This window comes from Poecilia reticulata, chromosome 12, assembly GCF_904066995.2.
Source record: "Poecilia reticulata chromosome 12, P_reticulata-male-v2, whole genome shotgun sequence".
Taxonomy (NCBI): domain Eukaryota; kingdom Metazoa; phylum Chordata; class Actinopteri; order Cyprinodontiformes; family Poeciliidae; genus Poecilia; species Poecilia reticulata.
The window spans coordinates 25,236,430-25,308,518 of NC_088841.1; the positions used below are offsets into that span (position 1 = coordinate 25,236,430).

The 72,089-nt window shown below is 39.8% G+C and overlaps 3 protein-coding genes and 1 long non-coding RNA gene across 4 annotated transcripts; 3 read left to right on the plus strand and 1 right to left on the minus strand.

The window, feature by feature from the left end:
* The first annotated feature begins 1,810 nt into the window (after positions 1-1,810).
* Positions 1,811-35,720, plus strand: onecut2 (one cut homeobox 2). The gene is made up of 2 exons (XM_008424565.3): positions 1,811-3,601; positions 32,792-35,720. The coding sequence occupies exons 1-2, from the start codon at positions 2,557-2,559 to the stop codon at positions 33,079-33,081; spliced, it is 1,335 nt and encodes a 444-aa protein (XP_008422787.1). The 5' UTR covers positions 1,811-2,556; the 3' UTR covers positions 33,082-35,720.
* Positions 35,721-48,130: 12,410 nt separating this feature from the next.
* fech (ferrochelatase) lies at positions 48,131-62,776 on the minus strand. Its single transcript, XM_081613578.1, has 11 exons — positions 62,562-62,776; positions 58,454-58,544; positions 56,476-56,595; positions 56,248-56,396; positions 55,405-55,539; positions 55,215-55,321; positions 55,031-55,129; positions 53,652-53,759; positions 52,797-52,961; positions 51,954-52,013; positions 48,131-50,565 (listed from the first exon to the last, which is right to left on the minus strand). The coding sequence occupies exons 1-11, from the start codon at positions 62,596-62,598 to the stop codon at positions 50,428-50,430; spliced, it is 1,209 nt and encodes a 402-aa protein (XP_081469704.1). The 5' UTR covers positions 62,599-62,776; the 3' UTR covers positions 48,131-50,427.
* Positions 62,777-65,798: 3,022 nt separating this feature from the next.
* LOC145554302 (uncharacterized) lies at positions 65,799-70,292 on the plus strand. Its single transcript, XM_081613855.1, has 4 exons — positions 65,799-65,950; positions 66,050-67,052; positions 70,007-70,126; positions 70,263-70,292. Exons 1-4 carry the CDS (start codon positions 65,934-65,936, stop codon positions 70,290-70,292), a joined length of 1,170 nt encoding a protein of 389 aa, XP_081469981.1. The 5' UTR covers positions 65,799-65,933.
* Positions 70,293-70,373: 81 nt separating this feature from the next.
* Positions 70,374-71,055, plus strand: LOC145554288 (uncharacterized). The gene is made up of 2 exons (XR_014090311.1): positions 70,374-70,786; positions 70,886-71,055. It is a non-coding gene; the product is annotated as an uncharacterized LOC145554288 (long non-coding RNA).
* Positions 71,056-72,089: the final 1,034 nt, after the last annotated feature.

Consider the following 72,089-nt stretch of genomic DNA (forward strand, 5'->3'; position numbering starts at 1 on the left):
AGACTGGTTCTGCTGGTCCAGACCGGTTCTGCAGGTCCAGACCGGTTCTGCTGGTCCAGACTGGTTCTGCAGGTCCAGACCGGTTCTGCAGGTCCAGATCGGTTCTGCTGGTCCAGACCGGTTCTGCAGGTCCAGACTGGTTCTGCAGGTCCAGATCGGTTCTGCTGGTCCAGACCGGTTCTGCAGGTCCAGACTGGTTCTGCAGGTCCAGATCGGTTCTGCTGGTCCAGACCGGTTCTGCAGGTCCAGATCGGTTCTGCTGGTCCAGACTGGTTCTGCAGGTCCAGCCAGAGCTGAGGTCCAGACTGGTTCTGCTGGTCCAGACCGGTTCTGCAGGTCCAGATCGGTTCTGCTGGTCCAGATCGGTTCTGCTGGTCCAGATCGGTTCTGCAGGTCCAGACCGGTTCTGCTGGTTCTGAATGTGCTCAGCATCTTAACACAGCGGGTCGGATTATTATTATTATTATTATTATTATTATTATTATTATTATTATTATTATTATTATTATTATTATTATTTTCCTCTTTTTTCTATTTTCTAGTGAAAAAACAGCAAAATTACTAAAATGCAGTTATTTATATTAATTTGTGTTAATTCTCTGTTTTGCAGTTTTATGACTTAAATCAAGAAAAAAACTGGATTATTTATTTTTCTTCATCATTTTAAACTGAATTAATCTGATTTTAAACCAATTAAAGTCAAACAGAAATTAATTTCAACAACTTTTTAAAAGTATTTATCTAAAAACTTTAACATCTCCAAAGTGACATATTCCAGTAAAACTATAATATTTACCAAATGTGTTGAAGCTGCAATTTTTACAAAATTAAATATGTAAAAATTTACAAATATAACTTTTTAAATTTGTAAAAAAATATTATTTTATTTTTATTGAATTATAATAATGAGGATTATTTATTTTTTCCACATAACAAACCGAATAAACACAGTAACATTATGCAGACCTGCTTTTAAAACTACATTAATTTACACTTTAAAACATCTATTTTCATAAAGTTTCAGTTTAAATATAAATAATTATAACAATGTTTTGCTCTAATTTATATTTGTAGAGAGAAACTTCCAGTCAGTTCAGTAGTTAGATAACAGATTATCTCTTATTTGACATAAATTCAGATATTATAGCTGAAATACACTAAAAAAAATAATTTTGTTTATCCAAATCTAGTTTTTCTGCAATAATTGAGATTTTACATCAGCTCTCAATTTTATTTTTCTGTTTTAATTAAGACAGTAAATTAAATGCTAAACCTGGAATTTGATCTGCGTTTATTTTTTATAGTATTTATTAGACTAAAATATGAAGGAAACTAATAAACATCCAGAGAGAAGGAGACATTTTTAACTTTAGCTGAAATTCTTCAGTTATGTATTTTATAAGATGATATTTACGCATCTTTTGATATAAATATTTATCTGAGGAAAATAAAAGAGGAGAGAAAATCTAAAGGTCTAAACTCCTGAAACACTTTAAAACTGAACAGATTCAACAACTGAACAGATTCCTAATACTGAACAGATTCAAAAACTGAACAGATTCATGAAACTGAACAGATTCAAAAACTGAACAGATTCATGAAACTGAACAGATTCATAAAACTGAACAGATTCATGAAACTGAACAGATTCATAAACTGAACAGATTCATAAAACTGAACAGATTCATGAAACTGAACAGATTCAAAAACTGAACAGATTCATAAACTGAACAGATTCATAAACTGAACAGATTCATAACTCTCAGGAGATTCCCACCTTTGAACAATTTCAAAAAATTAATAGATTCGCAAAGGTGAACTACTTCACTGAACTGAACATTTTCCAGACTAAGATTCCCAACATGCTGAACAGATTCATGAAACTGAACAGATTCAAAAACTGAACAGATTCCTAAAACTGAATATATTCATGAAACTGAACAGATTCATGAAACTGAACAGGTTCGTAAAACTGAACAGATTCCAAATGGTGAACGACTTTATTCCCGATCGAGTTTATTGTTGTAAAATGTTGACTTTCTTCTCCTGGTTTTATTTATTTTACCTTCTTATCTCCGTGGTAACTACCCCACTCTGAAAATGAACCACGATTGTGTGTAAATTCACCCCACAGTGAAAAGTCACGCTGTAAATGCTGCTTCTCTTCCAATTCGCTGATTGGTCGGATCCGCATTTAGCCACGCCCTCCACATCTCCCTCCTGGGCTCTGATTGGTCCGCAGAGCCGCCATTCCAGATCCCGCCTCCTCGGAGCGGCAGCCCGGTTCGTCCCCCGCCTCCTCCCGCAGCAGGGTGGGTTGAGCGGCCGGGTAGGGACCGTGGACAGCTCCGCTCCGAGGGGCAGAGCAGCACCGGAGGAGGAGAGGGCTGGATATGGGGGAGCCGCCGCACAGGCCCGTCTGATCCAGAGAAACACACAAAGAGCTGGAGCCGGAGGAGGAGGAGGAGGACGGGGAGAGAACCGGTTCTGACCCATCCCGGAGGAGCAGCAGGAGACATAATTCCGCTCGACCCAATGGACTGAGAGGACAGATGAATGAAGACTGCCTACACTAACGCCTATCGATGCCTGGCCAAGGACCTGGACGCGTACGCCATGAACCCGGACATGACAATGGACGGCCTCGGCAGCCTCCACGGCGGGGTGGCCCCTGACGCGGAGCTGATGAGCGGCGGCTCTTCGGGCCTCCGGATCCACCAGGACCTGGCGCCGCGGCCGGCCATGGTGTCCGGGATGATCCTGGAGGGCAGCGGGGAGTACCGTCCGGAGCTGTCGCTGCCGCTGCACCACGCCATGAGCGTCCCGTGCGACGCGACGTCCCCCGGGATGAGCGGCACCTACACCACGCTGACCCCGCTCCAGCCGCTGCCGCCCATCTCCACCGTGTCCGACAAGTTCCACCATCACCACCACCACCACCACCACCAGCGGCTGCCCGGGAACGTCAGCGGGAGCTTCACCCTGATGCGGGACGAGCGCGGGCTGCCGGGGATGAACAACATCTACAGCCCGTATAAGGACCACATGTCCGGGATGGGTCAGAGCCTGTCCCCGGTGCTGGGTAACGGCCTCGGCTCCATCCACAGCACCCAGCAGGGGCTCCACAACTACGGCTCCAGCTCGCACGCAACCCACGACAAGATGCTGAACTTCGACCACCAGCACCGAGGGCTCGGTGGCCCGCCGGCCGGGATGATGCCGCACCTGAACGGGATGCACCACCCGGGCCACCACCCCCACCCGCACCTCCAGTCGCCGTCGCACGGGCCGGTGTTGGCGTCCACGCGGGAGCGACCGCCGTCCTCCTCGGGGACGCAGGGGGGCGGCGGGTCGGGGCAGCTGGAGGAGATCAACACCAAGGAGGTGGCGCAGAGGATCACCGCGGAGCTGAAGAGGTACAGCATCCCGCAGGCCATCTTCGCCCAGCGGGTGCTGTGCCGCTCGCAGGGGACGCTGTCCGACCTGCTGCGGAACCCCAAGCCCTGGAGTAAACTAAAGTCCGGCCGGGAGACGTTCCGGAGGATGTGGAAGTGGCTGCAGGAGCCCGAGTTCCAGCGGATGTCGGCGCTCAGACTGGCAGGTAGGAAACCCGGAGCAACCCGGAGGAAAAAGCTGGAGTTTCTGGGGAGTTCTGGATCTTTGAACAGGGGCGACCAAAGCGAATTGGTGGCCCAAGGATTGATTTTGTTATTGTGCCCCCCTGACTTCAGTTAAAGGGAAATATACATTTATTAATTCACTTTTTTCCAATTTTAATCAAAGAGAAAAATTATTATTGACGAATCGTCAACTTCCTGAAGTAATGGCCTAAGTTATTTTTCGTCAAAAGTGATCATTTGGCAAATAAGAGGCGTTAATTAATTATTTAATTTATCTAATTTTGCCAAAATCACTTTTGGCTCCAAAAAAACCCAACAAAAAAACTTTTTTTGACAAAAATGTTATTTATTTTTGTATTTATTTATTGCCTAACTCATCTTCTGGCAAATAAAGAGGTTATTATTTATCTACTTCTGGCTACCAAACAATCAAGCAAACAAACTTTGTTTTTGGCAAAAAAAGTTGTTTTTTTTCTTTTTGTTGCTTGAAACATCTTTTAGCTGCAGCTAAAAAATTGCTTATTTAGCAAAAAAAAAGAAGTTTTTTAATTGTATAAATCAGGTTTTAGCAAATAATTACTTTTTCCAGTATTTTTTTAAGATTTGCCAAATTTGCTGCATCTAAATAATTTTTTTCTTAATATTTTAAGTAAAATTAAATGCTTGGCTAAAAGTAGAGAAGATTTTGAAAGAAAACGACGTAAACCCTGAGAATAAATGTTATATTTAATATGTCAAATTTAAATTTAGTTTCTACAATCAATAAGTTCCCTTTCCTTTATTGACTCGACAATTTTGGCCCAAAAAGTTTGTACACCCTGTTTTAGAATGAAATTAATTACTTCATTAAAAGTTTTATTTTATTATTATTATTATTATTATTATTATTATTATTATTATTATTATTATTGGTTTCCTGGTTGTTTCTGGAGAAATGGGAGGAAATGTTAAAAAATTCCCACACTAAGCGTCTTTGTTTTGGTTTCCTCTGCGCTCCTCGTCTGAGTGGATGATTATTAGGAATCGCTGGTGTTTTGATTACCATTATTGATCAATAACAAACCCGGATCGATAGGAAATGACAAGGTCGTGGGATTCCCCTCCATCAGCCCCTCGCTTCCCGCTCTGACGCTCCAGGTTTTCCTTCTCCTCTCCCTGTGAGCCGAAAACACCTAAAATTCACCTCCAGTCTTCAGTTAAATGAATTAAGTTAAAACAAAATGAAGAATTAAAATGTTGGACGTGTTTATAAAATGGATCCCGTTTCATGTGTGGGAGGAATATTTGGTGTTCTGGTGGGTCTGCTGCCCCCTCTAGTGAGGAAAACCAGACTTGTGTCCCGTCAGCGAGTCTCTATTGTCTGCAGAGCCTCGTCTGGCTGTTTCTGGTGGTTTTGTCTCATTATTATTATTATTATTATTATTATTATTATTATTATTATTATTATTATTATTATTTGTGTAAAAACACTCAGGCAGCTTCTCGTTGATCATATTTTAACATAACTGAATATTATTTTTTTATTTTCTGGAGCTAAATCAATTAATTTACATATCAGTAAATTATTATTTCGACATTATATTGCTATCATGTAAAAAAAAAACATTTTGTTAGTTTAAATCAGCATTTAATTTTCTAACATATTTTAAGTTTCTGTCAAAATTCGTCACAAACTCTTAATATTCCTGTATTTAGTTAAATTTGGATAAAGTGAAACGGCAATAAATTCAGTTGATTTAGTGTAAAAAACTTTAAATAAAATACGTTTTTCTCTATTTACATATTGTAATATTTTGGTGATGCAACCTGTTTTTTCGTTTCACAATCCCGGCGTGAACTTTGGGATGTTTGGCCGCGTCTGCAGCGAATCCCAGTCGTTGCTCTTTATCTCTGTCGGCCTCAGCAGGATTTTTATCTGCTCGGTTCAGGCAAATATTTCCTCGGACTGTTGAGCTCAAAACGTTATTTTTCCTCGTCTGACAAACAATCCGGAATCTGAAAATGTGATTTTCCAGATTAAAAATGAGCCTAAGTTACAAAACAAGTGGGTTTTAACAAACGTTGTATTTATTTATTTTTATATTTAGAATGTGAATAAATCAGATTTAAAATGTTTCATTTAGAAATTCCTTTTTAAAGTACAAAAAACAAAAATGGTTAAATAAATGTCAGATGTGTATAATATATACAAATTAGCCTAATTGTAACAATATGTCCAAAAAAAGCTTAATAGTTGGAAATTTGCATAAAATTTCCATGAAGATTTTATGATTTGCAAATTAAAGCTCTTGATTGTCTTTTAATTTGAAATATTTTCAGCATGTTTGCTACATAAACTCTGTAGAAACAGAAATATTTCTGGTTCTTTTTACACATAAAACAGGAGTAAAGTCAACGTTTTCCCAAAAATAATGAGCTCTAACTACATTTAAAGTTATATTACTGCCCTCAGCGTGTTGGAACAATAATAATCATCATATCTGATAATGTGAAATTCAAACTGTTGGTTCGTTACTGCAGCATCAGAAATTAGTGCTGAAGTTTCCCTGCTCTGATAAGTGGCCCAACGACCCGGATCAGATTATCTCTGCAGAATCTGACTGTGATTTCATTACGGCGGTTCTTTGATTTTCCACACAGCTGCTTCGTCAGGCAGGTTCACAGGAAATGACACGAGCGAGCGAACGGGAGGCGAGCCGGCTGTGAAGCGCCGTGGAACCGATCTGAGCGATTTGCTCTTCTCCTCCACGAGGCACTGAGAACGGATTGTCTTTACAAGCTAAATGTAGAGATGAAACAACCAGATTTGTTGGTGTTTTAACTAACAAATCATTTTTTTCCAGCTGAAATGCTCTTTAACCTCCAAGCTAATCTTGTTTAAATCCAGAAAAATCATAAACTGTGGCTGATGTTAGCCCAAAAACTAAAAATGGGCCACATTTATACCTAAAAACAGGAAAAACTAGTATAAATTATGTAGATTCTTGCTAAGCTAAAGCCAAGATGCCTTTGTAGCACAACATATGATTGAAAGATGATTTTCTGTTTTGATCATTTCAATTACAAATACAAACTGTTTAGCTAACATGCATTAGCTAACAGAAACACCCCAAACGCTTTAGTTAACACAAACAAATAAAAATAATTTATTTTTGGTATCTTGAATAGTTGAATTTTCAAACTTCTTTAGCTATTAGCAAGCATAGCTAGCACAAACAGCTAAACATCAAAAGCTACAAACAGAGATTAAAAACTATTTAGCTAAATCTGACTCATAACTTGCTACTTATTAACCAACTCCAACATTTAAACCTCCAACAACGTAAAGAGAGGCTAACAGCTGAACATCCAAACCTCTTTAGCTAACTGAGCATCTTTGGCTAGCACAAAGAGTTGACATCCAAAGTTTTTTTAGTTAATACGGAACAATCAAATTCCTGAAACTTGTCAGGTAGCAGGAATGTAAAACCTCTAAAAACCTAAATTATTTTGATAACAATACAAACGGAACATCTAAAGCTGCAGAGCTAACAAGATGAAGCAACTTAAGATCTTTAGCCGTTCACAGAGCTAAATATCTAAACCTGTTAATTGAATATCTGAAAGTCTTTTTCTGGTAGAAAACAGTAGATAACACAAAGTATTGAACATCCAGAACAGTTTTTCTAAAATATTCAACTGAAAAACTCTTTAGCTAACAGAAACATCTGAAATGCTTTAGCTAACATGCATTAGCTAACAGAAACATCTGAAATGCTTTAGCTAACATGCATTAGCTAACAGAAACATCTCAAATGCTTTAGCTAACATGCATTAGCTAACAGAAACATCCCAAATGCTTTAGCTAACACAAAGAAGCATTCGAGACTCCTTCATTATCTGCTAACATAAACATAAAACAGCTTCTCTAAGACAGACAACTGAATGTGAAGACAGCTTCACGCTCCAAACACTTAAATAAAATAAGATTAAAAACTGTTAAAATAAACAACCTGAAAGCTTTTATCTGACTATGAACCATCATTAACAACTGAACATTGAAATGCTATGCTAACATGTTATGCTAACATGTTATGCTAACGCGAACGGTTAAGGTTTAACATCTCAGCGATATTTATTATAAGAAATGAATTTATTCTGCCAATAAGTCGGGTATTTATGACGGCCTCCAGTTGTTTTGTAATCAGTTTTCAAAATAATGTAATTTTAATTTAAAAATGTTTAAGCAGTACATCATTTTAAAAATGGGTTTTCTTGTTCAATTCCTGTAAAAATATAAAATTAAGCTCCTTCAAACTCTCTCTTAGGTATTTTTACAGAGACTGTGAGAACAAAGGGAGCAATTCTTAGATCAGCAAAGCTACAAGCACCCAATAGAGCTGAGGTCAAAGGTCAGGGCAGCGGATCTGAGAGAATAGATGAAGCACATTTTCCCCCGACCAGAACACAAACCGAGGGTTGCAGCTTGGCAGGGATCTGGAAAACTGATTCGATTTGATTTTTCCCTCTGTAATTTGTTATTTTTTAAAAATCCAACTTCATTAATATTCTGTTTGTTCATGCAGCACTTTAACGGATTATTGGCTAATATGAGCTTTTTAAGAGGATTTCCTTCTTTGTTTTTTTATTCAAATGTCCTAATTTACCTAAATCTTTAATCGTCGTCGTTGACGCAGCTCCTGGTTCGATTCCAGGACATTTACTGTGTTTCTATATCAGTGTTGCTGCAAAATCATGAAAAAATAAACATTTTGTCATCAGTTTTGCTGATTACATCTTAAAATGTTCATTTTCTAGAAAAGCTGAACTCAGAAAAATTTAAATATGATCAAATATTTGATCCATTTCCAGCTGCAAAGCATTAATAATAATAATAATAATAATAGAAGAGGAAGAAAGTTTAGTTGTTGCCATTATTTCATTAAAAACTGAACGACAGAGAGAAAAACAGAGAAAAAATAAAATGAACAGTTGAAATAATGCAAATTGGAGAGCAGTAGGAGAAGAAAGTGGGGAAAAGTGATCAGGATCATTTAACCTCCTTAAAGTTATATAAATATAAATTAATGTTTATGTGTCAATGACAGTTGTTTTATGTTGTCTTGATGTTTTTTGAAGTTGACACTGATACAAATAGTGATGCTAACTTAATTTATATGAGTTTAAAAAATACTATTTGCACTAAATAACATATTAAATATAAGTATTTATTAGATCTTTACCTCGTTGTTTTTGGTTAAATGAGTCAAAGTGCTATAAAAATAATTAAAAACTGCAGAATTTATTTTTTTATTTGCTTAAATGATCACAGCAGGAATGTTTCGAACCGATTCTTTATCCGAGTTGCATACGCGCTGTTAGCATTGTTAGCTTAACGTCAGCGGCGTCTGCGCTGTTAGCATTGTTAGCTTAACGTCAGCGGCGTCTGCGCTGTTAGCATTGTTAGCTTAACGTCAGCGGCGTCTGCGCTGTTAGCTTTGTTAGCTTAACGTCAGCGGCGTCTGCGCTGTTAGCTTTGTTAGCTTAACGTCAGCGGCGTCGGCGCTGTTAGCTTTGTTAGCTTAACATTTGAAAACAAACAAAAGTGGAAATTAGATGTTTCTTCTAGCAGAACCGTGAATCCTGGATGTTCTGGTGATTTTAGTCCTAAACGGCGTCAACATGTCACAGTATTTGTGGATTTCAAAGCTAATTTCCTGTCGTTTAGCTTAGCATAGCACGTGGCTAGCAGGTGAAAACAACAGATTTAGCATCTCCTCCGGCTTCCGTCTCATTTCCAAGCCGTTTGTTTCTCCATTTTCTCGGACCTGCCTCCCCTCCGCTCCGCTCCGCTCTGCCGAGGGGGGAGGAGGTATTATGTGGTCGTCAGGGGAATTGAACACAAGAGCAGAGGCAGCAGCGGCCCGATGAATTATTGATGGGAATCTCAGCGTGACCCGCCTCGGTCTGCTCACTTCACTTCTTCTTCTTCACCTCGCAGCCGAGTTAACCAGGCAAGATGGAGGGAGGAAGAGGAGAGGAGGAGGAAGAGGAGTCCATTGTTTGGACGGTTTGCCTTTGAAGATGAGCGAAAAATGACAGAAAACCTGAATTTAATTATCATCATCAAAGTGCAACTTGTTTCTGGATGTGAGGCTCTGAGTTCATTAGAACCGGCTGGTTTTGGTTCTGATCCAACTTCTAATGATGATCCATAAACCCTGGATGGGTTTGGAGTCGCTGCTGTTAGAGATATTTCTCCTTTTCTGCTCCAGAACCAAACCGTCCCACAGCATGATGCTGCCGCCACCATGTTTGATGGTTCAGTGTGGTTCCAGACACATTTCATCTCATCATTAGCTGCATCATAACCTGGACTTACGAAAGTAAATTCACCATTTTTGGTTGATCTTATTGTGTAAACATATTTAAATAACACAAAACTAACTTACAAGTAACTTTTCAGCAAGTTAAATGAAGCTCGTTTTAAGGCAATTCCTTAATATTGATGAAAAAGTGGCAAATTATTTCACTTATAATATTAAAATATTAAAATCCCAACAAAAGGAGTGAATTTTAATAAACTTTGACCTCATAAGGCTCATCAATGTGAGTTAGAGCCAAACGTGGATGTTACCAGGGAAACGAGTCGACATCCCCCATCAAAACATGTCACTTCCTGTTCTAAGTGGGTGGAGCTACAGTGACGTCACTAAGTGACCTGCTGTTCTGTGGTGACGCAGCATGTGAGTTAATCTCATCAAATGTGATTGACTCACATTTGATGAGTTTAAATGTGAGTCAGTCGCGTTTGTTTTTATGCTTTTATATAAAATGTCTCTCCTTTCGCCCAATGGGAGTTAATTTCTGCTTCATAACTGATCTGATTGGTTTCTGGAAAAGACTATTGTTGTGCTCATGTTGAGCTACAAGGAGTTAGCCTGCAAGTAAAGCTATTCAAGCCTAAAACAGCATCTGAATGTAGTAGCAGCACAGATGCTAATGCTAATGCTAATGCTATTGTCCACAGTCTAGATATGATGATTCGTCACAGCAAAAAGCCCAGAGTTAATTTAACTCTGTGGGAGTTAAATTAACACTGGGCTTTATGCTGTTAACTCCCACAGAGTTGATATTAACACTCGTCAGAGTTAAATTAACTCTGGGCTTTTTGCTGTGTTGAGCTTATATGTCTATTTATTGGGGTCTTTTAAAATGAAAACGTTACTTATTTTGGCAATTAATTACAGATTCTGCAATTAAAATAATTAAAATTTTTAATTAAGTCCCACAACTAATTTATATATTTATGTCTTTATTTTATGTCTTATTTTTTGCACACAAACTTGGAAAAAAAAAAAATCTAATTGTTTTTCCGATTAAAGGTGCAGAAAAAGATCGAACTTCAAATCCTATCCTGATGATTCTGAACATTTTTAATAACTGATTTTCTTTTTATAACTGAAGGAATAAAAACAGGCAGAATTAAATCGAATCTTGATGCTAAAAATCTGAACCAAATTTCCAGATTTTGAAAGATTTGCATTTCTAACTAATTCCAATAAATAAAGATAATATTGTTGTTTTCAACTAATATGCAAAAACATTTTCTGAAAGATGAATAAACCTTAAATTCTAAGAAACATTGAAACCTTGAACCTTTTAAATATCCAAGCTTTTGCTCTTCGTCCTGCAGGACGGACACATGAGCAGAAGGAGATTTAAAATCCACTTAGGGTGAAATTGTGCAGCAAATCTGAACTGAGATATTTTCCATTTTATGCATCCTGTAGCTGCAGAGCCGGTGCATTATTAATGAGCCGGACCGGCTTTATGAAACCGATTACCAGCAGGTACCAGGAGAGACCGCAGCCTGGTCCACTTTCAGGGTTTGTCTCCTGACCTCCTGCATCTGCGCAAGCCGTCATCGATCCGCGATGGCGGATTTCAGGAGACTCGTGATGTTTGTTTGTGTTTGTGTGAGAAGATTTGACCGACACAGTTATCTCCGCTCAGCCTGTCGACAGCAGCGCCGGGAAGTGAGACGTGACCAAGTTTGGGTCCAACTTTGGGACAAACGTCCTGAAGCGACGGCAGCCCAGTCAGAACCAGGCTGCTGACGTTAGCGCTGCTGATGTTAGCGCTGCTGCTGACGTTAGCGCTGCTGATGTTAGCGCTGCTGACGTTAGCGCTGCTGACGTTAGCGCTGCTGACGTTAGCGCTGCTGATGTTAGCGCTGCTGACGTTAGCGCTGCTGACGTTAGCGCTGCTGCTGGCGTTAGCGCTGCAGCTGACGTTAGCGCTGCTGACGTTAGCGCTGCTGACGTTAGCGCTGCTGACGTTAGCGCTGCTGACGTTAGCGCTGCTGATGTTAGCGCTGCTGACGTTAGCGCTGCTGATGTTAGCGCTGCTGACGTTAGCGCTGCTGATGACGTTAGCGCTGCTGCTGGCGTTAGCGCTGCAGCTGACGTTAGCGCTGCTACTGACGTTAGCGCTGCTGCTGATGTTAGCGCTGCTGATGTTAGCGCTGCTGATGTTAGTGCTGCTGCTGACGTTTGCGCCTCGCGTCATTTAGCATTGGGGGAAAGATTTTAAAAAGGGTTAGGGTTATTTAGCATTTTCACTTTTATCATTTTAAATATTTTATTTTTACTTAAAACAACTTCATTCAGTCAAACATCTTTTTCCTCTTGCTAGCTTTGCTAGGACAATAGATTAGCATGAGAACCAGGAAACCGTTAATATGAGGTTTTTAAGAGGATTTCCTTCCTTCTTTGTTTGTTTTTTATTTAAATGTCCTAATTTACCTAAATCTTTAATCGTCGTCGTTGACGCAGCTCCTGGTTCGATTCCAGGACATTTACTGTGTTTCTATATCAGCGTTGCTACAAAATCATGAAAAAATAAACATTTTGTCATCAGTTTTGCTGATTTTTTTTTTTTTTTTAGAAAAGCTGAACTCAGAAAAATAAAAATATGATCAAATATTTGATCCATTTCCAGCTGCAAAGCAAAAATAATAATAATAATAATAATAATAATAATAATAATAATAATAATAGGAGAAGAGGAAGAAAGTTTAGTTGTTGCCATTATTTCATTAAAAACCGAACGACAGAGAGAAAAACAGAGAAAAAAATAAAAGTCGCTTGAGGCCAGGAAACCGTTGGGTTGCTGGTTGCCATGGCGATTCCCGCCTTTTCTGACCAGGCAGAAAAACAAGAATTCAAGTCTCAACCAAACAGCCGAAATCCGGAAGCACAAGAGGCAGAACTAACAGCTGCACACGTTGATGCGTCTGACGTGTTTCCTGTGTGAGACATGAGGTGCTAAAGAGACGACGCTCCACTTCCTGATACGAGGAAAATCCCAGCTGGGATTCAACGGGAATGACTGGGAGCCTGGACGTGTTTTCTCTGGAACCCGACAGGAAGCAGGAAAACCTGCAGCAGTGGGAGACGCGCTGGGTGAAACGTGGACACCCAGCGCGTCTCATTCAGAAAGTTTCTGAATGAGTGACATCATCACTCATCAAGCAGAACAAGATGAAACTGGAGTAAAAAAATGAAGAAGTGTAAACTGTGATGGGTCAAAATGGCGGCTCGGTTTGAACTAAACGGTTTAGTCTCTCACTTCTCAGAGGGAAAATATTTCATTTTTGCACCACAACAACTGGAGCTCACAGCAAATCGCAGCTAATCTGTTACTAACATTTCTATAATGTTGGCATGTCTACCTCTGGAGCTTCATTTAAATTACAATGTAATTCAATGAGATCGACTGTAGAACTATTGTTTAGCACGTTAGCTTGATTCACGCATCTGGAAGAGTTTTCTGGTGTCACAAATGCAAATTATTTCATTTAACTGCATCTGAAAAATGCACTTAAAGCAGCAAAGAGTCAGGTGGACATCATGTTGTGATCAGGTTTCAGGCTCATATTGTGTTTGAATTTCATGATTAACAGTTTTAAAAAAAGCTCTGCGCTGACTGTCCACATCGATTAGGGCGGCGGAGCTGTTGGCGAGCCGAGACTCAGAGGAGAAAATGGTTCTGTCGCAGCTTTATTGGGCCGGTCAAATCAAACGTGACACCCGGAGTCTAAAGTCACGGAGGGGGAGAGGGAAACACACGGCTTCATGCTGGAAAGATTTCAAATGTTTTCCAGGTCAAATCTGAATCTGCTGTTTCCCTCTGCATTGTTTCTGTCGGCTGCTTCAGATTATCAGACAAACATTCGTATTTGGGCTGAAACGATCAAACCGATTAATCGTGATCAGTTGATTACTGAAATAATTGTTAGCTAATAAATGTATCGCTAGCTTGAGTTTACAGACACAAGACAAAAGCCAAATGCTGAAAGAAAAACACAGCGTACTCAAAGTGGCCTATTCAAAGTTTTCTGTCTGATTCAATTAAAAAAATACTGTAATGATCCCAAAGGAAATTAAATGGAGTTTAATTAAGAGTTGCTGTAGATGCTGATGGCTTTAAACCAAATTGAACTCCAATCTATTTGCTGATTTTCTGTGGAGCGTAACTTAAATTATTCCTGATTTTTTTTAATCTAAGATAGTAAGAAAAAAAAAAAGTATATTTGGAAGCTGATATAAATAGCTTCAGTGTCAGTGGGACACATTTGACACTGATGTTCTCCCTGAATGCAGTTAAAGGGTTAACTATGACAACGCCAAGCCACTGGTTGCTATGGCGATTTAAGAATTTTTCTGGAAACGTCCAAGCAGTTTTATGAGGGAGAGGAGAAAAGAGACACAGTTTATAGTTTTATACAAGAGCTAATAAATATCCTCAAACTGAGATTCAGAAGATTCTGGTTGTTCACTTTCTGTCTGCAGTGTTTTCAGGATAAAGAGGCTCAAGTTTTAGTTTTAGAAGAAACATTTGGAGCTGATCTGTAATGAGTCTGGGGATGATCCACTGCTTTCTGGGAGCTTCTGGCAGAAAACCGTAAACCCTACAGCAGTCAGAGACGCAGCGGCTGAAAGTGGACAGAAACACCTTCAGTTTGATGTGTGACACATCCATGTGGACACGAAGCTGCAGCTTTAAATCAAACATTTCAGAACATTTCCACAGTCAGACGTCAGTGACGTCATCGGTGACGTCATCACGTTCGGGTTAAACGTTTTAAAATCTAAAACCGTCAAATTTCAACTCAGATTGAGTGAAAACTGTTAAAGTGATCAGCTGAGTGAAGTCCAACTTTCTGACAGACGTTTAAACTTTGAACTGAAAAGTACGACTGAGCTATGGAGCTCCAAACATGACGGATTTTTCACTCCTGTCAGCAAAATCCCGATATAATCAGTGAAGATTGTTTCTTTTTTTTTTTGGCTAATTTCATTAACGTTGTAGATTTCATTACAACTAAAAGTGAGGCAACATTCCTCATGTTTCAATGTATTTTTCCAGTTTTCTCCAACCAAAGACCTAAAACAGACACAGATGTGGAACAATAACACAAACTCTATTAAATACATGATGTGTTGATAGAAAAATTCAATATTAAGGCAAAAAAAGACATAAATATATCGGATTATTATAGTATTATTCTTGGACTATTATAGGTGAAAGATAAAATATGTTTAACTTCCAATATTTCTGTTTTTTTTAATGTGATTTGTGTAAATTTTAATTAGTGATTTTACTTTAACTAGACCTCCCAGATGTTCCCAGTTTTGTTTCATGTGAGCCTTTAATGCAAACCCATGTTTCAACTACAGAAAAGCACTTTTATTTATTTAATTATTTGCTGTGTTTTTCCTCCGTACCTTCGTTTATCTGGCCGTCCGGCTCCGTTTTGCTTCCTCCGCCTCGTCGGTGTCACAGTTCAGCTGAAATGATTGTTTTCAGGGATGAACTGATGAACGTGGAGCAGCAGCAGCAGCAACGTTTACGACGACGACATCATGGAGTTTGATAAACTACTGAGGTAGTTTATCAAACTACCTCAAAATAAAGCTTTATTTCCGCTTTATTCCGCTTTATTTTGATGGAAATAAAGCAGGAAACGCCGAGTTTATAATTATTTTGTACTAATTTCATCCCATTGATATTTTAAATACACAAGGATATTTTTTTTCCTTTTTGTTTTTATGTATGTAATATTTAATGTTTAAATATATAAAGTATATATAGATATATTTTATTTTCATCCAGTATGACAGCTGGCAGCAAAGTTTCTCCTCAAGGATGAAATGAAACACTTTGACTCGTCCTAAACTTCATAATTTTTAATTTTAAAGATATATATATATTAAATTATTTTTCACTATTTTTAAAAAATTATTCTTTTAAGTCAATTTAATTTAATAATTTTAAATTACTTGTTTTACATTCTTACTTTTTATTTATTAACTTTAGAGTTAGTTTTTAAATGTCTTTTTTTACATATTGTATATTTTTATTTAATTTAGTTAATTAGAAATCACACTAGAGTAAAGCTGCAGATAATCTGAATTATTTTATTTTCTCTCTCTGGTCTCGATGTGTAAATATGTAAATATGTAAATATTCTGATTCATCTCTGGAATCGATGGAGTCGTTTACGGTCAGATATCGAACACAAACCGACGTGTTTGTCGTCCTGCTTGCTCTCCGTTCACACGGCGTTTTCCCTGAAGTGTGTGTGTGTGTGTGTGTGTGTGTGTGTGTGTGTGTGTGTGTGTGTGTGTGTGTGTGTGTGTGTGTGTGTGTGTGTGTGTGTGTGTGAGGCAGATAGATGACGTGGATCGATGGCTGTAATCCCGAGCAGATTAAAAGAGCATTAATACTGGCAACGATAACGTAAACGGCGCGGACCCAGATCTCCATTGATCCGCAGGAACCTGATCCAGACCGGTTCCTGGAAGAGACGGTGGGGGGAGGGGGGGCAGAGGGGGAAGGGGGGGGTGATGGACAACAACAAAAACAAAAAAAAAAGAACCAGAGAGACGAGCTGCACTTGAACGCATCATGGATCCACTCTGCAGCTTTTATTGCATCTTAAAAGTTCTTTCTCTCACAAATTAATGCAACTTTATTGTTCCAATGTTTCCTCCAGCAGACATTAATCTGGTTAAGTTCATAAAATATACATAATTTATCCTCATATGCATTCAGGACTGAAACGATTAATCGTGAATAATCTGTTGTTGAAATAATCATCAACTAATTTTGTAACTGATTAATCATTAACCGGGGTAAAAAAAATACTAAAAAAGACAATTTACCAGAAGAGCAACACATTCAGAGAATAATTAACACAAAAATGTACAAAAAAATATACATTTTTAAGACATAAAAAACTTTTGTCTGTTTTGGCAGTTTTAGCTTGAACTGGGTCAAAATCTGTAAATAAATCTCCTGTTTCTCACCTTTAGCTGCTTAGTTAATAACTGGTTAATACAAGAAACTAATATTTATAGCTCCTGATGAAAGGCTTTGCTGCAAATCATTAATGTTCACTACAGAAATGCTATTACATTTACACAATGTTAACACATTTCATCCTTTTGTTTGCATTTTTAATGAATTTTTAATAACGTATAAAATAAGCTGCTATGCAAACTTAACACTTTGCACGTTCAGTTCTTCCATTCCGGTTTCTACTGCTTCTAAAAACAATGAAAATACTTTTTTTTTTTTTTTAAACAGACAGTTTTTGGCAACAAGTTAAAGTTTTTGTGGTGTTCGGAAAGTGAGCCATTTAAAAAACCTACCAAATGTAACGTCAGTAATCAGCAGACACTGCCCCTCAACCCGTTACCTAGCAACCCCAGCAGAGTTCCGCCCGCTACCTAGCAACCTAACCTGAGCTCCAGCATGTTTTGTCAGCTGGTTTTACCGCTGTACAATGGCTGCTGGAAAAGACGAGTGTTTTGCTGTTGACGTACAATCCAGAAACCATTTGCTGCTTTCTTGTTGGTTGTGTAGAAGGCTCCACTTTTGCTTTTCAAAGATTGTATAATTGTATACACATTTTTTATTTTTTTTTGGATAGATATTAGACCTAATCAAGGTCACCTTTAAATGATCATCCAGGCTAAAACTCATTTTTAGATATCTGGAATGTAATTACAGTTAAACGAAGCAGATTTTATGATAAAATGGCCTGCCATACGTCTAGATCTCTTCAGGAATCACTCCTCCACCACCGTGCTTCGTAGCTGACGTGAGGGATTTCTCCCTCGTGGTTTCATTTAGCAGACGTCTGTGCTACTGAGCATGCTCAGACATATACATAACTGGAATCAAACTCCTCACCTGCAGCTCTCATTGTCCTCGATCCCGGAGCTCATGCCAGGATGCGAATAAATCGGCAGCGATAGTAAACAATAATATCAGAGGTTCTGCCAGATTTTATCTGGAAAAGTAAAACCCAAATATCCAGAGACAGAAAATCAGTTTCCAGAGGTCAGATGGTTGCTCACCTCCTCCAGATTCGTCAGTAAAAGCATTAGAAAGCAGCCATTTTGATGCGTATCAGGCGGATGGGTTTGAAGGGAATCCTCCTCGATTTGATTGCTCCACATAACCGGATTCATTAGGCCGAATCTGTCTGTTATTGGGTTACGTTTCATATTGGATGGATGAGATCCAATTGTAGATATTACAGCCTTTAATGGAGACAGGTTTAGCAGGAGAGAGACGGGGAGGAACAAACGGCGCAGATGCAAATAAATACAGAGAATTTGGCTTTTAGTCACAATTCATCTGGTCTGGGAAAAAGTTTTTCTTCTTAAATGTTAAATCTGTGTGTTTTTAGTGCAGTTTTTCTGAATGGATTTGTTTGGGTCTGCGTACACAGTTAACGATTAATTGATTACTAAATTAGTTGATTACTGCAATATTACAGACAAAAATGTTTATTTTCATCTTAAATGTGAAATTGATGTATATTTTGTGCAGTTTTAGGCTTAATTACTTCTTGGAATGTGTTGTTCTGTCGGCAAGTTGTCTTTTTTTTATCTATTTACTCCAGTTAACGATTCATCGATTACCAAATTAATTGACATATTACCTCAATATTTCAGACGTACATTTTTTCACCTTAAAATGCAAAATATATATATTTTTTGTGCAGTTTTGACTTTAATTACTGCTCTGACTGTTTTGTTGTTTTCAGAAAATTACTTTTTTTTGGTCCATTTACTCCAGTTAACGATTAATCGATTACCAAATTGACTGACGTTAGCTTGATATTTCAGACAAAGAAGTTTTTTCATCTTAAATGCAAAATATATGTATATTTGTGCAGTTTTAGCTAAATTACTGCTCTGACTGTTTTGGTGTTTTCAGCAAATTACTTTTTTTTGGGGTTCATTTACAACGGTTAATGATTAATTGATGACTGAATTAGCTGACGATTACTTAAATAACCGATTAATCATGATTCATTTGATTAATCACAATTAATTCAATGAGTCCTTTCAGCCCTAAATCTGTGTAAATTAAATTCAGAGTGTAGAAAATATGACCGGTATGATCCTTTATTTTGTGTTTTCTGCCCGGCTTCGTGTCGCGGGGGGAAGCAGGAAACCCGATCGACTCGGATCAGCTTCCACGGATCGTTGGGAGACAAACACGGCGGTGAGCGGTTTGCCAGGATGTCCGTTTATAGCCCAGCGAGCTCCTTCGGATCAATCACGTTACGATACGACTTATTGATCCGGGTCCGTGTTTTCTGACGGAGCGGAACGCCCAGAGAGTCTACGGCTTCTGGTTTCCAAAAACCGCCGCTGATAAGAAGCAAACCCGTTAACTCATCAGCTATTAGTCAGGCTTCGTGTGTGTGTGTGTGTGTGTGTGTGTGTGTGTGTGTGTGTGTGTGTGTGTGTGTGGCGTGTCCAAACAGAGCGTTATCCTCACTGTCAACAGTCAGCAGGTTAAAAGTTACTGAATGTTTTCCCTGAAGCTCCACAGAGATGTTTGCTTTTCCAGCCCAGATGAAAGTTTCTGCAGGATTTTCCCTCGGCGGCCATCTTCCTTTTTCAGATGAAGGAAAACAATAAAGCGGTTAATTTAAAAAAATACCTTTTAGGAAGGCATTGAACATACTTTTCATTAAAAAAAGTTTTTTTTCATGCAATATTCTAATTTTTAATTGTATATTTTCATTAGTAGAAAATTATAATTTTCTACTTCGACAATAAAATAGTTTTTTCATTTAGTCTGACGTAATATTAACATTTTTAATGTCATGTTTTCATGAACTATAAGCAGAAAAATAATTTTCTGCCTGTCAGATCAATAAAAATACACATATTTTTATTGATCTGACGTAATATTCTAATTTTTAATGCCATGTTTTCATTATCTATAAGCAGAAAATCATCACTTTCTGTTCTGTCACATAAAATTGTAACAAAAATCTGTGGTTAAAATGTTGCAAACTGAATATTTTTGCGATATTTTTTAAAATTTTGAATGTAGTTTGGCTCCAAACAGGAAGAAGTGAACCAGGTGTTTATTCTGACATCATCAAAAATCAAATCTGTTTATTTTAAAGCTCTTAAGCTGTTTACACACTCCTCATGTAGTCAACTCACAAAGTAGCAACAGAAACCTTGTTTGTAACGCATCTTGTGGATAACTTGTTTATTTTTAAAAAAGGAACAGTGCCGCCCCTTTTGTTGGATGCCGCTCTGGTGGTTTGCCATAATTACCCACATAAACATACAATAATTGTAACTTTTGCTGTTATTATTAAATTAAATCACATTAAAAATTTAACAAAACAAAAACGATTGAGATCTAAATAGAATGTCTCCATTAACTGAATTTATTAGTTGTTTTTAAACTCAAATTTAGTTAAATTTTAGTAATGAAACAATAATCAGGATTTTATTTCAGTGTAAATGTTTGCTAAGCCGAGGAACTGAGCTGAGGAGAGAAAACAGAAAAACATGGAGGACAGAAACGAGGGAGGCGGATGACATCAAACCTCCTCAGAGGCCATTTCCTCATCGGCTCGATGACATCACTGAGCCTCGGGTGGCTGTGATTGGTCAACGCGTTTGTCCTGGTAAACAAGCTGAGATACATTACTGAGCGTGTGTGTGTGTGTGTGTGTGTGTGTGTGTGTGTGTGGACAGAGACGGTTTATCAGTGTATGATCTTTATGTCCACAAAGACTGTAGTGACATCACCGGACAAAGGTCCCCAACACACACACACACACACACACACACACACACACACACACACACACACACACACACACACACACACACACACACACACACTCTTTGTTCCTCTGTAATATCAGCTGTAAATACATTAATTCATTCATTTCTTTCTTAAATTATCTCAGTATTCTGTGTTCAAAAAGCCTCAGAAACTGATTATAAAAACCCTGAAATATTGAGTTTGATTTTGCTACAGTGACAAGAAGTTTGAAGGAGTAAAAGTTAAACTTTCTAAGTTAAGAACGCATTTGAGCATGGTAGGGGAAGCATCATGCTGTGGAACTGCTGAGTTGCCTGTCGCATTGTTGCATTTCAACAATGGTTTAAAAGGTTAGCTGTGCTAATCCTAAAATAACAATAATCAAATTAGTTCTGCTAATTGCTAGCAACATGGTGTTTATTTAAAGCTAAAGTTGAAGTGCTATACCAACTTGTTATTTAGTGGAGGCTAATGCTAATGTGCTATACCAACATGGTATTTAGTGGAGGCTAATGCTAATGTGCTATACCAACATGGTATTTAGTGGAGGCTAATGCTAATGTGCTATACCAACATGGTATTTAGAAAAGGCTAATGCTAATGTGCTATACCAACATAGCATTTAGAAAAGGCTAATGCTAATGTGCTATACCAACATGGTATTTAGTAAAGGCTAATGCTAATGTGCTATACCAACATGGTATTTAGTGGAGGCTAATGGTAATGTGCTATGCCAACATGTTGTTTAGTGGAGGCTAATGTGCTATACCAACATGGTATTTAGTAGAGGCTAATGCTAATGTGCTATACCAACATAGCATTTAGAAAAGGCTAATGCTAATGTGCTATACCAACATAGCATTTAGAAAAGGCTAATGCTAATGTGCTATACCAACATGGTATTTAGTAAAGGCTAATGCTAATGTGCTATACCAACATGGTATTTAGTAAAGGCTAATGCTAATGCGCTATACCAACATGGTATTTAGTGGAGGCTAATGCTAATGTGCTATACCAACATGGTATTTAGTAAAGGCTAATGCTAATGCGCTATACCAACATGGTATTTAGTAAAGGCTAATGCTAATGCGCTATACCAACATGGTATTTAGTGGAGGCTAATGCTAATGCGCTATACCAACATGGTATTTAGTAAAGGCTAATGCTAATGCGCTATACCAACATGGTATTTAGTGGAGGCTAATGCTAATGTGCTATACCAACATGGTATTTAGTAAAGGCTAATGCTAATGCGCTATACCAACATGGTATTTAGTGGAGGCTAATGCTAATGTGCTATACCAACATGGTATTTTAGCAGAAACTAGTGTTAAAACGCCAAATGCAATTCAAATTATATCTGCATTGAAAGACTACAACCCTTGAACAACAATTTCATTTTGACATTACAATTTACATCCAGAAATATAAATTTCTAAGTGCACAAAATGTTCACAATGTTAGCAAAAGCGCTAATCAAAAAAAAAAAAGATCGTCCCTGTTAGCAGATTAGCATTCTACAATCAGGAGGAAGCAGAATGAAAGTTTTATGTTCATGAAGCAGCAGGACGCGTTTCTGCAGTGACATGAGGAAGAACCGGCATATTTGGAACATTTAAACCTAATTACTGTTTTTATTGGACTCTGATTCTGCTGATTCTCAAACACGACTCCAGTTAGCTGAAGGAGAATCAACCGGACGCCGAACCAGAGAGAAACAGAAACAAAGTGGCTTCAGTTTGTTGCTCCATTTCCGGTTATCTTCTCAAATCAGGAGGAGGAAAGCATGGTGGTGCATTAAGTATGACCACACACACACACACACACACACACACACACACACACACACACACACACACACACACACACACACACACACACACCCACACACACACACACACACACACACACACACCTACACACACACACACACACACACACACACACACACACACGGGGCAATACGGTGCTGATTGCTAAGTGCTAATATTGGTGTGTGTCTGAGTGCAGAGATATGAGCATCCATGCCGACGCGCTGCTTCCCTTCGCTGCGTCTCTCAGGATGGAGGGTTTTGGTCACGACTCAAAGGTTTGGGCCAGAAAGAAATGTTTAATGTTCATCTAGGGAAAGCTGTAAATTCATTTAATCTAAAACCATATTTATGAAGACTTTATCAATTTAAACAAACAAAAAACAAGTGTGAGGTTGATGATGTTTACTTTTATCTAAAATCAGATTTTTTGGTGCCAAAAAATCTGATTCACATGTAAAAATCAGCTAATCGCTGATTCTCCAAAGTTAAGGATGTCAGGATTTTAGCAAAAAAAATAAAAAATTGTACACCGTAAAAATGACAGTGTTGAATTAACACCCAAAGGTGTCTAAATGTGTCCAAGTCAGCTGGTGTTAAATTCAACAATAGAGTGTCACATTAACATTTACAGCGGTGTTAGTGTTAAAATATATTAAAGGTAACACCAGTGTAGTGTTGATCACAAAACATAATGTGGTGTTAAAAAGTAAATAATTGACCCACAAGGTGTCAATATCAATCAAATCCAGTGGAAAATATTCAAAACAAGACAGAGAAATGGAAAGTTTAACTTTTCTTAAACCCATTTCAGTTTTATAGACCAATGAAAATCGGCGTCCATCTTTTAACACTTTCAAAAGTGTTAGTTTAACACCTGATGACTTGGACTCATATAGACACTTTTGGGTGTTAATTCAACACCGGCATTTTTACTGTGTAATTCAGCATCAAGACGAGCAGTGTGAGCCGACCCAAAGCCGATTTTAGTCTGAAAAGTCTAAATTTGTGGAGGAATATATGTTCGGTTTCATACACAAATATCGACCAATCGGTGCCTCCGTACATTAAAGCAAAAAATAAATAAATAAAATCCGGACATGATGAATGCAGCCTTGATTGATTTAAGTGAAAATTATCTCTCAATGTTCCTGAAAGTCAGATCTATTGGATGGTTCTTCCAGAACCTGAAATCCTGCTTTACCTGATCCAGAACCGGTTCTGATCATTGTTCTGTTGGAACCCTGAGTTTCTGGACTCCTCCAAACGTTCTGGTCGTTTTGGTCAAACGACTTCATGTTTGTCCCGTTTCTCCATCAAACGTTTGATGCTACAGATATCCAGACATCGATATCGAATCGGTTCATCTCTAGTAAATATTGATTATTGGCAGAGTTGGGTCGTAACCACTTACATTTACTTAAGTAACTTTCTAAAATAAATATTTTTTACTACGCTGTACTTTTATTATAAAATATATCTGCTCTTACTTGGGTAAAATTTCTGGATTTTCTCCCACTGAATGAAAAACAATCAAGTTTTAGCCAAAAAAATCACCAAACTCAGACACAAACCTGATGTTTCTGTTATTGAAAGAAACTGATTTGGAAATTTTTTCTTTTGCCTGATTTTGTTATTTTGTTGCTTGTACACAGTAAAAATGCCAGTGTTAAATTAACACCCAAAAGTGTCAATATGTGTCCAAGTCAGCTGGTGTTAAATTCAACAATACAGAGTCACATTAACATTTATAACAGTGCTGGTGTTAAAACATATTAAAAGTAACACCAGTGTAGTGTTGATCACAAAACATAATGTGGTGTTAAAAAGGTAAATAATTGACCCACAAAGTGTCAATATCAATCAAATCCAGTGGAAAATATTCAAAACAATACACAGAAATGGAAAGTTTAACTTTTATTAACTTTTCTGTATTATAGAGAAAATGGGTGTCAATCTTTTAACACTTTCAAAGTGTTACTTTAACACCTGCTGACTTGGACACATATAGACACTTTTGGGTGTTAATTCAACACCGGCATTTTTACTGTGTATGAATTATTGTCATTTTCATCCTTAAAACTTTATAATGATGATGTAATTTTTAAAAATCAAATGATTGATAATTTGATCAGTTACTTTTTACCAAATACTTTTTTACTCTCACTTCAGTAAAATTTTTTGGTATTGGTATTTGACCAAAATTTGGAGGAATACCATATTTGAATATCAATGTTTGGGCTGATATTGATATTGGCCCAAATGTCCTTCAGTGCGATATCCTCTCAGTCCCACAGACCACGGTGGTGGCAGTATCATGCTGTGGGCAACGTCTTCTCATTTCAGTTGGGGTGTATGTATATTTTTGACTCTGTTACCTGGGAGAAAATCTCCAATCAGACTCAAAACTTGTGCATTAAATCTCGGTCTTTCGGGTAAATAGTGGAGAGAGCAGACGTCAGAATGAAGCGACGGCCAGCGGTCGTGAAAAGTCGCCGGCATTAACGAGCTGATTAACGACCGGACCCAAACGGAGAGCCGCGGCGTCCAAAGCGGCGGCGCCAAGCAGTGGAGTGTACGTTTGAAGGGCGACTTTATTACTTACCCTGCACTTATGTGCCCTCTGTGTAATGGATACCAGGGCTTAAGTGGTAATGGTGCAATAAAGACACAGAGGGAAGAAGAGGAGAGACGCTGGGAATGTTGAAGGTAGGAGGAGACGATGATGAAGATGATGGAGGAGGAAGGAGAGATGCTGGGATAATGGAGACGGATTTAAATCAAAAGGAACAACTAACAAGGCAGACTGGAAGTCCAGGAGAAAGTATTTCTCCCCTTATTTCTAATGCTAAGAGGTGGTTAGCTTTATGCCAGGCGTAACAAGATGGCTGACAATAGCTGGGCGAGATTTAAGGAGGAGCGGCTAAAGCAAAGGAGGTGGATTAGCAGAGCTGATGGTGTCATTATCCAGGACATGTTATTCTGCTGCCTGAACGTTGAGCTGCTAGCATGTCAGGATAGTCTTCAGTCAGAGGCTCCTTTAGATTCGATGCAAGACTGACTGCTACAGCAGAGCCAACTAGAATGAGCGTTAGGGAAAAGCTAAAGAAAGAGAAAAATGTATTCCAAAAGTAAAGTGGGACAAGATTAAAGCAATAATATTATCACTTTATTCTCATTATGTCAAATTAATTCTCATTATTTAAACTTTATTCTCGTGTTATTTGACTTTATTCTCATCCGATTACTTTTTCCTCATCTCATTTCTTTCTTTACAACTGAAACTAAATGTTTGGTTTTCATCTCTGGATCATTTTATGATTCTACTCTTCATCAGTCTGGTTTTATAGTTGAGTTGTTGACAAAAACTGACATAAATGGAACAAAAACCCCCATTAGATGCTTGATTCTTGGACAGACTGATCAGGTTTTGGGGTAAAACGAGTTTCAGGTTCAGGTGTTTTAGTTTTCTGAGCATCTCCGGCTGCCGCAGTGTGTCGTCGTCCATCGGACTCGTCGGTGCAGCCGTGGAGACGGAGGCCGTCGTGTAGAAGCTGTAATCCGTCTTTGTGGTGAGGATAAAAACAGTCTGTAATGACTCCACCGAGTTCCTCTCCCTGCAGCTGTAAGATGAAACCAAGGCTCACTGACTCACTCACTTCCTGTTTCAACTTTTAATAATGAACTTAACTCCTGTAACACGACCTATAACACTGAAATGTAGCATAGAGGCTTTACACAGAGAGAACCGGGTTATATTTTGGCTTAATGATAAAACTGACATCCATAACGGCTGATTGATGCAGAATCTGTGCTTGTCAAACACGAAGCTGTCAAAACAAATCAAAACAACCTCCTTTTTGCCTTGGCGATTGGTTGTTTTTCACAGGAAAATACTGGAACTTAGCAGAAACAGTGTAATTATAAAAATTTAAAAAATGCTTAACAATATATACTATCAATGTCTTTGCAGATTTAGAAACGATTGTCTTATTTTGACTGATCAAAGAGAGAAAGTTTAAGAAACAAACAAAAAATTAAAGTGGGCCAAACAGACAACCCTGAGGGACGCCATGTTTAACCGTACAGCTTACTGTTTCTTCTAAACTGTTGAGAAATTTAGATGAAAATAAACGTAGCAGGTTTGAATGCTGACTTCCTCTACCAAAGTCTACAGGTGGTTGTAATGATGCTAGGGGGCGCTGTGGAGGAATTACGCCACATTTTCTGCACTAAATAATTAAGGATGTTGACTCTTTCCTCACCAACAGATGGAAACATGGTTAATTTACATTTTCAAAGCTGAAACCTGTCAGCCAATCAGACTCAATCACCACTTCCTGTTGGGAGCCACCAGGAACCAGGATGTTCATTTGTATGTTGAGCTACTTTTAAGGAGCGTATTAAAATATGAGACTATTAAAACACAAGATGATGTTGATTAGGAATTTTGTAAAATCAATTATGTGGAAATATTGGCACATTGCTTTGCTCTGAGTTTTTATAAATAATCATTTTTGATATTAAGCTGGGTTTTTTCATGTGGATGAAAAGCCAAAGCACCTTAAAATGTTTCAGTTTTCATAGAGTCATGTTTGGACTAGGCCTTTTTCTATCCATCATGGCACAAATCAGTATTTCCAGTTCAGAAAGCCCTAAAGTTCAATCAGGAAAAGATAAAAAGTGTTGAAACGAACCGTTTTCTCACATGTTCTTCCATTTCTCCGTCGATAAAACGTCGTTCTTGGTGTTTGTGTTGTCGGTCCAATCGGCTGGTTCATCCAGTGAAGAGCGACTGAGAGCGGCGGCGGTGGCTCTTCAGACCAAACACTCAGCTTCATTCATGTGAAGAGCAAAAAAGGCTTTTAAAGTAGAACAGAGGAGCAGATTGCAGGACTTGACCTTTGGTGACCTTTGGATTGCAGGGCGGCTTTTCCTCTGATGCAGAGACGTGAGAAACTGAACTGATGAAAGAAACTTTGATGATTTAACTGAGACTCAGCAGTTTTACAGCAAGAGAGGAGAAAGTGATGATGATGATGAAGATGGTGATGATGAAGATGGTGATGAAGATGATGATGAAGATGGTGATGAAGATGATGATGGTGATGATGAAGATGGTGATGATGAAGATGGTGATGAAGATGATGATGGTGATGATGAAGATGATGAAGATGGTGATGATGATGATGAAGATGGTGATGATGATGAAGATGGTGATGATGATGATGATGGTGATAATGATGATGATGTTGTTGGTGATGAAGATGGTGATGATGATGGTGATGAAGATGATGATGGTGACGATGATGATAATGATGATGATGGTGATGATGAAGATGGTGAAGATGATGATGGTGACGATGATGATGATGATGGTGACGATGATGATGGTGATGATGATGATGAAGATGGTGATGATGATTATGATAATGATGATGATGATGATGATGGTGATGATGAAGATGATGATGATGATGATGATGATGGTGATGATGACGATGAAGATGGTGATGATGATGATGATGATGGTGATGATGATGATGATGGTGATGATGATGATGGTGATGATGATGATGGTGATGATGATGATGGTGATGATGAAGATGGTGATGATGATGATGATGATGATGATGATGGTGATGATGAAGATGGTGATGAAGATGATGATGGTGATGATGAAGATGGTGATGAAGATGGTGATGATGATGAAGATGGTGATGAAGATGAAGATGGTGATGAAGATGGTGATGATGATGGTGATGATGATGATGATGATGTTGGTGATGAAGATGGTGATGAAGATGGTGATGATGATGGTGATGATGATGATGATGATGGTGATGATGATGATGGTGATGAAGATGATGATGGTGATGATGATGATGATGGTGATGATGGTTATGATGGTGTTGGTGATGATGATGGTGATGATGAAGATGCAGTGAGTTTCAATGCGATGAATGGTGCTGACCCTCCATGACACCTCGTGGTTTTTGGCAGTAAAATCGTTAAAATAATGTTTAGTCTTTTGTTTGGTGAAGCAGGAAGTGGATGCATGATGGGAAACGGAGTCCGTTCAGCTGCTGTGGTTCAAACAGAGAAAGTTTCTCGATTGTTTCACGAAACATGATTCATATCTGCTGCAACAAGACGCAAAATTTGTTAAAACAAGAAAGTTTCTTGTAGAGAAATTTAATGTTTTCACAAAATGTTTTTTTTACATCTCGTAACTTGAGTTTCTGGACTTGGTTAGATGGTTTTAGAAAGTTTCTCATTGTTACAGTAAGATGAAACTTCAGATTCGTGGAACGTGAATCCTCATTTTTGGCACATTTTTTTCCACAGGAGATATTTAAAATATTGAGAGGAAAATGCATCTTGGGATGCATTTCGCCACAATGCTACTTGAAAACAACATGTTAGCTTCAATGCTAGTGACTTAATGCACACGGTTTAGCCTCACGTATCCTGGATTCGTCTTTTCATAGAACTTTCTGCGGAACGTAAATCTAAATTTTTATCATAAATCATTTGGAAATGTTTTTGTGGAGAATATCTAAAATATTCAAAGGAAATGCATCTTGGGAAGCTGAAGCATTTCGCCACAATGCTACTTGACAAGCTCTTGGCTGGGATTCGCAAACAAAATGTTAGCTTCAGTGCTAATGCTAATTAATGTACATTTGCTGCTTCACCTGTTAAATTAGCCATTTATAAGCATATTTAGAGGTTGACACATTTGGACGAGTCGTACCTGAGGACACGTTTCTCATCTTTTCATCCTTTTTAAGGTTTATCGCCTCTAATAGGAGACAGAAAACCTCCATGTGACGAAGCAGCGGAGAGAAAACAGCAGAAAGTGTTGAGTTGGTGTTTCCTGCTGCGCCGTTAGCGTCTCCTACACGGAGCTGATGAAAGGCAGAGGAACCCTGCCGTATCGATCCCATTGATCCGCCCCTCACCCCTCAAGAACAACCACCCCACCTCAGAACCGTGAACCTTCCTGAATAATATAATTGTGTGTTTGATCCTCACTGTAACCCAGACTGGGAGAGAAAAGCTTCACCTCTGGTGAGATTTCCATCGCTCCTGATTGAGAAAAAGAAATTAGCAGTTGCTCTTAAATAAGAAATAAAACCACATGTAGATAAGTTTAATGGAATCTGTAGGCCTGTTGCAGTTAATCAATTAATCACATGTGCAATTAAAATAGGCTCCATTTGCATGATTTATTGTTTTTTACTTTTCTCTCTCAACTTGGACAGTTTTGTTTACAGAGATGCCGTAATTCATTTTCCTTGTCGTTTTCGTTATTTGGTTTATTTATTTTGGATATTTAAAATGGCGTCCAGTTCCAGTCTTAGAATTATTGTGTTCTTGCATTATATTACTTGAAAATGGTCTCAAAACAACAATATTATTGTTTATCGCAATAATTTCTGGGACTATTTATTATCTAGCAAGATTTGTTGCTATGCATCGTTATAAAAACACGCCGTGCCGTCATCCTCCTACCACTTCCTGTCGTTGTCTTTGTCATTTCCTCCAGTAGTAAGATTCAGTTTTTGATCATGACTCATGATGTTTGTGAAATATACACATTTCAATGCAGCTGAAGAATCACCCTATCCTAATTTATAGGGAAAAATGTGTTGTTGTTTTTTCGCAAATTTGACGTGTTTCCGTTATTTTCGTAATTCCAATTTGCGAAATACTAGCAGAAAAAATGTCCTGTGTTTTTTTTTTTTACCAAAGAAAAGGAAAATCCTCAATTTTTCTTCACATTTCATGAAGCAGGAAGTTGCGCTCAGAGTCGTCTTCACAGGTTTTTGTGTTGTTTCCTTCGGTGGTTCTTTCTGCAGCGCCCCCACAGGCCAGGAGGGGAACAGGCTGCTCAAAGGGTTTGGTTGGTTTGACAGAAAACTGCAGCAGCTGAAAATTTAACAAATGTTTCAATTTTGGTCAAGTCTACCAGTGAAAACATCCTTGAAGTCCTAAAAATATTGATATTTACAAATTATTATAGTTAACTGAAGTGGATTTTATCAACATTACTTTAAATACAGATTACGGTGTTAAAACTGCAGATTTTTTTAAATCTGTTATTGGGGTTCAAACCATGCAGTACATGTTTGTCCAGTGACCGATGTTTAAATTTTGGTTCGTGTTTCTGTCTGGATCGTTTTCCTCGGATCCGTCCAGCTGTCCTGCTACGTTTAAAGTCCAGGATTTAAACGCCGAATCAACAAAAACCAAACAAACAGCTTTCTGGGCTGAAGTACACGATGTTCCTGACGCTCATTTCAACGGCGAACGAGCTGAATCAAACGAAACGGGCTGAGGAAGGAATCCTGGGATATTTATAGGAGAGCAAATACATTGATCAGAGAGTAAAGAGGCAAATAAAACGTTACATATTATAAGGAAACAGGTTTATAGGAGGGAAAGCTGGGTGAACATTAACAGACGGGGATTATGGTTCAAGAATTGCTTTTAGAGTTAAATTCACATTATTTGTCTTCCAAACACAGATTAATTTATATCCAGAGATCAACAGCGCCACCTGTCTGCTTCTATCAGGAACTGACAGCTTTAAAAGCCCTTCGTTCACCTCGGCTAAGAAAAACAGGATCCTCTTCCAAACGGCAAACAAAACCGACAGAGGTGATGCAGGTTTGATGAACTGACAGCTGTGTGTGTGTGTGTGTGTGTGTGTGTGTGTGTATGTGTGTGTGTGTTTACAGCGAGGGTAGCTTCCCCTTACATAACAGTTCTGTTACAGAGTCCTTAACCAGATTCGTATTGATCAGCCGGGCTCCGACTCGTGCATACTTAATTCAGGGAGGTAATCAAATCAAACGCACCCAGACCTCCTGGTCTCCTCCCACGAGGCGTTAATGTCGCTTTTATCAGCTCTTCGCTGCTCGAAACAAGATTTTTCTACTGTTTACTGCAAAACTCTATATGTTCGTGTTTGGCTTTAGTTATTTTAAAACAGGAGTTACAGCCTGCAGCTCTTCAACTAACTCAAATAAATGGCAAATTTTGAAGAAAAAAAAGGAAAAATTTCTGTCAGAAGACTCAGAAATTTTTAGATTAATCTCAGAAACGTTCTAGAAAGCATAAGAACATTTATACATTTCAAAATTCGAACACTTCTGACTTTTAAAAATAAGATATTTTCCAGTTTTTAGGAAATTTCTGAGATTTTTCTTGCAAATTTCTGAATTGAAATGTTCAAACTAATGTATTGAAATGACAAAAGAATATATATTAATACATTTATATGTATAAATACATATATTATTTTTTTGAGCAGGGTATATATTCACATTAGTGAGATATTTGAAGTAAAAATGGGAGAATTTTTTAATTTTGCGGGAATTTCTGTCAAACATTTTTATTCTTAAAACCCACTTGTTTAGAGTTGCTTATGGCTAAATTGCAGGTTTTGATGTCTTTGTTGTTTTTAATGTTTTCATCTAGTTATTAACTTTTTTTCACACTGTCTATGTAAAGCCCCCCCGGAAAACGTCCCAGTTAAACGAATCTATATCTGGGGGTGTGAGAATCCTTGTTGAATAGCGTTTTAACTAAAACTCTGAGGTGTGAGAATCCTTGTTAAATGGCGTTTTAACTAAAACTCTGAGGTGTGAGAATCCTTGTTAAATAACGTTTTAACTAAAACTCTGAGGTGTGAGAATCCTTGTTAAATAGCGTTTTAACTAAAACTCTGAGGTGTGAGAATCCTTGTTAAATGGCGTTTTAACTAAAACTGAGGTGTGAGAATCCTTGTTGAATAGCGTTTTAACTAAAACTCTGAGGTCTGAGACGTTTAACTGAAGTCCTACAAGGGGTGCAGGTTTTAATGTTTTTATCTTTTTTAACCTTTTTCTTTATAAAAAAAATTTTTCTTTGTCTTTCCAGCTGTTTATTCAATGTCACATCCTGTTTTTATTTTAATTATGTGAAGCACTTTGAAATGCCTTGCTGCTGAAATGTGCTATACAAATAAAATTTGATTGATTGATTGATTCTTCAAAGAATTTAGGGTGAAAAAATGCGGGAATCTGTTTTTACTTACGTGACTGAATAACAAATATTTATGCCAGAAAATATCAAATTCTTAATTTCTTCTTAAAACAAACAGTAACTTTAATTTTCCTCTTCTCCAAACCCTGACTTCCTCCCTGGTGTTTTGTTTCCCAGCATGCAAGCGGAAGGAGCAGGACACGGGGAAGGATCGCAACAACACACCAAAGAAGTCGCGGCTGGTCTTCACCGACCTGCAGCGGCGCACCCTGCTGGCCATCTTCAAGGAGAACAAGCGGCCGTCCAAAGAGATGCAGCTCACCATCTCGCAGCAGCTGGGCCTCGAACTCACCACAGTCAGCAACTTCTTCATGAACGCCCGCCGCCGCAGCCTGGACAAATGGACAGACGACGGCGCCAGCCCCGGCGGCCAGTCCTCGGCGTCCAGCACTTGTACCAAAGCATGATAGAAGACGGGGAGCCGGAAAAACGGAGATACGGGGACAAACCGGGGTCAGGGGGGGTCAAGGTTTCGTCCGGTTGAAGCGAAACTTAAACTTTTTACACGATTTTCTTTTTTTCCTTTCCTTGAGGGTACAAACAGAGAGAGGGGCTGCTCACTGCCACGACTTGTAGCCAAATCGCCTTCTGCAAATTTATCGTAAACATAAAGAAAGCTGGAGGGTAAACTCATTAAAAACATACAAAACCTCACTTTGGAGGGGAAAACCTTCTAAATCTTCAACTGTCCACCGCTGATGTCTCCTTTAGGCTGACACACTAGCCCAAAAACCAAAGACTAGAAGACAATGTGTGTTTTCTATTATGCAATATAAGCTAGGAAACAACCAAACACGAAACCAAGGACAGCTTTATGACTGCAGAATGTGAGAGACGCTCTGGGACGTTTTCTCTTCTGTTCTCCTCAACGGTCCAATCAGGAGTTGGGTTTCAGTTCAACAGTTCAAGCAATAGACAGTTTGGGTCTGAGGGGACTTGAACTTTCACCAAACCAAAGATAGACGATAGTTTTCACCTTAACGACAATTCTTCACCTCAAAATCAGCGTTCAGATTTGACTCTTTAAAGAAGGTGGTGCCGAAATATGCAAGCACAAACATTCATGGGACGACCCAACAACGTTCAGCTCGAGCTTCATCAGAACCCTTAGCGTTAGGTTAGGTGGTATAAACTACATGTGAGTGAGCACAATCTTGAAGCACATTTTCTTTGCAATAGAACCGGAGCCGACGGCCGACCCGAGTGGGCTTCGCATCTTAGAAAACTCAGGATGCCATTTATTTTCTAAACAGTGGCTGAAGTCCATTCGGTGCGCGTCACAAACACGCCGTGAAGTCCTCAAACGCATCCAGAGATGGTTTCTGAAGTAAAACACAACTTTAAAGAGTCATTTCCTAAATGTTCCCCGTTAACTACAGGCTAACGCTAGCTTACCATCGCAGCATCATTCAGGGAAGTGATGGCAGCTCCTCCCACCAATCACCACAGCAGAATTAAACATTCCCGAACCATTTTGCTAAAGCAAAACTGAAATTTGTGAAACAAGATTGTCTGAGTCATCTAACTTACTCTTATGAACTGGTTTCCAACTGCAGATTAGAGATATTTATGTAAGATTCTGACTGCCATCACAAAGAAAACCAGTAAAAACACAACCAGTACGAACGGTAAACCACCTGGACCCAACGGAGGACTGACCAGCCAGGCAGATCAGGGCCTTTGTAATAGTTAAAGAGGACAATCTAAAGACGATGCCTGGCCGGTCCGTCCCTCCTGAGGGTCAGTGGAAACCAGAAAACGGCTCCCAAAGCTGCAACTAACTCATTTAAATGGTCGTCAGCCATAAATTCAGCAGATTGGTCCAAATACCAACAACCTCAAGAAAACCCGTTTCAGACGTCTGTCCATCCGTCCATCACCTCATCAATCATCTTTCACTCAAGCTATTAAACCAAAAAATGAAACCAAACCAAAGCAAAGGCGTCAGTCAGCAGCCCCTGCTCCTTTCCAAACCCAGGCTGGAGATTTCGGCCTGGTTAGAGGCAGCCAAAGGCTTTAAGAACATTTTAAGATAAAAAAAATGGACACTTGAGACTTTTTCTATTTATTAACAAATCGAAACCAAAGAAAACCTTTTTCTGCACCTAACTGTTCCAACAAATGGGAAAAAAAAACTTGGATGAGAATTATTACCAAAAAAACAAAAGGAGAAAAAAAAACAGAGTGGCGACGATGTCAAGGAACGAGGATATGAAGGAAAGTTCGACAGGAGGACGACATCTGTGGAGTAGCAAAGTAGCTTTTGTTGTGTCTGATGGTGCATCAGGCGACTTTGGGACTGAAAGGGTAAAACCACACGGGAAGGAGGGAGGAAACAGAACCGGCCGTTCTTCTCTCCGGCCCAACGAAAAGGCAGAACATTAATGTGTCTCTCACGGTTGAAGAGTGTCTTTAACGTGTGCCTATGCAGTTTTTCAAAGTAAAAAACGGTTTAAAGAACAACAGAAACCTCATCAGCTAACAAACCAAAGATTCACCGTTGACTCCGGCAGCAGTGCTCCTCCCCTGCAACAGGTAAACACGATCTCTAAGATCTCTAAGACATTTAACCCTTTTCATTATTCTTCCAGTCCTCTAAAACGTTTCTTTTTGTAGTTTGTAAGCTAAATATCCGATGATAAATTTCATGTTTTAATTTTCTGTAAAGCACTTTTAACGCTAAAACATGTCGAATGTTTCTGTAAGAGCATCACATCAAAAGGAAAACTTCAGTTTTTCACCACATAATACTTTAACTGGACAGATCAGTGTTTGATACATCAGGATGAACCATTTTTATAGTTTAATCATCCGGAGGAGCTTTCTGAAACGTTCAGCGCATACCAAAGATTTTTTGCTGCACTACCAGAAGCTCGCTGGACTTCTTTCATTAGTCTGATTAGTTTCTATTGTTCCTGCTTTTTGTTTTACTTTTCACCTCAAACCGTAAAATAAAGCAAAAAAACTCAACTTGAAATGTATTGAATCTTAAAAACTTTGATCAGAACCAAAAATAAAACATATTAGCCAAAAACAAAAACTTGGAAATAATTTCAAGACATTATTTTAAAATTCTTTATATAGAACATATAATATACTACAATTGCTAAAGCCTGAATTTCTTCAGGTCAAAATTCAATATATTTTGTTTTTCTAACTGATTAATGCTATGTTCCTACGGAAAGCAAATGTGACCCACATACATTTTTTTTTCTGAACTTTTCACCCCCAAACAAAACCTCTTCATGCCACGTCCACTGATCGCATCTGAAGGTCTTCAACGTGATCAAAATGTCGCATTTGTCTCACTTTCACGTCGTTGGTCTGGTAAATCCAAACAATGGTGTCTTCATCTTGTTATGATCTTTAGACAAAACTGTCATTTCCCATTCAATTATTTTTTTGTAGACCGTGATGAACCATTCACACAAAAATCTGATTTAATTACTACGAACAATCACGCAAAAAAAAAACCCATTAAAATAAAAAATTGGATTTCAGCAAAGAAAGAATCAGAACTGAGCATCAGGACCTGAAGTCCAACCAGGACTGGCTGGACGGTTGAACCAACCAGTGGCTGTTGGACTAAAGATGGACATTTTGTCCACCTATCCAATAATATCTTAATTGGATGAATTGATAAGAAAATTATTTAACTGAACAGCCGTTTTAGTCTGGAAGTACAGATATGTTTCCCGACTTTTTTGCAGTTTTATCCTCATTTATGAGTGGAAAATCCTGATCCAGAAAACATAGGAACGCCTTCACTATATAGTCCTAAATAAAGGTGATGCTGCTTTGTTTGGTTGAAAAGTTAAGACAAAATAAAAACTGAGTATTTTAATAAATGCATTTAGCACATAACGATAAGGGAGAAATAATTAAACTCGTTCATAACCATGAAAACTGGCGTTACCTGGGTGTGAGAGGGGAGGAGTCACGCTGCCGACCCATTTATACGACAACAACAAACAAACCAAAACATAACACCAAATCTCCAACTGCTGAGAGAAACTGCTGAAATCTCGGTCAAATAGCTTTATCCTTAGTTTTCTGTCTGTGTTTTTCTGTATGTGAAGCTTCTAGTCCAAAGAAATCCTCCGGCTGCCCGACCCCAACCTGTTGCTGTCCGCTGCCCGTCGGAGGGGCTCGGATCAGGGCTCAGGCGCCGGCGGCCATTTTTCATGTCATTCCCACTTGCAGTTCTGTCCAGATGTAACAATAACGGCTAAATCTGCCAAGCGTTAAAAAATAAAAAGATAAAGGAAAAAAAGAGGAGGAGAGCGAGAGATAACAGGAAGGTAAACCAAAAACTGACCCAGAGGTTTTCACTGCTCCTTTATTTGCCAATTTACATTTACGACCACTGCTGTACTTCCTAAGTTTTTGCAATATGTGATTTTTTATGTAATTTGTTTTAATTGTGAGGTAATTTAAGCGAACAAATTTTGTTGCCAAATCTCCTGGGTGACGGTTAGCTTTGCCAAAGTTTACACTGTTTGTTCCTTTTCTTTCTGTTTGATGCCATATTTATTTATGACGTGTTTTAGAACACACTAGTTTTGTACTTGATTATTTAATGTTATTTAATTAGATGTAATTCTTTTTTTTCTGATGATATTTATGGGTATTTAAGAATGTTAGTTGCATCGAAGATGCAGTGCTTAATTTATTCTTAGCTAGTTTTTCCTTCCCAAAGCCGATGAAGCGTGGTGTTATGAATGTTTAGCTCTAAAGACAGAACAACGTAGGAATGTCAGCTTAGACTTACACACTGCTGAATGTCTCTGCCTGTTCAGCTTTGATTTCTCCTTGTTCTGGTTTGTTTTATTCTTACTTTTCAGAAATGAAAACGAAATCAGAAGTAATAGCTACTGAACGATGAGCACTGTTGAACCAGGAAGGATTTTTCAGACGGACCCACCAAAGATAAACCGTGTTTACTTCCACACGTAACGACCAAAATATACACGATGGCTGAACTCTCAGTGTGAAGCCATTTTTCCTTCTAAAAGAGACCAAACAGGAAATTTAAGTAAAATAAAATCAATTTTGAACAGAAGTTAGCAAAGGTGACCATGATAAATGATTTCCTAACATTTTTTTGCCTTTTCAGTGACTTTTATTGTTTAACGAATTCGTCTATGAGGATTCCCTGTCTGGACTTCGTTACATTTGACCAGCCGAGCTTTCGCAGGTTTTTTACTTTATCAGATCATAACAGGTTCTCCTTCTGGGTTTCTTGGACGACGGTTGGATCTGGATTTTATTTCTGTTTTATTTATTCACATCAGGTGTGAACTCAGGAAAACTGGCTGCACCTTTTATAATGTTTTAACTCCAAATAGTTTTGTTTGGTTAAATTGGAAAGGTGGAAAAGTTTGGAAACGTTTAATCGGTCTTTAACATGGTTTTGCTGATAAAATCCAGCAGTTAGTCCAGGTTGATTCGACGTCGTTGTGTGGATGTAAACACGCCGGTTGGTTGTTTCCCTGTCAGGAAGGAAACGGCGCCTTAAAGCCTGATGCTATCCGTGTGTAAAAAGACATTTAAAGTTTCCGCAGTGAGATCCAGAGGTTTCCTCACTCACGTCCCATCCGTCCTCTGAATTGTGTTGATGAAACCAAAGAAAGCGAAGCTTCGTTTCGGTCTGCGCTCAGCGACGCGTCGCTCTCTTCTTCTGAATTATAACAAATATGACACGTTTTTCTTCCTCTTTTCTCTCTTTACCTCAATCATCAAATTCAAATTAAAACATATTATTGGTAGAGAGTAAACATTTTGTTTTTATGGTGTTTTAATTTTTTTATTCATTTTGAGGATTAATGGTTATTAAAAATACTCAAATATTTAATTAAGTTCCATATTATTGTCTGAAAACGTATTTTGGATCCCATTTGCTCTAGGTTACTTCCTTGCTTTATTTAAATAATCTATTTTTCCTTCTACAAGTGCAGGGCTGTCCAAAGTGTGGCTCGGGGGCCATTTGTGGCCCCTCAAATAATTTTGTTTGGCCACCAGATCTGAGTCAATAATGGTAAAAACAACTGATAAACCCAATAGATTTGGAAATTGTTTATTTTTCTTTTAATAAGGCAACAATCCAAAACCATTTTTAAGTTTTGGATCTTTGATGATGTACAGATTTTATAAAATAGCAAGAAAAAAAAATCCTATTAAACTAATTTTTGCGTCGTTAATTTAATGAATTGACCAGTTTTGGCCTCAGACTCAATGAATGGCTGATTCAAACTGACCGACCAAAGAAAATATGAAAATAAAAGTGATAAAAGCTTCAGATTGATTAAACCATGTTGGTTAAACCACCTTGTTTGTTTCGGTTTGTGACCAGATGGCTGCAGGTGATGAAAGGTGTTCATGTTTCTAACGGTTTTCATGCTGCGCAGCAACCAGAGTGTTGAAAAGATCCAGAGCCTCAGAAAACCTTTGCAGCACTAATGACTTCGCTCCTGCTTTTCAAAATGTCGCCCGACTTCTTAATGAGTCAATAAGGTCACGTTCTCAAACCTGCCACCATGATCTGTAAAAAAGAGAGATTTTACTGCAGTTTAGTTTGGTTAGTTTTAAAAAATGTCAGAGAAGTTGAGGTGAAAGACGCCATTATGTTCTTGTTTTACTGCTTTTATAGTTTTTATTTCACTTTTTTCTTTACAGAACCTCATTTTCCTGTTTCGTATAAAAATTTCAAGCAAAAAACAGTATTTTGCAATAATTTAACACGTTTCATATCATCTGTGATTGATTTTCCAAAGTGAATATAAAAGTGTGACAATCTTGGTCTGAAACAATATCTAAAAAAGTACATGTAACAGTATTTTAACTGCTTCACTAATCATCATTACTTCCTGTTTGAGTGTAAACACAGTTAAATCTGTTTGTTTTTCGGTTGGAAAGCTTTAAATGGAGCCGCTGAGCGCAGACCGTCCCGTCTTTACCAAACTATTACCTCATAGACACTAGTGTTTAGAAACAATGTTATATTAGCTTGTGTCATAAATTATTCACTTCTTCTTCCTCCTTTTTTTTAAATGACTGTAATCTAAACAATTAAATGTGGGGTAAAAAGCTTTTTACATTTTTAATTTGTATTTTTTTTTTAATTTGTGACGCGCTAAAACCAAAAATGAGAAATGCTTGTTCTCTCTGCTCTTTTTTCTTGTTGATGTGTTGATGTTTTTCTCCGTCCCACACAGAGGCAGGAATTCATCGTTTGAAACTATTATTTTGGTGTTTGTTTATTTCTGGGTGGATGACATGTCGCCATAAACCGACAGAATAATACGCTTTAATCAGTTTATTCCATTATTTTTTAAATAATTTTCCTGTGTTTTAATGGCAGCATCCCATAATATACACCCAATAGCCACGCTTTCATGCATGTGCAGAGAAGCTTTCGTCTTCCCAGTTTGTTTTTTAAACACAATATTCACTAAAATGTGTTTTAGACTAACATGACCTCTGACCTGCTGATGTAACAGCTGGAAATTTTCCACCGATCAAACTGAAATGTTCAAAAGAGTATGGAGAGCCATTTCAGCCAAAATTAAATAAATAAATGAAAAATTGGGTTAATGAAAAAGCTAAATTAAAAAGTGGTTAAATGAAAAATAGATTAATGAAAATGTGTAAATGAAAAATAGATAAATGAAAAAAGGGAAATTGAGAAATTGATAATATGAAAAATAAATTTAAAAGTTTGTTAATGAAAAAGCTAAATTATTTAACTAATTATGTATTTAATTCACTCATTTTTTTCATTGATTTATTTTACTCTTTTATTCATTTCACCCATTTATTTATTTAATTTGGGCTGAAATGGCTCTCCATAATAGAGTGACTAAATGATTTCAGGAGTTTTGAATAAATGTGTCTAATTTATGCTCAGATGAATTCAATAAGCAGCTTCAGGGACAGATTTCAGTAAAAACTTTTAAAATTGGCACTGAAACGTGACGTGAAGTTTTTCTTTTTTCTATCAGGGAAAATTAGAAACTAAAATCATAGAGGAAAAAGAAAAACAGATCAAACAGAGAAGAACTAAAGAACTGAAAATAACCTCAAAAAATGAGAATATTTCTGAGATAAATTATGTTTTTACACAATATCCTCCATTTGAATTATACCAAATTCTAAAAATGTCAAAATTGTTCATATTTAACTTAAATATTTACAAGTATGATGTTTCTTCAGTGTTTTGAGTGTTTTTATTTAATGCTACTGAAAAAAAAACTAAAGCACTTCCAGTAAATTTGTCTTCCATCCAACATCCGGATATCGGACCTTAAACACGAACAAAAGAACTTCCTAATTAACTTCATGACACGTTTTTCTTTTCCCATGACAGAAATAATCTGTGGAAAGATAGATGATCACGTCAGTAGATTTCACCAGATTACAGTAAAACCAATCATTTTCATTGTTAAAATGGAGGATTTAGGTCGGTTTGATCAGGAATCATAATTATGGAGCTAAACTGAGTCCATAAAGTTTGTTCGACAAAAAAATGTTTAAAGCCTCCAAAAATGTTCAAAACTGAAAAATAATGGTGAGATTGAATAAAAAGATTTGAAAGTATAAAAAAAGTTAAAAAGTATGTTTCAGAATCAAGTTTTTCAGTTTTAAACTTTTGGCCCCATTTTTACTCCATACATAATCTGAGAGTCAGTGAAACCAAATTGGGAACCAAAATATTTGGAAAAAGAATCTGATACCAAATTTTAAGATAAAAAATAAAAATATCCAGTTGTCTTAAATTACTTAATGATCATTTTTCACCCTATTTCAATTGAAAACAATGTAGCTAAAATAATAATAAAAAAAGATACTTCCTAATTTAGGCCAATGGGTAAAACGTGGTTTGTTTCAGGTACAAAAAAATCAGGAACGAATAAAATGGCAATAAAATGGTTCCAAAGGGCAAAATGACCAAAAACCCTAATAATATCATATTAAAATGAAAAATATCAATTAATTAAAATACTTTAATAAAAGTGGATTTCTCAGTTTGATTCAAGCATCAGCAGCTTCAACACTGAGGGTCAAAGGTCAGTCAAGTGGCAGGAAACATCATCAGTTCATCCGGTCTGTTTCTTTGTTTTATACATTTCTTTATTTTCTATTTGTTGTACAATGACCAAACGTAAGATTTTTGTTTTGTCATGTTTGTTTTGTTTGTTTTGGTTTTAAATAAGAAAAGAGAAGTGACTGCAGACTTGTGGTGTGGAATAAAACGATGCGATCAAGCGAGAAGGAGACTTTTGGGTAATTAATGTTCCACTCTATGTATAAAAGAAGAAAAAAAATCAATAAAGAAATCACAATGGTCTAATCCATGTAAAAACTGATTCCTGTCCTTATTCTCTGTGAAGATCAAACCGTGTTTTACTGCCGATTCCTTCTGGCGGTTCATAGCTGCAGGTTTAGAGAAGCAACCTGAAGGGGGCGCTGCAGGGATGGTGAAAGATTAAATACAAGTCGAGTCATGAACAGGTTTTTATTTCTATCAAAATTTTTTAACTGGTTTGGGAAAATCAGAGGCTCAATTGAAAGGATTTAATGGATGGACGGACGGATGGATGGACGGTAGGACAAATGGATGGATGGATGTGTTGACGGATGGATGGGTTGATGGATGGATGGATGTGTTGATGGATGGATGTGTTGATGGTTGGATGTGTTGATGGATGGATGGATGGATAACTGCACTCAGCCTTGTGAACTTCTGCATGTCGGCCATGTTGGTTCTCCATACTGATTGTTTCCATTGCATGTCGGCCATGTTGGTTCTCCATACTGATTGTTTCCATTGCATGTCGGCCATGTTGGTTCTCCATACTGATTGTTTCCATTGCATGTCGGCCATGTTGGTTCTCCATACTGATTGTTTCCATTGATCGCCGTTTGTTTTAAGTGAAATCAGTTTGTCCTCTCCTGGTTCTCCGTAAATCCGTCTGTTTTTATTTCTGTCCCTAATGACTCCATCGCCTCCGTCTTCCCCCCTCTAATCATCCCAGCATCCCTCTCTTCCCATCAATCCATCCTGTCACTTCTCCCCTTTAACCCTCCCAGTCCTCTCCTCCCCCTCCTCCACACCTTTAATCACCCCGTCCCGTCCTCCCTCGTGCTCCGTTGCCATGGAAACAGCAGCCCATTCTCTGCCTGCTAATCTGGTGACATTGTCTTTCTATTACCTGCAGGTCAGATGCCTGATAAGGTGGAGTAAAGCGTGGGAAATTGCTGCAAAACGTTGGTCCTCATTAACAGCAGCGGAGAAAAACAGCCCTCAGCATCACTCTGCCACCACGAGACCAACACTGCAAAAACACAAAATCTGATCTACTTTCTAATTAAAATCAGTCTCAAACTTACTTGCGAGTAACTTTTCAGTTTAAACTGATAAAATACTGGGCAGATTATTTACTTGTTTGTAAAGGACCTGTTACAAACAGGTCCTGTTACAAACAGGTCCTGTTTGTAACAGGACCTGTTTTGTTTATCTAAAACAGGTCCTGTATAAATAAAGGTCAAATAAAAAAATGTAAAACTGGCAGATTGTTTCACTCGTAGTGAGACATTTAATCTGCCAGTGGAACTAGAACTTTATGTTAAGGAAGTATTCATTTAAAACAAGCTGCTGTGTCTCGCTCGGAGGCGAGTTTTGCCCTATTTCAAGCGTAGTTAAGATATTTGCACTTGAAACTAGAGTAAAAATTCCTGGTGGGATTTTTGTGTTTTTGCAGTGAACACCTTCCAGACAGGAACCGTTTTGTCTCATCGCATATTTGAGGTTAAAAGACCAGAAATGGAAGAACGGCCGTGAAAAAGCCGGACTTGGATCACGGCTGCAGCGTTTGCTGCATCGAGCCTGATCCGTTTTGATGGGTTTGTTTTCCTTAGAAAGTGGAAAACACTGAAAACCTCAGACATTTAGGACATGAACCCTTCATGACCTTCCTCTCTCACCCTTCCAGTTTGATTTTTTTTATTTTATAATTTCTCCACACTTTGTCTTTTGCTCCTCTGTAATTTTTTCCTCCAGTTTCTCTTTCACCCGACTCTCCGCTCCGGTGCTCTGTCCCTTTCTTTGGAGAAATCAATGCTTATTCTCTCTATAGGAGGTCAGAGGGTTGCAGGTGCTGGTATCCTGGCTTTTCAATTACCAGCAGCCTGCAGTTACCAAACACACACACACACACACACACACACACACACACACACACACACACACACACACACGTGCACCATACCAACAGGGGACTTTTGGTTTACTCCTGCCAAGAGGGGACTTCTGTTTCTAGTTTGTTGAAAAAGTAAAAACCCATAATAAAATTTTCTTTAAAGCTCTATTACCATAATATAACTGAATATTTAACTTTTTATAATTTTTAAAGAAATTGGCAAGAGGGGACCTAGATTTCTGAGCGATGTTTACCTTACAAAGAGGGGACCTTTACATACTGCAATACACACACACACTGTCCACTCCCCTCCTGTACTCCCTCTGACTAAAGATTTCAAAATAAAAGAACGGTTTGGATGTTGGGAGAAGAGAAAAGAGGCGCGGCAGAAGATGGCGGATTGGATCAGAGAGAGACATCAGGACACAAAGGTGAGTCTCGCTTCAGCGCCGCCGGCCCGAACGGAGGCTCAGATGTGGCACCGGTTTGCGTTAGCGTACATCCAGGTCACAGAGGTCACCACCACAATAATTACTGGCGACTGACGAAACACCCAGAGGGATGGTTGTTCACCTAAAGGGGCATTCAGAAGCTGCACAACCTGCTGTATTCATGAGGCCGATGGCTCTGAATACACAAACAAACAAGAGATTATTAAGTTTTACTTTGATTCATTCAAGGTTTGGATGAGAGTGGGGAAAAAAAGAGACCAGCAAGAAATAGGAGCTTGTTTCAAGTCAATAATTCCTTAATATTAGTGAAAATGTATTTGTATATTTTCAGGTAGGTAGCTACCAGGGCTATATTAGCAGCTAGTTATCAGTAGTCTCAACCAACGTGAAATAATGAGTGAAATAATCTGCCAGTGGAACAAAAACATTTTTCACATTATATAAATTTAAATCTCTTCTTGCACTGGCAGATTATTTTACCTACAACTAAAACTTTTTAATCAATTTTAATCAAATTATTCACTCCACAACCTCCCATATCTTGCTGAAAGGTTATTTTAAGTTTTGCCTTATTTCACTACAATGTTTGCACTGGAAACTAGACAAAAATACTTGGTAAGGTTTTGTCTTTTTGCAGTGCGTTGTTCTCTTCCTGATGCCCATAAAGTCAAACACTCAGATTTTCTCCACTTTTATCGTCGGTGGATAAATCGTCCTCAGCAGAGCCCAAAATATTTAAACTTCAGAGTTAATTGATTCCTCTCAGGTTTCCAGGTGTGTTCAGGTTTCTACTCGCTTTCATGGCGCAGGTTATTATGGGATGTAACATCTGTCAGCCACTACCAGGCTGTTTGTGCTTCAGTAAACCTTTCAAAATAAAAACATGCAACTAAATATCTTTTAGTTGCTGGTTTCTGGTAGTAAAATTTAAGACTTTTCTTGCAACCATAAGTGACATTTAAGACTGAAACATGGTTGGGTTTCCTGCTGTCTTTCAGTCTGTTTGTGGCTTTGGGAGCAACTTTGAACTTCACACTGTCTGAGTTTGGGTGCGTTCACACTGCAGCCTGAAGTGACTCAATTCCCATTTTTTTGCCGGGGTCGTTCACACTGCCAGTAAATGCGACCTGTATGTGTTCTGCAGTCTGAATGGGCAAACGACCTGAAAGTGTCCCACATGCGCAGTAGAGGGCGCCATAGCGTCAGCGTTCTCAGTGTTCTGCCAACCGCCATAAAAAGAAGAAGAAGAGCTCAGTGTTTGCGGAAGTAAACATGGAGGCTAACGGTGGAGCTTAGCTTACATATTTGAAGTTGTTGTCCGGCCGGAGCAGCAAATTAACAACTTAATCCTCATATAGTCCGTCATAGTTGTTGTTTTTCTTCCCACTTGTGCGTATCAGGACGCACAATAGTGAGATTTGTTGACCTGGACGATACGTGTCGGATATGGGTTATATTTGAAAAAAATTCCGACCTGTGCTGTTCAGACTGCCATGAAAAGATCGGATACAGGTCGCATTACGTCAAAAAAAATCAGAAATGGGTCACTTCAGGCTGCAGTGTGAACGCAGCCTTTGACTCAAAGTTTTGCCTGATAGAAAAGTTCTGCGAGAAACAAAATACATACATGAGATACACGCTTATATGTGGTTTTCAGCTAGCTAGCAATGATATATTAGCAAATATGAGGCAGAACCATCTCGAGTCACAAAATGAAGATTTCTGGGTGCGTCTCAAAGTTTTTCCTAACAGAAAATTCAGGGAAAATATGAGAAAAGAAAGTACACAAATGAAATGCACATTTACATGTAGTTTTCAGATAGCTTGGGTAGATTAGCAGCTAGTTAGCATTAGCCTCAACCGCAAGAAAAAAAACTATGTATATAGGATTAAATAGTTCTGGTTTGAGAAAAGCTAAGATATGCAGTTAATCTGAGAGTTTTTAAGGATTTAGTGATTCACTTCAACGTGCACAATAATCATGAATCTGTGATTGAATTCAAGTCGGATGTTTGGGTCTGAAGAGGAGAAAAGGTGTGACGAGATCAAGAAGGAAAACGTGGAAATGAATGAGGAGGAGATGGACGGGTGGAGAAAAGACAGAAAATCCTCAACAAAAACGAACAGCAGATGAAGAGATATGAGGGCGAGGAGAGCAAAATGAAATGAAAGATTGTTGCTGGCTCAGATACAGGGGGGAGGAGCGGGAGTAAAGATGGGGGAGGGCGGCCGCCCTCGGGGGTTATTGGGTCGTGGACAGCCAATCTCTCTCAGCTTAATCAACAGCAGCAGAGGTGATTGCAACACCGCAGGGGACTGCTGGGAAAAAAAGGGCTGGATGGGGGGGTGAGGCAGGAATGAATGGGAAGGTCTGGAGGAGGGACAGCAGAGCGGGAGGATGAGCCAAAGATTGGAAAAAAGGAAAAATGGACGTGAGGAAAAGATAACGAAGACAAAAGAAAAGCAGAGGAAGGAAACAAGTGATGGAGTCTGGGAGAGAAAATGAAACGAACAAAGGTGTGAAAGGAAAGCAGGAAGTTTAAATTAACATTAAATTACTCAAACAGTTTTAAAGGAAAATTTCTATATAAAGAGACATAAAGGTTAAAAACTACAGTAAAAATAACAAGAATCAGCAGATTGCCAGTAAAACATCTTTTATGTTGATGTTTTTATACGATTTCTGTCAGTTTTGCCGTTTTAAAAAATGCTTGTAAATAAAGTTGGCTTGGCTAAGCTGAGCAGTTTCATGTGTTTATGTTCCTGTTTGTTCTGATCCAGAAAAGCTTCTCAGAATCCCAGAAAAACTGACATTTGGTCCACAAACCATCGCAAATCAAGTTTAAGATGAACCATTTTCACTAAAAAGAAAGATGGCCGACAGACGCCAACACGCATTAAACTGTGAAAAAAAAATAAAACAACAGAACGATGTTTCAAACGTCAGACATGGAAGGAAAAGCTGCAAACACAAAAGTCCTCCAGACCACTAGGGGGCATCTGGAATAGGTATTACACATATTAACCACTAAATATTCTGCTGTTTTGAAATATTCTAAATGATGTGAAGTAAAAACCTCTTTCTTCATTACATCCTGTCTTTACCGAGCGTCTGCTCACATATGATGACTCCCCCTGGTGGCCTGGAGGACTTTGGTTTCATTGAGTAAAAACATAAGTTTTATACTTTCTGTTCTCTTTTGCTTCCATATCCTGTAGTTTGTAGGATTTTTCTTTCTTCTGCGTTTGTTCTTTTGGTTTGAGTTTTTAAGTTTCTGCCAAAAAAAGTAAATCCCAGAAAACTTCTACAAAAGAAAAACTTGGAAATTCGAGTTTCAAAAGTAAAATACGTACAACTTTGGAAATGTTCTGAGTTTGAAGAGTCGAAAGAAATGCATATACTTTTGAAACTCGGAAATTGTCACGTTTTTTCAAGAAAATTTATAAGATTAATCTGAAAAAACATTTTTATAGCAAATTTACTACTTTTAAAACTCAGACATTTTTGTTTTTTCCCCAGAACATTTCTGACATTAATCTCAACATTTCTGAGTTTTTGGTTAAAAAATAGCCTTGTTTTTTTCTAGAGAATGTATTTGAATTGTAAATGAATTTTACTCCTTTTCCATCTACAGTGGCTCTAATACGTCTCACCTTGAAAAGCAGAAAATATAAATATTTTGCCAATTTCCACCCGTCTGACTGTTGATTTGGAGTAAAGTTAAACATCATTTTTACTTTTTGGACAGTTTGATGGTTGAAACTTGGACACAGTTGGACAACGAACACCAAACACACATCCAGACTGCTTTAGGAACGGATATTTATATTATTTTGAAGGAAGACCTCATCATGTGTATTTATGCAACATCATGTCCTAAAATTCATACAGCACCAGTTGTTTCAACAAATAAATGCTTTCAAACTTTAAGTTTTACTATATTCACATTACTTTCAATACCTGGTTTGAACACAATAACAAATAAATCCAAAGAGTAAAAAAAAAAAACAAAAAAAAAAACGTGTGGCAACGATTCCTTGTTTTAAGCTACATTACAGAGTTAAATTAGGAAACTAGTTTTTATTTTATGGCCTGAAAACTTCACAGAGTAGATCTACAACCTTAAATATTAAAATGAGAAAGTAGCTTTTAAGATTACACTGAATTTTATTAATGTTATAATAATAAGTAGCTTCGGGTCAGAATTTTACCAGATTCTTGGTTAGCATCGATTAGCATAATTTCTGACTGAAAATGACCCAATCATGTATGAAAAACATAAGAAAATCAAACAAACACATTGAAGAACAAGAAGATATTTGCTAACATCTTAAAACACTCATTTCACTCAATATGTATAGAAAACAAGAGACGGACAAACACACATCCTTCACAGCAAAAAGCCCAGTGTTAAATTAACTCTGAAGAGTGTGGACTATATTAACACTGATAAAGTGTTAATATAAACTCTGTGGGAGTTAACAACAAAATTCCCAGTGTTGATTTAACTCCAACAGAGTTGATATCAACACCTTTTCAGTGTTTATATAGTCCACTCTCTTCAGTTAAATTAACACTGGGCTTTTTGAATTCTAATCCAGTGGAAGAACAAAAACAGGCAATTCTGTGCGTAGATTAGCATCAAGAAAAGTAATTTAAAAATATGCCTTCATGGAGATTTATCACAAACAGCAACTCTGAAAAGCTGGGAATGATGTTCCATCTTTACCAAAAATAAAGCCTTTAAGCAATGGCCGCTCTACTAAAGGTAGCACATGCTAGCTTAAATGGTATTGCTAAACAAAAACCATTTAGCATCTTTTAATTATTACAGCAAGCATTAAACATAAAATCTCTGTCTCTGCTAGACAGCTTATACAAGCTAAGCCTTTGCATGCTGCTAACAGTAAGCTAACTATTTTCCATTTCCCTTTCAAATTAGTTTACAGACATGTAAACAGTTTCAGCAAACCAACTAGTAGGTAAATGTTTTTCAGCTTGCTAACTGCTAGCCTTTTCAGTTAGCCTACTGCAAGCTAAAGCTTTGCTTTTCAGCTTGCTAGCACCATCAACTTGGTAGTAAAGCCTTTTCGTCAACACACTAAACCAATCCTCTGGTTACCTTAGCAAAGCAAACTCTTTATTTTCCCGATGTTAGCTGAGTTTACTGCAAAGTGAAGCTTCTTAGCTAGGAGAATGCTTTAAAAAAAGCTCCACTTTTTAAGTTAGCTTAATGTCTGCTAAATCTTTTCAGTTAGCATGTTAGGTAAATGTTTACAGTTAGCTCTTAGGAGGCTAAGTTTTACTGCTCTGTCTAAATTTTTACGCTAGCTTACTGGAAGCTAAATCTTTCCGGTTAGCATGCAGAAGGCTAGGTTTTACTGTTAGCTAAACCTTTTCAGTTTGTCAACCCAGCTAAAGATTTTCAGTTCAATAAGAACAGTGATGTTTCTCTGTCAAGTCACAGCAGGAACAAACAAATACTAATGTTGGGGTGGATTTTATCCAGTGTTTAAAAGGCACAAAGCTGCCAGAAAGAGCAGAAAAACTACAGAGCCCACATTTTTACACACTTGCATTTAAAGGCTGTTTATAGATGGAAAAAAGTAAATTTACCCCCAAAAACGTGGAAATTTCTGAGTTCCAGATGTCAAAAATGTTCGACTTTGGAAACTCAGAAAATGTAACATTTTTCCTGAGTTTTTTCTTGCAAATTTTCGACTTTTGGAGTGAAGAGATTAACAAGTTTTTCTCTAGAAACTGTCTGAGACTCATCTCAAAATTTCCAAGTATTTTTGGTGGAAATGGACTTTCTTTTTCAACGTATGGTGGCCCTAAAAAGCCGTGTAGGCATTGGATTAACACCTGCAGGACGTTCTGGAGCCATTTAACTAAATGTCTCTGCGGTCGGTGAAAAACGTGTCGGCATGGGAGACTTAAAGAAAATAAACTCAGTTCCTTTATCTACACGGACCAACCAACCAAAGGGAATCTCCAAAAATCACCATTTAAAATGAACTTGAGCCAGAATCCAGTCCGTCTTGCTGCTTGTTGACCAACAGGAGGCCTTCAGCGTCTCGGAGTTTGGTATAAAACGCGGCGTTATGACAGTTTCTGGCTGGCGAAGAAGGCCTTGGTCTGGCCGCAGGTGGGGTTGGTGCAGAGCGGGCAGCGCAGCGTCAGCTGGCGGGAACACGGCTCGTTGGACTTCAGGTGGGACTGGACCAGGTCAGCCAGGGCCTGGACACGAAAAGACCACAGCTGGAGACGCTTTTCAGGACATACTCATAAATATTCAAGCTGTTGAACATCAAACCAACGAGTCAGGATGAAGACGACCCGGTTGAGTCCGATACGGTTTTGCTCCTGACAAACAGCTGGACGTCATGAAATCGAGTTTTCACGGAAAAAGTAACTAAATTAGATTCTGTTAGCTTGTGCTCTAAACGTTTCTTCAAATGTGGTGTCGTAGGTTGGAAGATTATAATTTTATTATTATAAGGTCAAAGGTCACATTAAACGTTTGCCATATAAACTTTATATTTTAATAAAACTTTGTGGACTTTTTCTTCCCACTTCATTTGAAATCATGTAGTTTTGTTGTTCCATAAATTGTAAACATTAAATTCTATTTTTATGACTATTTTAATGATTTTTTTTTAGTAATCGGTTATTCTCATGATTAATCAATTAATTGATTAATCACATAAAAATTTGGTGCATTCTGCAGATTTTTTATTAAACAATTTAGGACTTTGTATACATTACAAATACATGAAGAAATGCAAACAAAAATAATTTAAATGCCAAAAATGCTATTTTTAGTGAACTTGGTCATTTTTAACAAATGATGCATCTGCAGCTAAAAATACTTTCTATTAATCTGATGATTATTTATCAGATCAATAATTAGACAGAAAAAGGCTTAATGTTAAAAATCTAAAAGTGTCACCATTTTGTTCTGTTAAAACATTTTTACAGACAAAGAAAATTTCATATATTTAAAGCAAAATTTATAGATTTTTGTTTACAGTTTTGCTGCTTTTTCAAATCTGTACACTCCTGTTAATGATTAATCGATTGTGAAATTACCTGATGACTATTTCAGTAATCGATTAATCACGATTAATCGTCTCAGTATTTGTAAATGCAGTGGATTATAATCCCTGCAGGTTTGTAATCTGAGCGCTGAGCCTCCGTCTGGCCGTGCAGAACCAGATCAACACATTTTCTTCATCTTCCAGCAGCAGCAGTGAGGAAACCAAACCATCCTTCAGTAACTACCAACTAATCATCCTGTGGATATTGATTTCCTCCCAGGCCGACCGACACTCGCAGGTCTGGGAGGGTCTCTGAGCGCAGCAGGTCCGGCCAGCCGGGCCACTCCGTTCTCCTGTAGTCAGCTCCAAAGGTTCCCATTGATCTGAACCTTCCTTAATAACAGCAGCAGCTGCAGCGACTTCAAGCTAAAACAAAATCCTGTTCAAATATCCGGATGATTAAAAACATTTGATTCCAGTTGGGAAACACAAAGTGACGCTGCTCTGTTGGGTTTTTCCTTCTTTAATTCCTTCAATCAGCTGTTAGATAAAAAGCTAAATGTGACGGAGTGACGAGGATTCGTTCACCTTCATGAAGAGAGGGTTTCCGTTCAGCGACTCGGCTCTGCGGATGTTCTCCACTCCACACTGGAGGAAACGGAAAAACATCATTTACTTTGATTAAAGCTACATTTTCATACAGGATGGTTTTATCGCTTTAAGGAAAAAGTACAGATAAATGTTCGCCTGCTCAATTTGCACCGGTTTTCTCTAAAATAAACTTTTTTATTTGTCATTTTTTTGTTTTCCAAAAACTCCAGCAGCCGTTGTACAGCGGCAAAACCAACTGACCAAGCATGCTGGAACTCTTGGTGGGGTTGCTAGGCAACGGGGCTGGGCTTGGCCGGGGTTGCTAGGCAACGAGCTGAGACCTTCCAATCCAGATGTTTCTGAAACGGCTCAACGACACTAAAAAACATTAAACTCATTACCAAAAACCGGTTTTGTAAACCGTTTCTAGAAGCAGCTGAAACCCAAATGAAGGTTTAAAAAAAGTCAGTAATGGGTCCTTTAAGAGGAAAATAGTTAATTTTGGAAGCATTTCAACAAATGAGTTATAACATGTTGGATCAATAAAGTATTTCTGACTCTGCCTGCACTTGTTTTCTATATTTATTGTTTTCTTTTAACCTTTAAAATTCTTCAGGTTTTGATCTCTTCAATTTGAGAAAAAAAAAGGTTATTGGGCTTCATTTGCACTTTTTTAAAATCCATTTATTCCGTTTTAATCTGAAGTAAAAGATTCAAATGTATTTTCCTGGAAGTTCTTCTAACATGTGAAGCAGTTTGTTATGAACAGCTGAAATTAAACGGTGAACATTTGAAGGTCACGGTTTACATGCAGGAACTGTTGGTGGTCAGTCTCCTCACCTCTTCGGCCAACACCTGAGCGTACTCGATGTCCAGCTCATGCAGCGTCTCTATGTGGTCGGACGTGAAGGCGATGGGAACCAGCAGGATGTTCTTCTTCCCGCGCTCACTCAGACCTTTGATCACCTCGTCGGTTTGGGGCCCGAGCCACTGCATGGGGCCCACCTGCAATGCAAACCGAGGGTTAAACCTGCAACGGCAAACCGAGGGTTAAACCTGCAACGGCAAACCGAGGGTTAAACCTGCAACGGCAAACCGAGGGTTAAACCTGCAACGGCAAACCGAGGGTTAAACCTGCAACGGCAAACCAACAGTTGTTGGTTATCGTCTGGCGCCATCTTGTGGGGAATAATTAACAGTGCAGCAGATAATTTAACAGTTGAGCAAAATCTTTCCCCTTAATTGTTTCCCTTTGCCAATATTTATTATAGTTTTGTTGTCAAATCTTACATATTTGCACCAGTTTAACCGACAGTTGCTTTATTTTTCAAAATAGTTTCTATGGAGAATTTATTTTTGCACTAGAATCAAAAATGAGTTTGGTGTCAAATCATAGCCAAAATATTTTAAACACCTTTACAAGCAAAAAGACTTAGTTTCTGATTTTTCTACATATTACTATAAAGTTGCATGAATAAAATGACCAACGTTGAAAACATGATGTGACATAAAGTTCATCCACGTTATTAAAACTATAACACTATAAGACATTAACTCGTTTAAAAGGTTCAAACGTGGCGGCCATCTTGGAAAGTTACATCCTGAAAACCAAGTGGCTAAAGGGAAATGTGAATAAAGAAGAGGAAGTTAATGTTTACAGTAACATGTAGCATTAGCATAAACTCCCTGACCCACCCTGGACTGCCACACCAGTCTGTAGGGGTTGCAGTGTCCCAGTCGCTCCATCACCCGCTGCACCGTGGCGCCCACTTCCTGCGGGTACGGATCGCCCCGGTTTACCACCTGCAGACACAAACAGGACGTCTGCAGGAGACTTTCCAGGAACTTACTGGAGACTTTTACTGACCGTAACAAAAACGTTTTTGCTGCTTTATCAGAAATTACTGGTAACTTTTCAGAAACTTTCTAGAAATTTCTAATCTCCTGGATTATTTTCTATGAAATTACAAAATACTTTAGTGCAGCTTAAAGGATAATGTCCCAGAATTCACAGCATACGTTTCCAGATTATTCAGGGTTCTTTCCAGAACTTAGATGCTGCTTTGTCTTCAGCTTATTTTCTTCAAACATTTTTGCAGCACATACTGTACGTTTTTATACTTACAGGGTAACTTTATGCAGCTTCAAGTTTCCAAAAACGAACATGTTACTTTCTCAGATCTTACAGGATACATTTCTAAAACTTGTGAGACATTTTCTAGAACGTTCCAAGTTACTTTCGAGAACAGTTGGATGGTTTGTTGGCTGGATGAACAGTTGGATGGTTTGTTGGTTGGATGAACAGTTGGATGGTTTGTTGGTTGGATGGTTTGTTGGTTGGATGGTTTGTTGGTTGGATGAACAGTTGGATGGTTTGTTGGTTGGATGGTTTGTTGGTTGGATGAACAGTTGGATGGTTTGTTGGTTGGATGGTTTGTTGGTTGGATGGTTTGTTGGTTGGATGAACAGTTGGATGGTTTGTTGGTTGGATGGTTGGATGGTTTGTTGGTTGGATGAACAGTTGGATGGTTTGTTGGTTGGATGGTTTGTTGGTTGGATGGTTTGTTGGTTGGATGGTTTGTTGGTTGGATGGACAGTTGGATGGTTTGTTGGTTGGATGGTTTGTTGGTTGGATGAACAGTTGGATGGTTTGTTGGTTGGATGGTTTGTTGGTTGGATGGTTTGTTGGTTGGATGAACAGTTGGATGGTTTGTTGGTTGGATGGTTTGTTGGTTGGATGGCTTGTTGGTTGGATGAATGCTTTAAAAAATGCTTTACTTTAGCAGAGATTACCGGTCATTTTCCAGAATACCTTTCCAGGTTAAGTAAGTTACGTTCCAGAAACTCACTGGAGAAACTTTCTGAAACACTTTTAGTTTCCAAGATGTAAAGGTTGCCTTTCCAGAACTTTGTTCTTTATATTTAGTTTTCAAGCTATGATAGTCTCGTTTAAGTTTTGGCTTTAGTGTAAATCGCAGCAAAACGTCTTAAAAACCCTTCAAGTTAAAACGAATCAGGATGTAATTGATTGATTAATCAGCCTCATCAATAAATCCCAGATCTTTTTGACTTACAGACATTGGAAGCGAATGAGCCGAGAACAAAATGACGACATCTTCTCTCTTATCGTCTGGAAACTTCAGCAGCTCATTTCTGATGTGTTCTGCAAAACACTAAAAAAAAAAAAACATTAAATTTAGAAACATTTTCTAATTTTTTTATTTTTATTTGAATTTTCCAGCAGCTGTAATTTCTAACCTCCACCAGCAGGGGGTGTGTTGGCCAGCGGTCGATGACGCTCCAGCGCATCTTCGGCCTGTCTCCTCTGTTGCTATAGTAACGGTAGATGGCGTTCAGGCTGCTGCCTGTTGACGGAGACGACGCGTTATCGCTTTAAGCAGCAAACCGAATTCGGATCGTCTCCAGAGAGAACCGACGGGCCGCCAACCTGTGGTGGAGCAGCTGTACTGGGGATACTGGGTGAAGGCCACGGCTCGCTCCACGCCGTCCCGCTCCATCTCCTCGATGGCGTCCTCCGTCAGCGGGTTCACGTACCGGAAGCCGATGTAGAACTTGTGAGGAGCTGAGAAAAGGTTTGAAATAACGAGTCGGTCCAATCAAACGAACAAACTAAAGCCAAAAAGAACTGTTATTTCAAAGCGATTCTTCTTTTTGAACACATTCTTTAAGGTGAACCGTCTCATTATTCTGAACAGATTACTATTATTTTGAACAAAGTTTGTAAAGCTGCTTGGTTCTGGCTTTAAACTGCCAACTTTAACTAAAACTGAGAGGAAAACGCCACAAAAGTCTGAAAACAGACAGAAACTGTGCTGAGCAGCTGCGGATTGCGGCGCTTCAGATAGCAGAGAGCTGCAGGGCGTGAGCAGACACTCCTCCACTATCTTCCCTCACAGTTTGGTTATCAGATGACAGCGCTAACGGCGATGCTAGCAGCTTCCACAGATGCTTCTTTCACTCTGTTCCGTCTTAATCCAACTGCACAGAATGAACGGTTCCAGGATTATTGTTTATGATCATCTCTATTGTAGAAGTACCATAACCCACTGTCTGTCTGTGTCACGCACAAATCTGTCCCCCTGGAAACACAACCTGATCTAACAATCCACAACGCTAACCAATTACAGAGATGCTAACGTCTTCAGAACATGCTAATTGTTTTGAGAAGTGCTAACTGATTTTACAGATGCTAACATCTTCCGGGGATTCTATTCAGTTCCAGAGATGCTAACTGTTTTCAGCGATGCTAACCGCTTCTAGAGATGCTAACCTGTGTCGGGGCTCATGTCGTCCAGCAGCCTCACCATGCCCTCGCCCTGCATGGACGTCCAGTGTTTGATGGGTGACCCGCCGCCGATCTTGCTGTACTGCTCCTGGATCTTCGGTGTGTGTCGCTTGGCGATGAACGGGCCGAGCTTGCTGCGGGGCAGAGAGCGGGTCAGAGGGTTAGCGAAGCGACAGAGATGCTAACGGAGACGTGCTAAGTGCTGAAGCTCACTTCTGAACAGGAAGCTTCATCAGGTCGGTGTCCATGAAGAGCCGCAGCAGGAAGTCGTGGACGTCTTCCAGTTTCTCCGGACCGCCCATGTTCAGCATCAGGATTCCTGTTTTAGGCTTCCTGATGGAGGAGAGATGGAGGCATCCAACTGTGCATCCAACCAACAATCCATCCAACTGTGCATCCAACCAACAATCCATCCAACTGTGCATCCAACCAACAATCCATCCAACTGTGCATCCAACCAACAATCCATCCAACTGTGCATCCAACCAACAATCCATCCAACTGTTCATCCAACCAACAATCCATCCAACCAACAATCCATCCAACTGTGCATCCAACCAACAATCCATCCAACTGTGCATCCAACCAACAATCCATCCAACTGTGCATCCAACCAACAATCCATCCAACCAACAATCCATCCAACTGTGCATCCAACCAACAATCCATCCAACTGTGCATCCAACCAACAATCCATCCAACTGTGCATCCAACCAACAATCCATCCAACCAACAATCCATCCAACTGTGCATCCAACCAACAATCCATCCAACTGTGCATCCAACCAACAATCCATCCAACTGTGCATCCAACCAACAATCCATCCAACTGTTCATCCAACCAACAATCCATCCAACTGTTCATCCAACCAACAATCCATCCAACTGTTCATCCAACCAACAATCCATCCAACTGTTCATCCAACCAACAATCCATCCAACTGTTCATCCAACAACAATCCATCCAACTGTTCATCCAACCAACAATCCATCCAACCAGCAATCCATCCAACTGTTCATCCAACAACAATCCATCCAACCAACAATCCATCCAACTGTTCATCCAACCAACAAACCATCCAACTGTTCATCCAACCAACAATTCATCCAACCAGCAATCCATCCAACTGTTCATCCAACAACAATCCATCCAACAACAATCCATCCAACTGTTCATCCAACCAACAAACCATACATGGATGGATCCAACTGTTTATCCATTCAGGACGACGATGAGAGAGATCTGGGACGGACTTCCATCCCATCCCAAAGCACAAGTTTGTGTTGAACAGGCGGCAGATTCTGATTCTACAGAGAATTCACAAAACAGAACTGCAGACAATCGAACTGATCAAACTGACCCGGCTGGGGAGGTTTCTTCTGAGGTGAAAGTCACAGCACCGTGTTTGAGTTCACTGATTTCATGTCTGGCTTTTTCTGAGTAGACATCCATAAATGGCGGATCGTCCGGTGTCTCTGACAATGAATGTTCCCTGGACCAGGCAGCAGGTTTAACCCACAGAAGCAGCTGCACAGCCCCAGCCAAAAGTACTGTTCAAAAAAAGAAAATGACCCAGGACAATGCAGATCACCCTGAGGTTCAGGAAAGACTAAACCACCCCGGTTGAACAACCAGTCTTTCCTCAGAAGACAGACTTTGGGATCAGTTCTTGGGTCTCTCACAAAGGAAGGGGCCTTTGTGAGAAGGCTGTCTTTGGGACAAAGTCAGACTGTCCCAACGACAGTCCCTGGGACAAGGCAGTCCTATAGCCTGCCTGGTTCTCTTCCTTCTCACAAAGGAAGATGCCTTTGTGAGACGGCTGTAATTGGGACAAAGTCAGACATTCTTTAGGACAGTCTGACTGTCCTAAATGTATGGAACCTGGGACCAGGTTCAAAACCTGGTACCTTCCTCCACACCAAAAACCATTCAACAGTTCATCCAACCAACAAACCATCCAATCGTACATCCAACCAAGAAACCATCTAACCGTACATCCATTCAAGAAACTATCCAGCTGCGCATCCAACCAACAAACCATCCAACTGTTCATCCAATAAACAAACCATCCAACTGTTCATCCAACCAACAAATCATCCAACTGTTCATCCAACCAACAAATCATCCAGCTGTTCATCCAACCAACAAACCATCCAGCAGTGCATCCAGGTATGCAGGTGTGTGAGGTACCTGTTCTCCTGTGTTTCTGGAGCTGTTTTCTGAGCTAAGGCTGCAGCCGTGGATCGTCTCCTTAAAGTCAACCCAACGTTGCTCCTGGACACTGAAACAGAAAAGAAAAACACTTATTGTTTCCATAGCAACGATCAGAAGCAAGACCTTGCCCCAGAACTACAGCGAGCTCACTGATGAGGTCATATGTGACATCATGTGCATCACAGCAGATCAAAGAAGTTCTGAGGCTTTGAATGCTGGAATCTCAACACATCAGCCAGAATCCAAACGCTTCATTGAGATTATTTTGTGACTAGTGACCATTTTCATTTTCCAACATGCCATATCCTTTTGCTTTACCACTTGGTTTAGGAGTCGGATATCTGGTGACAAAAGGGATGAAGAAGGTGTATGACCACTTCTTCCCAAAAGACGACTCAGACGAAAGGAGTGGAGACGACTCAGACGACAGGACCATTCAGGACGACGAAGAGCGAGATTTGTTCTGGGACGGAATTCCATCCCGTCCCATAGCACAACCTGACCTGGATGGGGATGAAGAGCGAGATTGGTTCTGGGACGGATTTCCATCCCGTCCCACAGCACAACCTGACCCGGAAGGGGATGAAGAGAGAGATTGGTTCTGGGACGGACTTCCGTCCCGTCCCACTGTACAACCTGACCTGGATGGGGATGAAGAGAGAGATTGGTTCTGGGACGGATTTCCTTCCCGTCCCACAGAACAACCTGACCCGGATGGAGAACGACAAAACCACCCCGGACGGGGTGGTTCAACTTCTTCTTCTGAGGAAAGACTTTGGGACCAGGACTTGACCATTTCACAGAGGATGAACCTCCCCGGACGGGGTGGTTCATCCTCTTCTTTTGAGGACAGACTTTGGGACCAGGACTTGACCATTTCACAGAGGTCGAACCTCCCCGGACGGGGTGGTTCAACCTCTTCTTTTGAGGACAGACTTTGGGACCAGGACTTGACCATTTCACAGAGGATGAACCTCCCCGGACGGGGTGGTTCAGCCTCATCTTCGGAGGAAAGACCTTTCGACCAGACTTTAACTATTTCACAGAGGTCGAACCTCCCCGGACGGGGTGGTTCGACCTCTTCTTTTGAGGACAGACTTTTCGACCAAGCTTTGGACATTTCACAGAGGTCGAACCTCCCCGGACGGGGTGGTTCGACCTCTTCTTTTGAGGACAGACTTTGGGACCAACTTGTGAACATTCCACAGAGGTCGAACCTCCCCGGACGGGGTGGTTCGACCTCTTTTTCCAGGGAAAGACTTTTCGACCAAGCTTTGAACATTTCACAGAGGTCGAACCTCCCCGGACGGGGTGGTTCGACCTCTTCTTTTGAGGACAGAATCTGGGACCAGGTTGTGAACTTGCCACAAAGGACAAACCACCCCGGACGGGGTGGTCAAACCTCTTCATTTGAAGACAGAATTTGGGACAGGTTTGTGAAAGGTTCATAACCTCAACCTCTTCAACCTCTTCTCTGACTACAGACTTTGCGACCAGGCTTTGACTATTTCACAAAGGAAGAACCATCCCGGACGGGGTGGTTCAACCTCTTCTTCCGACTATGGACTTTGGGACCAGATTTTGAACATTTCACAAAGGAAAAACCATCCTGGATGTGGTGGTTTGCCATTGGAAGAGGAGGAGAAACTCTGGGACCAGTTTTTACTACGGAAAAACTGATCCAGATGGTGAAGTTTTCTATGACTTTCTTTGACAAAAAGATTATTTTGCGATTACAGCTGCCGCAAAGCCTCATGACAACGACGGAGGACAACCTCTGTACCAGTTTCACAACAGTCTCAGAAATGGTTGGCTGTTTTTAAAGCGTTCAGAAGACGACGTGTACAAGAGGGAGATTCATCATGAGACTCAAACACATGAAGACAAACACCACACTCTGCAGAAAATCCTAGCTAACGATTTCTCCTGCCACTCCTCTCAAAAACAACCAAGCTGGTTTTGGAGAGGAGCAGGAAACAATGAATATTGTGAATCAACTATAAAAAGTTAATATCCTGTTTGCAGGTTTCTCTCCAGACGCTCCGGCTTCCTGCTACAATCTAAAGTCATCATTGTTGGGTTGATTAGTCTCTAAATTTTCCTCTGGTGAGAATAAAACATTCATTTTGTGAATAAAACATCAGGGCTGCACAGTGGATCAGTTGGTACCACTGCTGCCTTGCAGTAAGAAAGTCCTGGGTTTGAATCCCAGCCTGGTTCTGTCTGCATGGGGTTTTCTGCTTCTCCAGGTCCATATGTGGGTTCTCTCTGGGCGCTCCGGCTTCCTCCCACAGCCCAATAACATTTACTGCACTTTATTATGGATGTGTATTATTGTTGTTACGGCCCTGGGCCTGAAGGGCTGGGCTCCAGGTGTCTTGTTGTCTGTCTTTGTGCTCCTCCCCTTTACAGGTGCTGCTGATCCGGTTCATTTGGAGCAACAGAGCATTTAAACCTGGTGGTCTCCACCTTCAGCATCCACTCTGCTTCTTGATGTTTGTGGTGCTCTGTTGTCGGACATTTCAGTTTGTTTTTGCACTTCAACACTTCCATATGCACTCACACGTCACATCCAAGCGTTTGCATTACACCACTGATACTGACATCCACAATACATTGTTGTTGTTTTTGTTAATAAATATTCATTTTTCTGCACTTTAACCCCTGAATGACCTCCTGTTTTTGTTATGACCTTGAGCCAGTTGTAACAATATTTATATTATTAATATGTATTATTATTATCATATTACTATATATAACCAGTACCAACACTAAATCCAAATACAAAAAATGCAGAAAAAATGACCAACTAATTAACAATAAAACCCTAAAAAAATTTGAAATCAATTTAGAGCTTAGGTTTCTGAATCTATAGATATATATTCAGGAACCTGAGCTCTTAATCGATCTATAATTTATTTGAGGGTTTTATTGTTAATTAGTTGGTCATTTTTTCTGCATTTGTTGTGTTTGGGTTTAGCGTTGGTACTGGATGTGCAGATTAAGCTTCAGATTATTTGAATTTTCTCCTGAAAAAAGATGGTTAATTCATTGGCTGGGTGATGAAGTCATTACTTAGTAAAGCCTTTGGCGTTAACGACTGAATATTTGAAACAGCCAGTTTGTGTCAGTTGGTGGGAGATTGTGGTTCCTTTAGACGGGAAAGGTCTGATGTTTATCTTCAGGATGCTCCACGGGGGAGAGCGTGTACGTCCTGTTCTGTAGTGTGTGGGGGGGCAGACTCATTCTGGAAGAAGACCGGTGTAAAAACAATGTCTGGCATCCAATCTCAGACTTCAGAAACCATTGGCAGGCACTCTGTGGAATCAGAGTCCAGTAGTTTTGCGTTTAACAGCGTAAGAAAAGCAAACATAACGTTTAAACTTTCAAAACAGCTGCAACGTTCATGGCCCCAACGGCTGCAGTATGGCGCTTGGCCGCCAGGGGGAGAGCGTGAAAAGGTTACGCAAGTGTAAAAGTCTGCAGTTGTGTAACGACGTGTAACATGTTGGCTTGTCACTTCGCTTCCCGCGTCTAAGCAGAACCATGATGCGTTCACGGAGCAGCTTACTGACGCTAAATGGGGGATAAGATCATTATGTAACGGAGACGTTAAACTGAAACACACAATTAAGGCTGGAAACTTTGTCAAGATGGAGAAAATCAGCACTGGAAACAGGAAGCACGAACATCTTGAGATAATTCTAAACTATTTAAATACACCGAATGATTGAGAAGAGCAGACATGTTTTTAAATATTTTAAATACTAAATAGCGAGCTGCTGATTATTATAAGTTTTCGCGTCGTAATAAGACGTGTTAAAGGGCTAGATGTCACGGTGAAGAGCTGTTTTTGAAAATCTCCCGACCGGAAGTTGTATCTTCCTTTCGGTAGCTTGATGCTTTTACACGTAGCGTCAATGTCAGGGTCCAAAAGAAGCCCCGACAAGAAAACAATACACTTTAAAACAACAAAAAAGCCATAACATTACTCTTTGTTTAAAGACATTTAAATTAGAGATAATTTTAAAATACCAGAGCGGAGTTTTAGTTTGTATAAATTTCTGAACATTCAGATACTCACAGTGAAACAAGCGCCCGGCGCTGCCCAGCGCTGCCATCCCGCTGCAGTTCCCGGATCCCGGCTGAAACACGCTCCAGATGACCGCTCTGCCTCCGGTGGATCCCACTCGTGTCAACAACCCACAGGACAGGCTGAATCGCGGGTCAGCCCCGGTGCGAAAGCCAGATTCCTTCAGCTACAGCCGGCTGAAGGCGCGGACTTCCGGCAAGTATAATGTGATAACAACTCACTTCCGGTTACAGACTTAGAAAATAAAGTCGCGGCGCAGCAACACTCTTGATGAGGACGAAATTATGTTTTGATTTAATATATATTTTAGAAATACATGTCACTGGAGTATAAAAATGCAACGTTATGATATATATTTTTATTTCATTGGTCCATGTGGCTATTTTAAATGTTACACAATGAAGATGTTTTTGCTTTGGTAGCAATCAGTCATGCAACCAATCTGAAGAGGCTTCTGACTGAAGACTGCTGCTGCATGATAGTCACATTTATTTCATTTCAAAGGAAGCTGTAGTTTTATTTTTATGCTCCAACTTGCCTGTTACTTGCTGTGATATTTGAATTTAACAGGATAACGACAAAGGTGAGGGGGAAATTGTTTCAAAACTATATTGCTTTTAATATGAAATGTGTTTTGCTCCTTCACTTCTGGTTAAAACCGCTGGCTTGATGTCATTGGTCATCAGTATTGCGTCACATGCACGTTTATCTCGTTCCTTTAAACACGCCCACATTACAGAACACATTTGATGCCTGATGGCAGAAAGAAAAGATCAGAGTTAAAACTCACCGGTTTGTTTTTGTAATTAAATGAAATAATAAAATAGCTCTGGGTGAATAATAACAGCCTGAACAGCATCAATATTACACACATGTAATATTGATGTTGTTTATAGGTTTTCACTGATTCAAATAAAGGATCAGAATTATATATATATATATATATATATATATAACTGATTATAATTTATCAATACCAAAGATGAAATTGATTATTTGTTGACAAGCTATTCCAAAGTGTAAAGTAAATATATAATACAAATATAATCATTAGCAATATAAAATTAATTTTATAAAATATATACATAAGTGTGATGATGTAAGTAATTTAAATTTTATTAAATATGAAACTAAATGAAATCAAAAGAACTTTGAAAATGACAGAAAAATATAAAAAATACATATTTATGTGTGTGTATATATATATATATATATATATATGGGTTTAAATAAACCTACATTTTAGCTCAGTTATATTATTTCAATTTTCAAATGTGTCTTTTGCATTTAATTTTGGTTTATTTCTTCAACAAACCTTTAAAAACAAAATAACAAAAGCAGGAGTTCACTGTAAGAAATGATCAGATTGTTTAAAGAGGTTGTCTCAAGTATTTTTAACCTTTAATTATAATTTTGACTTGAATGTTAGACTTTTTTTTCTTTTGCTATTTCCTGATTCATGCAGATAAAAACACCTCTGCTCTGCTTGGTGAGCTTTTAGTTTTTAAATTGTCCCACATTCCTTCTGACTCAGATATATTTAAACTGAAGCTTAAAGAGGAACAGAATTAAACCAGCAGCTCATCAACGAGGAGGTTTTCACATGAGAACCTGTTTCTTTTTCTGTGTTGGAGGATAAACTTTGAGAAGTTCAGTTCGCAGCGGCGCCCAGTGGCCGCCAGAGGAACTGCAGCTGCATGTTTACAGCAGAAACGGACCTAAAAACAATCCAAGTTGATCCAATTTAATACAATTAACCAACTAATTGATTTAGATATATGGTATTTATCAACTGTTTACAGATAAATGTCTTTAGAGCAGCACTTTTTGAGTATCAAACAGAAATGTTTAAAATATTCTACACCAGAGGGCGGTGTGCTGCCTGTTAGACCATTGGGGGGAACAGTACATTTCTGCCAAAAATACTCAAACACGTTGAGATTAATGTAAATCACAACAAAACTTCTTAAAAACCGTTTAAGGTTAAACGAATCAAGATGTAATTGATTGATTAATAAGCCCCATCAATAAATCCCAGATCTTTTATTTTGTTCTCGGCTCATTTTGAGCCGAGAACAAAATGACATCTTCTCTCTTACTGTCTCATTTCTGATGTGTTCTGCAAAACACTAAGAAAACAAAACATATTTAGTAACATTGTTGAATTTATTTATATTTTGTCTTTTTTTTTATTTTAATTTTCCAGAAGATCAAAAACTTTGGGACCAGTTTTTCAACTGTTCCCAAAAGAAGAAAGGCCGCGGACGAGTTAGCTCACCTTTGAGGATGAAGAAACGTGGTGGCTCACCGTCGGAAAATGAGGAGAAACTTTGAAATAAGTTTTTGGGCCTCTCACAAAAGAACCTCAAACACGGTACCCGATTTCCCCATCAGGTACCGTTCTCCCATAGATTAGGAGAAAACATGCATGGTGTGTGTCTGATTAGGGCGCATGCAGTTGGAAAAAGTGGGATAACTTTGCTGAAACACCTTGTTTGAGCTTTTACAGTGTCCGTAGTTCTCTAGATAAGAGCGCTGAACAAGCAGCCATGTATTTTGCCACCTGGACGCTGTGAGAGACGCCGAGGGAATCGTATCTGACGGGGAAACACGAATTGTAGTAACACCAGTGAGTAGTTTCTTCTTCTTCTGTGGACTGTAGGAAGCAGCTATATGTGGCGACACTAGATGGAAACTCAGATTTTGTGGAAGTTTAGTTTTAGTAAATTGCTCAACAACGCCACCCTGGGAATTTCACCCAGAGATTATTACCTCTTGTTTAAGGCACACAGGTTGTTATGCAGGGATTAAAACATCTGACACAGTTTCAAAATTATAAAAAAACATTAAATTATTTTTTTTAAATGTTCTTTTTAAAACCAGTTTCTTTAAAAACAAAAGAAATCAAGAAAAATCAAAGAAAATAGAAGAGCTGCAGCAGCTGAGGTTACCGGCCAGAGGGGGGCGCTATGGGGACGACATCCACCAAACACAGCAAATCAAAAACCCTTTAACACCAGAAGAAGTGAGACCCAAACTCAAGAATCACAGCAGGACGAGGAAGACACCGTCACCAACACCAACACCAACACCAACACCGGACCTCAGCAACTGCAAACAAAAAAACAGTTAACCAATTTAACAATCTTAAAAAGAACAAAGTCAGCCCAACTAAATAAAGAACAAACGGGCTGTAAACAAAATAAGTGTCAGGGTTCCCGTGTGTGTGTGTGTGTGAGTGTGAGTGATGCATCTTTCCAGCGAAGATCTTGGTGAGGAACCTGGGCAGCCTACACAGGTGGACCTCATCAGCCCCATCAGTGGTGGGGATAAAGGAGCAGCAGAACCTTCACTCAGTGCTGGATGATTAACGTGCACCGGTAGTCTCTCAGCCCTCTCCTGTAGTCCATAGTACTTGTTTTGATCTGTCTCTTTGATATTTTTCCAGTGGTTTAAAGTCCTTGTGTTTCCGTTTCTAGATCAGTTTCTGGATTCACCTACGGGATCTGTTCCATTGCTGTCTCCTCTCGTGTGGATCACCTGCAAGTCTGCCTGCCCGCTGCTCCCTCCGCACCACTCAATCGCTCCTGGAAGGATCAAGGAGAACTACTTTTCTGTTATTGCAAGGAAATAAAACTCCTTACCTTTATTTCGGACTTGTTGATTTGCATGTGGGTCAGAAGGTTAAAGCCCATCATGGCAGAATCATCCAGCCAACTTGACCCAGCAGAATCAACTCCCGACCCACAACAAGATCATGCTGTACTGGTCCGTCATGACACTATGCTGCACTCGTTATACGATCAACAAACTATTACCAACCAGCGTTTAGATCAATTTGCTGGAATGTTGAAAGATCTTCACCAAAAGCTAGTTTCTGCTGGCCCATCCCCTGCTTTGGGGCCACCTCCTGCTGCAGATCCACTCCCTTCTCAAGCCAGCGCCTCCGCCAGCCCTGCACAGACACCTCCAGTGTCCGTGCGTCTCAGAGAGGTCTCCCCACCCACGCCTGAGCCCTATTCAGGTGAGATAGGTAAATGTGGGGGATTTTTATTACAATGTTCTTTAGTTTTTTCTTTTTCGCCCCAAAGTTTTCAGACAGATGCTGCAAAGATCTCGTATGTAATTGGCTTGTTAAGGGGAAGAGCGCTAAGATGGGCGGAGGCTAAGTTTGGACAGCAAGTCTTTTTTCAGGGGACTTATGATTCGTTTGTGTCCGCATTTAAACAAACATTTGGGTATACAGAATCACGTTCTGACATTACCCGCAAGCTGTGGAATTTAAAGCAGGGTCGTCAAGCAGTAGCGGATTTTGCTATTGACTTTAGAACCCTGGCAGCCTCGTCTGGTTGGAACACGGAGGCATTGAAGGGAGCCTTTCTACAAGCTCTGAACGAGAACATAAAGGATGAAGTAGCTTACCGAGATGACCCAGCCTCATTAGAGGATCTAATCTCAATGGCTATTAAGATCGACAATAGGGTCAGAGACAGAACCCGATCCAAGAGAGAACTGAATATTTGCCCAAACAGAGTGGAATTTAACGTTACCCCCACTAATCAAGATCAAACCCCTGAGGAACCTATGCAAATAGGAAGAACCAGACTAACTCCCGAAGAACGGCAGCGACGCATGAGGACAGGCGCCTGCCTCTACTGTGGTCAAACAGGGCATTACATTGCTGACTGTAAGAACCTGCCAAAAGACAGAGCCCATCATTAGCCACGGGAGAAGTGGTGGGCAACTCAAGGAAGGCTTCCCGTTTAACTCTACCATGTTCCCTGATAACTAGTAATCGGTCCTTTCAGACATCTGTTTTAATAGATTCTGGTTGTGAACAAAACCTTATTGACGGTAACCTGGTTAATCAACTCCAGGTACCCACCGTTCCTCTTCAAGTCCCAGTCTTGGTTTCTGCACTGAATGGTAAAGCCCTACCTGTCATTACCCATCGCACAGTACCCATTGAGCTTTTAGTTTCAGGAAATCATCGTGAGACAATAACCTTTTTTGTATTCCCTTCACCTCAGTCCCCAGTGGTTTTAGGTTATCCATGGCTTCTCAGTCATAATCCACACCTTAATTGGAGGAGTGGCCAGGTAGAGTCTTGGAGCACATACTGTTTATCATCGTGTCTTCACTCTGCTCTCCCTTTAGTTGTTTCTCATCCTGCAGATGAACCCTCTCCTGCTGACCTGACCAGTGTTCCGTCTGAATACCATGACCTTCGCATGGTTTTCAGTAAGTCTAAAGCTCTCTCTCTCCCTCCTCACCGTCCATACGATTGTACCATTGACCTACTTCCAGGAGCACCACTACCCACCAGCCGTTTGTACAGCATATCCAAACCAGAGAGGGAGAGCATGGAGAGATACATCAGTGAGTCCCTTGCTGCTGGCATCATTCGTTCATCAACCTCACCTGTGGGAGCCGGGTTTTTCTTCGTTGGTAAGAAGGACTGAACAGTCAGACCATGTATTGACTACAGGGCGTTAAACCAAATCACCGCAAAGAATAAATATCCACTGCCATTACTTGCCTCTGCTTTTGAACTCGTTCAGGGAGCCACCATTTTTACCAAACTCGACCTCCGTAATGCTTACCACTTGATCAGAATGAGGGAGGGAGACGAGTGGAAAACAGCGTTCAGGACACCACTTGGCCATTTTGAGTATTTAGTTATGCCCTTTGGCCTCATGAACGCACCAGCAGTGTTCCAATCATTAGTCAATGATGTCCTCAGGGACTACCTTAATCAGTTTGTCTTTGTTTATCTTGACGACATTCTCATTTTTTCAAGATCTTTAGAGGAACACAAGAGACATGTCCGCCTGGTTCTTCAGCGTCTTTTGGAGAATCGGCTGTTCGTCAAGGCGGAGAAATGCGAGTTTCATGCCTCATCAGTGACATTTCTGGGTTATGTTTTGGGGAGCGGGCAGGTGAAGACGGACCCAGCAAAGGTTCAAGCGGTCTTGCACTGGCCGACTCCCACATCCCGCAAGCAGCTTCAACGTTTTCTGGGGTTTGCTAATTTCTACCGTCGGTTCATTAAAAACTATAGCCAAACTGTTCTTCCCCTTACCCGTCTCACTTCCACCAAGGTTAATTTCAATTGGTCACCAGAAGCTGAGCGAAGTTTCTTAGATTTGAAGAGAAGGTTTGCCAATGTACCCATCCTCATTCAACCAGACCCATTGAAACAGTTTGTTGTAGAGGTGGATGCCTCTGATTCTGGGGTAGGGGCGGTCCTGTCACAGATTTCTTCTATTGATGACAAACTGCACCCCTGTGCATTTTTCTCCCGTCGTCTCTCGCCAGCGGAGAAAAACTATGATGTGGGTGATAGAGAACTCCTGGCAATAAAGATGGCTTTTGATGAATGGCGTCACTGGTTAGAGGGGGCGGAGCATCCCATTGTTGTCTGGACAGATCACAAGAATCTAGCCTACCTTCAACAGGCCAAGAGATTAAATCCCAGACAGTCTCGCTGGTCCCTCTTTTTCTCCAGGTTCAACTTTACTATCTCTTATAGACCTGGATCCAAAAACACCAAGCCAGATGCACTTTCGAGACAGTTCTCCCCTGATCATGACATGCCTGAAACCACTGTTATTTCACCATCATGTGTTGTTGGAACTCTTTCTTGGCAGATTAGAGACCAGGTACTGGCTGCTCAACAGACTGAACCCGGTCCCATAAATAGACCACCCAACCGTTTGTACGTTCCTTCATCTGTCAGAGCTCGTCTCATTCATTGGGCCCATACTGCAAAATTTTCTTGCCATCCTGGCATTAACAGAACAATCTCTCTGATCAGACGAAACTTTTGGTGGCCGTCGTTGTATAGAGATGTCAAGGACTATGTGCTTGCCTGTCCCATCTGCGCTCGCAATAAGACCCGCAATCAACCCCCCAGTGGGTTGCTTCAACCTCTTCCAGTTCCCAAACGTCCCTGGTCGCACATAGCTTTGGACTTTGTTACTGGGCTACCACCTTCAAAGGGTTTCACCACCATTCTAACAATCATTGACCGCTTCTCTAAGGCTTGCCATCTGGTTCCCTTACGTAAACTTCCTACTGCCATGCAAACTGCCCATCTTCTAACTAAACATGTGTTTCGTCTGCATGGTATCCCCTCTGAGATTCTGTCAGACAGGGGTCCACAGTTTGTTTCAAGAGTTTGGAAGGAGTTTGGCACCGCTCTAGGAGCTAAGGTTGCCCTCACTTCTGGTTTCATCCCCAGACTAATGGTCAGACTGAGCGTCTGAATCAGGAGCTTGAAGCTACCCTTCGTTGTCTCTGTTCGTCGCACCCTTCATCCTGGAGTGTGCACTTGCCTTGGGTGGAGTATGCCCACAACAGCCACACCTCAACAGCCACGGGCCTATCACCTTTTGAGTCCTCTCTTGGTTATCAGCCCCCTCTGTTTCCTTCAGATGAGCTACAAGCATCCGTCACTTCTGTTCGCCATCACATCCGCCGTTGTAGACACATCTGGACACAGACCAATGCGGCTCTCAACCGGACAGCCGAGGACAACCGCAGATGGGCAGACCGTAAGAGAACCCCGGCACCGTCATATTCTCCTGGACAAGAGGTTTGGCTCTCCACTCGTGACATCAATCTCAAATCATCCAATCGTAAGCTTTCCCCTCGCTTTATTGGTCCCTTTGAAATAACCTCTGTTCTCAGTCCTTCAGCCGTACGCCTCAGGCTTCCTGATGGGTTAAAGATCCACCCTGTGTTTCACGTTTCTCTTATTAAACCGACCCGTTCCAGCCCTTTCTGCCCTCCTTCCAGACCCCCCCCACCCGCCCGGGAGGTTGATGGTCACCCTGCATATGACGTCACGAGGATTCTGGCTATTCGTCGCCGGGGAAGGGGGTTCCAGTATCTTGTGGATTGGCAGGGTTATGGACCTGAGGAACGGTCATGGGTCCCACGTTCCTTCATTCTGGACCCTGATCTTATTAGGGATTTTGAAGATTCGCATCGGTCATCTTCATCCGGACCGCCTGGAGGCGGTCTTTAAAAGGGGGGTAGTGTCAGGGTTCCCGTGTGTGTGTGTGTGTGAGTGTGAGTGATGCATCTTTCCAGCGAAGATCTTGGTGAGGAACCTGGGCAGCCTACACAGGTGGACCTCATCAGCCCCATCAGTGGTGGGGATAAAGGAGCAGCAGAACCTTCACTCAGTGCTGGATGATTAACGTGCACCGGTAGTCTCTCAGCCCTCTCCTGTAGTCCATAGTACTTGTTTTGATCTGTCTCTTTGATATTTTTCCAGTGGTTTAAAGTCCTTGTGTTTCCGTTTCTAGATCAGTTTCTGGATTCACCTACGGGATCTGTTCCATTGCTGTCTCCTCTCGTGTGGATCACCTGCAAGTCTGCCTGCCCGCTGCTCCCTCCGCACCACTCAATCGCTCCTGGAAGGATCAAGGAGAACTACTTTTCTGTTATTGCAAGGAAATAAAACTCCTTACCTTTATTTCGGACTTGTTGATTTGCATGTGGGTCAGAAGGTTAAAGCCCATCATGGCAATAAGTAAAGAAATAGAAATCAAACAATACAAGTTAATCATTATCATCATCATCATCATCATCAATTTAATAGACCAGGCGTGGTCCTGCCACGCCACAGCGGGAGATGAAATGGGCGCCGATGCCACAACCCAAACACGCTTCACTGAGGGCGGATAACGCCGCCGCAGTCCAACTTTAGAACAACTGTGCAGAAATCCGGGAGATTAACGCAGACGGAGCAGAACAGAACAGCAATGGTCCAACTGTGGGGGACCTGGCGATCCAAACACACACACACACACACTCGCAGAAGGAGCGCAGCGCAGTGGCGCTTTACCACCAGAATATCAGCGCAACATGCACCAGCCACCGATTTGTTGCTTTCCGCTGCCAGAGTCCACCGGACGCGAACCACACAGTGGGAGAACAAAGACACGCAGCAGCTCCCTTATCTACGCCACGCCCACCTTAAGAACCGGAACTTCTCACCTGGAGAAAACTATTTGTGTGGAATTGTGTATATTTCTATACCACTGCAGATATTTTGCGTCATACTATGAATGAGCTGGGGATTCTCTGACAGAAAAGATCCATTTTTAAACAGAGAAAATGGACCGAACAGCGGTACGTTTCAGAAACATCGCACTCTGGAACCCGTTTTCAATCTGCCGTTGTCAGAGAAAACATTCGATGGTTCCGTGTAAATGTACAGTAGAAACGCAACAAAGCTCTTCCGTTTCCACCCAAAACCGTTGTCGTGTAAACGGGGCCTTAGTTTTGCCAACTGTTCCTCTGCATTTAACGTTCTTTAATTCCTGCTTTGACTCACTCTGTATCCCTCTGACTTCATTTCCGTTTGAAATAACAGCATCTTTTCCAGCGGGTACATGAAGCCGTTCCGTTCGTCTCGATAACGTTTCATTAACAGTTTCGTCCGTTTCTTGTTCCCTTTGATTTTGCCTTTTTTTTATTCCCCGTTGTTAACAAAACGTTACCGGA

What these genes read in the sequence shown, in the direction of transcription:
- LOC145554302 (XM_081613855.1), top strand. An exon ending in CTATTAAGATCGACAATAGG is followed by an intron (nt 67,053 to 70,006) that starts GTCAGAGACAGA and finishes TGTTTCCTTCAG; the next exon opens with ATGAGCTACAAGCATCCGTC. An exon ending in CAACCGCAGATGGGCAGACC is followed by an intron (nt 70,127 to 70,262) that starts GTAAGAGAACCC and finishes CTCTGTTCTCAG; the next exon opens with TCCTTCAGCCGTACGCCTCA.
- fech (XM_081613578.1), bottom strand. Translation starts at nt 62,598, where the DNA reads ATGGCAGCGCTGGGCAGCGCCGGGCGCTTGTTTCACT. An exon ending in CGACATGAGCCCCGACACAG is followed by an intron (nt 55,540 to 56,247) that starts GTTAGCATCTCT and finishes ACCTTTTCTCAG; the next exon opens with CTCCTCACAAGTTCTACATC. An exon ending in CTCATTCGCTTCCAATGTCT is followed by an intron (nt 53,760 to 55,030) that starts GTAAGTCAAAAA and finishes TTGTGTCTGCAG; the next exon opens with GTGGTAAACCGGGGCGATCC.
- onecut2 (XM_008424565.3), top strand. Translation starts at nt 2,557, where the DNA reads ATGAAGACTGCCTACACTAACGCCTATCGATGCCTGGCCAAGGACCTG. An exon ending in GTCGGCGCTCAGACTGGCAG is followed by an intron (nt 3,602 to 32,791) that starts GTAGGAAACCCG and finishes TTTGTTTCCCAG; the next exon opens with CATGCAAGCGGAAGGAGCAG.